General features: G+C 48.5%; 1 long non-coding RNA gene across 2 annotated transcripts; it reads right to left on the reverse strand.

Annotated features, from left to right (window-relative positions):
- Positions 1–8,272: 8,272 nt before the first annotated feature.
- LOC142496747 (uncharacterized) lies at positions 8,273–35,585 on the reverse strand. Of its 2 annotated transcripts, none has more exons than XR_012802097.1 (7): positions 35,440–35,585; positions 33,386–33,496; positions 29,380–29,443; positions 27,792–27,846; positions 26,815–26,993; positions 23,003–23,082; positions 8,273–8,682 (listed from the first exon to the last, which is right to left on the reverse strand). It is a non-coding gene; the product is annotated as an uncharacterized LOC142496747 (long non-coding RNA). The 2 variants fall into 2 exon arrangements; XR_012802096.1 differs by lacking the exon at positions 8,273–8,682 and adding an exon at positions 20,910–21,619.
- Positions 35,586–72,089: the final 36,504 nt, after the last annotated feature.

Here is a 72,089-nt window from a genome sequence, read left to right on the forward strand (position 1 = left end):
AAGGGGAGCGGGGGGGAGAAAGGGGAGCGGGGGGGAGAAAGGGGAGCGGGGGGGAGAAAGGGGAGCGGGGGGGAGAAAGGGGAGAGGGGGGGAGAAAGGGGAGCGGGGGGGGGAGAAAGGGGAGCGAGGGGGGAGAAAGGGGAGCGGGGGGGGAGAAAGGGGAGCGGGGGGGGGAGAAAGGGTAACTGGGGGGGAGAAAGGGGAGCGGGGGGGAGAAAGGGGAGCGGGGGGGGGAGAAAGGGTAACTGGGGGGAGAAAGGGGAGCGGGGGGGAGAAAGGGGAGCGGGGGGGGGGGGAGCAAGGGAAGCGGGGGGGGGGGGGGAGCAAGGGGAGCGGGGGGGAGAAAGGGGAGCGGGGGGGGGAGAAAGGGTAACTGAGGGGGAGAAAGGGGAGCGGGGGGGAGAAAGGGGAGCGGGGGGGGAGCAAGGGAAGCGGGGGGGGGGGGGAGCAAGGGGAGCGGGGGGGAGAAAGGGGAGCGGGGGGGGGAGAAAGGGGAGCGGGGGGGAGAAAGGGGAGCGGGGGGGGAGAAAGGGGAGCGGGGGGGGGGAGAAAGGGGAGCGGGGGGGGGAGAAAGGGGAGCGGGGGGGAGAAAGGGGAGCGGGGGGGAGAAAGGGGAGCGGGGGGGAGAAAGGGGAGCGGGGGGGAGAAAGGGGAGCGAGGGGGGGAGAAAGGGGAGCGGGGGGGGAGAAAGGGGAGCGAGGGGGGGAGAAAGGGGAGCGGGGGGGGGGAGAAAGGGGAGCGGGGGGGGAGAAAGGGGAGCGGGGGGGAGAAAGGGGAGCGGGGGGGGAGAAAGGGGAGCGGGGGGGGAGAAAGGCGTGCGGGGGGGAGAAAGGGGAGCGGGGGGAGAAAGGGGAGCGGGGGGGAGAAAGGGGAGCGGGGGGGGAGAAAGGGGAGCGGGGGGGGAGAAAGGGGAGCATTGGGGGGAGAAAGGGGAGCATTGGGGGGAGAAAGGGGAGCGGGGGGGAGAAAGGGGAGCGGGGGGGGGGGAGAAAGGGGAGCGGGGGGGGGAGAAAGGGGAGCGGGGGGGAGAAAGGGGAGCGGGGGGGAGAAAGGGGAGCGGGGGGGAGAAAGGGGAGCGGGGGGGAGAAAGGGGAGCGGGGGGGAGAAAGGGGAGCGGGGGGGAGAAAGGGGAGCGGGGGGGGAGAAAGGGGAGCGAGGGGGGGAGAAAGGGGAGCGGGGGGGGGGAGAAAGGGGAGCGGGGGGGGTGGTAGAGAAAGGGGAACGGGGGGGAGAAAGGGGAGCGGGGGGGGAGCAAGGGAAGCGGGGGGGGGAGCAAGGGGAGAGGGGGGGGGGGAGAAAGGGGAGCGGGGGGGGAGAAAGGGGAGCGGGGGGGGAGAAAGGGGAGCGGGGGGGAGAAAGGGGAGCGGGGGGGGGAGAAAGGGGAGCGGGGGGGGAGAAAGGGGAGCGGGGGGGAGAAAGGGGAGCGGGGGGGGAGAAAGGGGAGCGGGGGGGGAGAAAGGCGTGCGGGGGGGAGAAAGGGGAGCGGGGGGGAGAAAGGGGAGCGGGGGGGAGAAAGGGGAGCGGGGGGGGAGAAAGGGGAGCATTGGGGGGAGAAAGGGGAGCATTGGGGGGAGAAAGGGGAGCGGGGGGGAGAAAGGGGAGCGGGGGGGAGAAAGGGGAGTGGGGGGGGGAGAAAGGGGAGCGGGGGGGGAGAAAGGGGAGCGGGGGGGAGAAAGGGGAGCGGGGGGGGAGAAAGGGGAGCGGGGGGGGGAGAAAGGCGTGCGGGGGGGAGAAAGGGGAGCGGGGGGGAGAAAGGGGAGCGGGGGGGGGGAGAAAGGGGAGCGGGGGGGAGAAAGGGGAGCGGGGGGGGAGAAAGGGGAGCATTGGGGGGAGAAAGGGGAGCATTGGGGGGAGAAAGGGGAGCGGGGGGGGAGAAAGGGGAGCGGGGGGGGAGAAAGGGGAGCGGGGGGGGAGAAAGGGGAGCGGGGGGGGGAGAAAGGGGAGCGGGGGGGGGGAGAAAGGGGAGCGGGGGGGGGGAGAAAGGGGAGCGGGGGGGGGAGAAAGGGGAGCGGGGGGGGAGAAAGGAAAGTGGGGGGGGGAGCAAGGGAAGCGGGGGGGGAGCAAGGGAAGCGGGGGGGAGAAAGGGGAGCAGGGGGGAGAAAGGGGAGCGGGGGGGAGAAAGGGGAGCGGGGGGGGGGAGAAAGGGGAGCGGGGGGGAGAAAGGGGAGCGGGGGGGGAGAAAGGGGAGCATTGGGGGGAGAAAGGGGAGCATTGGGGGGAGAAAGGGGAGCGGGGGGGGAGAAAGGGGAGCGGGGGGGGAGAAGGGGAGCGGGGGGGGAGAAAGGGGAGCGGGGGGGGGAGAAAGGGGAGCGGGGGGGGGAGAAAGGGGAGCGGGGGGGGAGAAAGGAAAGTGGGGGGGGGAGCAAGGGAAGCGGGGGGGGAGCAAGGGAAGCGGGGGGGAGAAAGGGGAGCAGGGGGGGAGAAAGGGGAGCGGGGGGGAGAAAGGGGAGCGGGGGGGGAGAAAGGGGAGCGGGGGGGGAGAAAGGGGAGCGGGGGGGAGAAAGGGGAGCGGGGGGAGGAGAAAGGGGAGCGGGGGGGGGGGAGAAAGGGGAGAAAGGGGAGCGGGGGGGAGAAAGGGGAGCGGGGGGGAAAAAGGGGAGCGGGGGGGGGGAGAAAGGGGAGCGGGGGGGGAGAAAGGGGAGCGGGGGGGAGAAAGGGAGCGGGGGGGGAGAAAGGGGAGCGGGGGGGGAGAAAGGGGAGCGGGGGGGGAGAAAGGGGAGCGGGGGGGGAGAAAGGGGAGCGGGGGGGGGAAAGGGGAGCGGGGGGGGAGAAAGGGAGGCGGGGGGGGGAAAGGGGAGCGGGGGGGGGAAAGGGGAGCGGGGGGGGAGAAAGGGGAGCGGGGGGGGAGAAAGGGGAGCGGGGGGGGAGAAAGGAAAGCAGGGGGGGGAGCAAGGGAAGCGGGGGGGGGGCAAGGGAAGCGGGGGGGAGAAAGGGGAGCAGGGGGGGAGAAAGGGGAGCGGGGGGGAGAAAGGGGAGCGGGGGGAGAAAGGGGAGCGGGGGGGGGAGAAAGGGGAGCGGGGGGGAGAAAGGGGAGCGGGGGGGGAGAAAGGGGAGCGGGGGGGGGAGAAAGGGGAGCGGGGGGGAGAAAGGGGAGCGGGGGGGAGAAAGGGGAGCGGGGGGGAGAAAGGGGAGAGGGGGGGAGAAAGGGGAGCGGGGGGGGGAGAAAGGGGAGCGAGGGGGGGAGAAAGGGGAGCGGGGGGGGAGAAAGGGGAGCGGGGGGGGGGAGAAAGGGTAACTGGGGGGGAGAAAGGGGAGCGGGGGGGAGAAAGGGGAGCGGGGGGGGGGAGAAAGGGTAACTGGGGGGAGAAAGGGGAGCGGGGGGGAGAAAGGGGAGCGGGGGGGGAGCAAGGGAAGCGGGGGGGGGGGGGGAGCAAGGGGAGCGGGGGGGAGAAAGGGGAGCGGGGGGGGGAGAAAGGGTAACTGAGGGGGAGAAAGGGGAGCGGGGGGGAGAAAGGGGAGCGGGGGGGGAGCAAGGGAAGCGGGGGGGGGGAGCAAGGGGAGCGGGGGGGAGAAAGGGGAGCGGGGGGGGGAGAAAGGGGAGCGGGGGGGAGAAAGGGGAGCGGGGGGGGAGAAAGGGGAGCGGGGGGGGGAGAAAGGGGAGCGGGGGGGGGAGAAAGGGGAGCGGGGGGGAGAAAGGGGAGCGGGGGGGAGAAAGGGGAGCGGGGGGGAGAAAGGGGAGCGGGGGGGGAGAAAGGGGAGCGAGGGGGGGAGAAAGGGGAGCGGGGGGGGAGAAAGGGGAGCGAGGGGGGGAGAAAGGGGAGCGGGGGGGGGGAGAAAGGGGAGCGGGGGGGGAGAAAGGGGAGCGGGGGGGAGAAAGGGGAGCGGGGGGGGAGAAAGGGGAGCGGGGGGGGAGAAAGGCGTGCGGGGGGGAGAAAGGGGAGCGGGGGGGAGAAAGGGGAGCGGGGGGGAGAAAGGGGAGCGGGGGGGGGAGAAAGGGGAGCGGGGGGGGAGAAAGGGGAGCATTGGGGGGAGAAAGGGGAGCATTGGGGGGAGAAAGGGGAGCGGGGGGGGAGAAAGGGGAGCGGGGGGGGGAGAAAGGGGAGCGGGGGGGGGAGAAAGGGGAGCGGGGGGGGGAGAAAGGGGAGCGGGGGGGAGAAAGGGGAGCGGGGGGGAGAAAGGGGAGCGGGGGGGAGAAAGGGGAGCGGGGGGGGAGAAAGGGGAGCGAGGGGGGGAGAAAGGGGAGCGGGGGGGGGGAGAAAGGGGAGCGGGGGGGGTGAGAAAGGGGAACGGGGGGGAGAAAGGGGAGCGGGGGGGAGCAAGGGAAGCGGGGGGGGGGGGGAGCAAGGGGAGCGGGGGGGAGAAAGGGGAGCGGGGGGGGAGAAAGGGGAGCGGGGGGGGAGAAAGGGGAGCGGGGGGGAGAAAGGGGAGCGGGGGGGGAGAAAGGGGAGCGGGGGGGGAGAAAGGGGAGCGGGGGGGAGAAAGGGGAGCGGGGGGGAGAAAGGGGAGCGGGGGGGGAGAAAGGCGTGCGGGGGGGAGAAAGGGGAGCGGGGGGGGAGAAAGGGGAGCGGGGGGGGAGAAAGGGGAGCGGGGGGGGAGAAAGGGGAGCATTGGGGGGAGAAAGGGGAGCATTGGGGGGAGAAAGGGGAGCGGGGGGGGAGAAAGGGGAGCGGGGGGGAGAAAGGGGAGCGGGGGGGGGAGAAAGGGGAGCGGGGGGGGAGAAAGGGGAGCGGGGGGGAGAAAGGGGAGCGGGGGGGGGAGAAAGGGGAGCGGGGGGGGGAGAAAGGCGTGCGGGGGGGAGAAAGGGGAGCGGGGGGGAGAAAGGGGAGCGGGGGGGGGGAGAAAGGGGAGCGGGGGGGAGAAAGGGGAGCGGGGGGGGAGAAAGGGGAGCATTGGGGGGAGAAAGGGGAGCATTGGGGGGAGAAAGGGGAGCGGGGGGGGAGAAAGGGGAGCGGGGGGGGGAGAAAGGGGAGCGGGGGGGGGGGAGAAAGGGGAGCGGGGGGGGGAGAAAGGGGAGCGGGGGGGGAGAAAGGAAAGTGGGGGGGGGAGCAAGGGAAGCGGGGGGGGAGCAAGGGAAGCGGGGGGGAGAAAGGGGAGCAGGGGGGGAGAAAGGGGAGCGGGGGGGAGAAAGGGGAGCGGGGGGGGGAGAAAGGGGAGCGGGGGGGAGAAAGGGGAGCGGGGGGGGAGAAAGGGGAGCATTGGGGGGAGAAAGGGGAGCATTGGGGGGAGAAAGGGGAGCGGGGGGGGAGAAAGGGGAGCGGGGGGGGGAGAAAGGGGAGCGGGGGGGGGAGAAAGGGGAGCGGGGGGGGGGAGAAAGGGGAGCGGGGGGGGGAGAAAGGGGAGCGGGGGGGGAGAAAGGAAAGTGGGGGGGGGAGCAAGGGAAGCGGGGGGGGAGCAAGGGAAGCGGGGGGGAGAAAGGGGAGCAGGGGGGGAGAAAGGGGAGCGGGGGGGAGAAAGGGGAGCGGGGGGGAGAAAGGGGAGCGGGGGGGGAGAAAGGGGAGCGGGGGGGGAGAAAGGGGAGCGGGGGGAGGAGAAAGGGGAGCGGGGGGGGGGGAGAAAGGGGAGAAAGGGGAGCGGGGGGGAGAAAGGGGAGCGGGGGGGGGGAGAAAGGGGAGCGGGGGGGAAAAAGGGGAGCGGGGGGGGGGGAGAAAGGGGAGCGGGGGGGGAGAAAGGGGAGCGGGGGGGAGAAAGGGGAGCGGGGGGGGGAGAAAGGGGAGCGGGGGGGGAGAAAGGGGAGCGGGGGGGGAGAAAGGGGAGCGGGGGGGGGAGAAAGGGGAGCGGGGGGGGGAAAGGGGAGCGGGGGGGGAGAAAGGGGAGCGGGGGGGGGAAAGGGGAGCGGGGGGGGAAAGGGGAGCGGGGGGGGAGAAAGGGGAGCGGGGGGGGAGAAAGGGGAGCGGGGGGGGGAGAAAGGGGAGCGGGGGGGAGAAAGGGGAGCGGGGGGGGGGAGAAAGGGGAGCGGGGGGGGGGGAGAAAGGGGAGCGGGGGGGGGATGAAAGGGGAGCGGGGGGGGGGAGAAAGGGGAGCGGGGGGGGGAGAGCCGGCGTTGGCCGTGAGTTACATTTAGCGCTAGGAAAAGGGGGGGGGAGAGGGGGGGAAAAGGGGGGGGGAGTGGGGGGGAAAGGAGGGGGGGACAGTGGCCGGGGGGGGGGACAGTGGCCGGGGGGAGGGGGGACAGTTGGACAGTGGAAAGGAGGGGATGGGAGGGGGGGGAGAGTGGACAGGAGGGGGGGAGAGTGGACAGGAGGGGGGGAGAGTGGACAGGGGGGGGAGAGTGGACAGGGGGGGGAGAGTGGACAGGGGGGGGAGAGTGGACAGGGGGGGAGAGTGGACAGGAAGGGGGGTGACAGTGGACAGGAGGTGTGGTGACAGTGGACAGGAGGGGGGGGCAGTGGACAGGAGGGGGGGGGGCAGTGGACAGGAGGGGGGGCAGTGGACAGGAGGGGGGGGGCAGTGGACAGGAGGGGGGGGGCAGTGGACAGGAGGGGTGGGCAGTGGACAGGAGGGGGGTAGTGGACAGGAGGGGGGGCAGTGGACAGGAGGGGGGGCAGTGGACAGGAGGGGGGGGCAGTGGACAGGAGGGGGGGGCAGTGGACAGGAGGGGGGGCAGTGGACAGGAGGGGGGGGGCAGTGGACAGAAGGGGGGTAGTGGACAGGAGGGGGGGGTAGTGGACAGGAGGGGGGGTAGTGGACAGGAGGGGGGGGTAGTGGACAGGAGGGGGGGGGTAGTGGACAGGAGGGGGGGGGTAGTGGACAGGAGGGGGGGGGTAGTGGACAGGAGGGGGGGCAGTGGACAGGAGGGGGGTTGGTTTGCTTTAAATTGACGGGTCCCTCCTCTCCACTCCCCCTGTATCTTTCTCCGCTCCTGACCCCCGCGATGTGTAGCTCCGGTCCCCACTCTACAGTGTAACACACACACAGACACACAGACACACAGACACACAGACACACAGACACACAGACACACAGACAGTGTCACACAGACACACACACAGACACACACAGTGTCACACACAGTGTCACACACACACACACACACACACACACACACACACACACACACACACACACACACACACACACACACACACACACTCACCTCTCCTTCTGGCCGCCGCCATGTTAGTTAGTCCGCGAGGGAGGAAGGGGTCCTCCGTCCGCCGCCATCTTAGGTGCCGCGTGGCAGCGGTAGGCTGCCCTGGCCAATGCCTGTCCCCGCGCCAGGGAGGTGAGCGGGGTTGAGAGGGAGGTTGAGAGGGAGGTGAGGGGAGCGGGAGGGGAGGTGAGTGGAGGGAGCGGGAGGTGAGTAGAGGGAGCGGGAGGTGAGTGGAGGCAGCGGCAGGCTGCCCTGCCCACTGCCTGTCCCCGCGCCGGGAGTTGAGCGGGAGGGAAGTGAGTGGAGAGGGAGGTGAGTGGAGCGGGAGGTGCAGGGAGTTGAGCGGTAGGGAGGTGAGTGGAGCGGGAGGTGAGTGGAGAGGTGAGTGGAGCGGGAGGTGAGAGAGGTGTGTGTGTGTGTGTGTGTGTGTGTGTGTGTGTGTGTGTGTGTGTGTGTGTGTCCTTTGGCCCGTCACTCCGCCTCAGGCCAATGAGAAGTGTGCGGGGGCGGGCGGGCCAAGGGACCAATGAGATTGCCGCTAGGGACGCAGACATACAGTGCTTTCAGAAATATATAGTAGATACTGTAACATAAAATTCATAGGTAAACCTTGCATGAGTTATATATTGTATATATGTATATTTTTATTTATATGGTGCCACCAACGTACGCAAAAGAGACAATATATTATATAGTAAGTTGTAATAGTGTATCCAGGCTATTGAAATGCTTCATTCAGAAGGTGGGGTTTAAGGTTTAACTTATTAAAGGTGGGAAGAGGTGTTTGGGGTATACTGAGTGTGAGGGAATGCCACCAATAAGGGGAAGAGAGGGGGGGAAAGGGTTTAAGGTTAGAACGAGCAGTAGAGGTGGAATGTGTGGAAATAAGGCCGTTATGGGTAGAGAGCAGGAGAGGAGCAGGGGCGTAGTGGGAGATCAAAGTTGATATGTAGGAAGGAGCGGACGAGTCGTAAGAAGAAGAACTTTGTAGGTGATCCGGAACGTGATGAGACGCGAGAAGTGGGATTTGATAAAGAGATGAGCAGACACTGTTCTGGGAGAGAGTGAAATGACTGAGTTACTTTGTCAAGAAATTTACTCTAACTTCCACTGTCCAAGATTAAAGTTTTGGGACATGTCGCCTTACTGTCCTTATTTGAAAAAAATAGTTTTTGGAGACTTACCAACGATTGGGTCAAAGTAATGTTTATTAGGGTACATAACACAATGCACAGAAATACAGAATATGCACTCTTGGCCAAAGGAACATATTTCTAAATTGACACAGGACAACTCCAAGCTTCAATTGTTATAGGAATATTTAAAGTTATTGTAAGATCCTAGTAAAAGATAGGACCAGACAGACTTTGCCTTTCAGTGAATGATCTCTTTCATTTATTGCCTTGGCCAAGCCTTGGGTAAGACGTTTTATGAACTGTACTGCTTTTGTTCTCCAAAGTTTTGAGACAGACAACTTCTGTCCAACTATGTACAGCAGGCATACTTTGATCTCTTGTAAGTTACACTATCTTAGCCCCCCTGCTTTAAAGAGACAAGACTTATGAAGCATCCATAGCAGACAACACTGGCTCTTTCAAAAGAGAGGCTGATGGCACCACTCAGGCCGGATAAGACTATTTCTCCATCTGTTTCTAAAAAGAAAAAGGACAAAAAAAATGAATATGGAATTGAGAAGTATTTTTCCTCAACCTCCTCTGTAGTACCATGTGATATCAGCCATGTGTTTTATTTTATTTAATTTTATTATTTTAACTCAAATTGTATTAAAGTTTACCATCGTACAACACAATATACATTTGTTTTAATTTGAGGTAACATTATTATACCATAACATATGTATGTAACAAAGTGCAAATAAAGAGACAAAATAGAAGGGTGGGGATGGGGGGAGGGGGGAGGAATCTCTGTCCTCCTCTAGATTCACTTCTTGTTCCTACAATAATTGATTACCCGTTTCCGGGGCTCTGGTTGCCATGTGGTTTTAAGGATGTAACGTACCTCCCTTGGAGATGACGTCATATCCTTTAAAAAAAAAAAGCATGTCACATGATACAGCATCCAATCGGATTGGAGCTGTACCATCTGACCCTAAAATGTGATGTCACAGGCCATATATAAGGCCTGTACGTCTCAATTTAGCAGAAGATCTCGACGAGGCAACATTCGTTTGGATTTACCATGGGGTTGGATTGAAAGAAGAAGATAGAAGATCGAACAAAAGAAGAAAAGAATTACAGAAGAAGATAGAAGAAGGTGAAAGAAGATTAAAGAAAGAAGATTTTTTTTTTACCTGATGCTGATCTTCAAGGAGGATAAAGGCGGATTGCAGTGGATGACGTCGGAGGTCGGGAGCTTGCAGATACGCCGGGATTCGGAGGGTGAAGACTTCTAAAGGTAAGATAAATATTGAATGTATGTAATTGTCTTTTTTCAGGTTTTTTTTTATTGTATTTATTAATTTTTATGTTTTTGCTTGCCCATTGACTGATAATGTATTAATCTGTGCCCAGGGTACAGATAAATACAGTGACAGGCAATGCATTTTTTGGCAAATGCTTGTTTTCAATTGATTGTTATTTTTTCTATTTCTGTTTATTGTTTGGATTAAATAGTTTGGAATTTGGATGGCTTGTTGTTAGTACATTTTAGGATTGGTTAGCGTTTTTAATTAATTACTTGTCTCTTTTGATAACGTCTTTATCCCTTGTTGATCTGTCTGTACCTCAGACTGTGTCCATGTTGGGTGCGGGCGAGGCACTTCACACTTGCTGTAGTGATGTGCGCGATGTAGATGGACGCGACGAGGGGGGGCGTGTCATGGGCGTGTCTGTGACGTCACTGAGCTGGTTCGCCCTCATTGGGCGAACCGCTTATGTGCCCCGGACGTCCTAGGGCATCGGGAGCGCCGGCGCTTCTGGTCGCACGGTCGCGCACTCTAAAGACGTCAATTTGATCGCGCCGCACGCACGGTCGCGATTACCATGGACGTGGCCTTAGGGTCCTCTCCTATTCTCTCTCTACACACTATTACTTGGTAACCTTGTCAAGTCTTTTTGTTTTCAGATAACACTACTATGCAGATGATACTCAGACCAAGCTATACACCCGTTACACCTGTAGTCCATTACCAAGTCTCTGATTGCCTCTCGGCTTTGGCTATATATATTTGAGGTTGGGGTCAGCCTCCTCACACCAAATATGGGTAAAACTGAGCTCCTACTATCCTAAACCTAGTCCAATATCCCTCTTGTGCATCACCGTTAATGGAACCGCTATGTTGAACCTTCTGCATTCACATTCATGCTTTGGCACTTATCGCTTCTTCCTCCATTAGGTAGCTACGGCCTGCCCTTTCCTCTGTCACGCTACTGCTAAAACTCTAATGAATGCCTTTGATTATAGTAACCTACTACTAACTGGTCTCCCTAGCAATATATCCAAAATGCGCCAACTTTAAACATTGAAATTTCTCCCAGAATAGTGTCTGCTCATCCTCCTTTTAATCTTCTGTGGAAGGGTCTCCCTCTGGGCTCCCCTTAGTCCCCCTCACCACTGCTGCAGGCAGGAGCGCTGCGGGGGCATGCGGCTGCCGGTGGAGGAGTGCGCATGCACCAGGCGAACGCCGGTAGTGCGGGGAGGGTTGCGGGCAGTTGCGGGCATCTCATTCTGACCTGTCCTTGGGCAAGTCCGTTTACCTCCCTGTGCCTTGGGCACCACAAATCAGATTGTACGTTCTGCTGTATAGTGACCTGTAGCTGGAAAATTCTATGTACAACACTACATAAACTGCATGAACAAATATAATGAGTATCAACCTTTTTGAAATTAGGTAGAAAGAGCTTTGCCCCTTTGTTTGCGATCTATTTTATTGGGCACAGTGCAACTACTTTTTTATTGGTACTTAAACCACTTGTTTTGCATTTAATCACCATCTTCCCCCAGTGCTCGAAACCAGAACGTGTGTATTTTTATGGTTATTGCTGGTATGAGAACAGTGCAAGAAAGGCTTCCCCACACCCAAACTATCTGTGTTGTTCAGTCGCCCTCAGGTTAGTCGTGAGGAAACATTTGTAGACATAAAAGTAATGCTGGCCGTCTTATTTATGTTTTATACATTACACGAAGGCTACTAAGTTGCTGAAGTGGTGTTCAGTTTCCGTCCTAAGAAAAAGTCTTCACAGATAAACTGTGTCTGTATTTCCTAACAGTGGGTTTTAACCTTTTTTTTGGTTCAGGAACCCTATAATTATATTGTGAAATTCTGCAGAACCCCAACCCTCTCTAATAGCGCGTCTGAGATCAGATGCATTGTAAGGAACCCCAACCCTCTCTAATAGCGCGTCTGAGATCAGATGCATTGTAAGGAACCCCAACCCTCTCTAATAGCGCGTCTGAGATCAGATGAATTGTAAGGAACCCCAACCCTCTCTAATAGCGGGTCTGAGATCAGATGCATTGTAAGGAACCCCAACCCTCTCTCATAGCGCGTCTGAGATCAGATGCATTGTAAGGAACCCCAACCCTCTCTAATAGCGCGTCTGAGATCAGATGAATTGTAAGGCCGCGCTTATAGTGACGGCGACACAATGGCAAACCAAATTTATTGCTGCCGTCGTGGGCACTTATAGTAGAAGCGACGGAGTGACGGATTGGTCGCGATCGCTGGAAGTCAAATCACTTTGATTTTTCCAGCGACCGCAACGTGACGTCACCATTGCCGTCGCATCACTGTCGCCGGCAATATAAGCGCAGCCTAAGGAACCCCAATCCTCTCTAATAGTGCGTCTGCGATCAGATGGATTGTAAGGAACCCCAACCCTCTCTAATAGCGCGTCTGAGATCATATGCATTGTAAGGGACCCCAACCCTCTCTAATAGCGCGTCTGAGATCAGATGCATTGTAAGGGACCCCAACCCTCTCTAATAGCGCGTCTGAGATCAGATGCATTGTAAGGAACCCCAAACCTCTGTAATAGCGTGTCTCAGATCAGATGCATTGTAAGGAACCCCAACCCTCTCTAATAGCGCGTCTGAGATCAGATGCATTGTAAAGAACCCCAACCCTCTCTAATAGCGCGTCTGAGATCAGATGCATTGTAAGGAACCCCAACCCTCTCTAATAGCGCGTCTGAGATCAGATGCATTGTAAGGAACCCCAAACCTCTGTAATAGCGTGTCTCAGATCAGATGCATTGTAAGGAACCCCAACCCTCTCTAATAGCGCGTCTGAGATCAGATGCATTGTAAAGAACCCCAACCCTCTCTAATAGCGCGTCTGAGATCAGATGCATTGTAAGGAACCCCAACCCTCTCTAATAGTGCGTCTGCGATCAGATGGATTGTAAGGAACCCCAACCCTCTCTAATAGCGCGTCTGAGATCATATGCATTGTAAGGGACCCCAACCCTCTCTAATAGCGCGTCTGAGATCAGATGCATTGTAAGGGACCCCAACCCTCTCTAATAGCGCGTCTGAGATCAGATGCAGTATAAGGAACTCCAACCCTCTCTAATAGCGCGTCTGAGATCAGATGCATTGTAAGGAACCCCAACCCTCTCTAATAGCGCGCCTGAGATCAGATGCATTGTAAGGAACCCCAACCCTCTCTAATAGCGCGTCTGAGATCAGATGCATTGCAAGGAACCCCAACCCTCTCTAATAGCGCGTCTGAGATCAGATGCATTGTAAGGGACCCCAACCCTCTCTAATAGCGCGTCTGAGATCAGATGCATTGTAAATTCTTCTGTATTTGGTACAATTTTCAAATGACCTGAAAATTAAAGGGACCCCTTTAGGGATGCTCAGGGGAACCCAAGGGCTCCTACAAACCCCTGTTAAAAAACACTTGTCTAGCACTGTCACTTGATGCACTAAAGTCAGTCTTATGGACACCTACAGAAGGTATTATTTTTTATTACTTTGCATCAGTATGAAAAGCTGAAGGGTGCAGCCCACATAGCAACACATCTTGGATAGATTGGCCAAGTCTCCCGTGGGCAGTCTCAAAACCGAGTGGTCAGTAAAGAAGGGGGGCAAAGGTAATAGATTAGGGTGGAGCAGTAGATGTAGCTTATATAGATTTTATTCTGCGCTGCTTCGGGAATTTGGTAGGGATCACATAATGCAGTAGCAGCAAGTGAGCCGATATGCGCTACACAGGTGGTGGGGGAGTACCTCATCAGAGCTAAGTACAGGAGGAAGCCACATGGACTAGAAATGAGGCAAAGGGGAGACCCGTGACCATGGACAATGGCCAGTGTGGGGGGATAAGGAGGCCAAGAAAAATGGAAAGGAGGAAGAGAGATTAGGGCATACAGGGAGAAGATGAAGTTAAGGAGATGGAGAGAGAGGGCATAATGAGGGAGAAAAAGTAGGGAGCAAAAGTGGGGTCGGAACAGCGGGGGCATAGAAAGAGCAATAGTACATGGAGGGATTCGGTTGTTTTTTACAATTAATATGTTCAGGGCTGTTGATTCCTGGTGTTCTGCACGGAAAGGGTTAGCTCTGCTACTGTTGGACCAACACTATACTTATGGAATGAAACGCCATATAAAACGGCACCTTCCTATTTAGCATAACCTCCCCAAAAATGTGTGGCTATGGAACGTTAGCCAGTATAATCTTGCAGCAGTGTAACACTACTCGGACAAAGGGGTTTAAATAATAATTAAAAAAAAGTGGAACTGTGTGTCAAAATAAAAAGAAGTAGTTGTACTGTGGAGCTGTAGCCAGAAAAAGAGAAGAATACCAGGAGAAAACGTAACTGAAAATATTGGTACATTGTTGTTTTTAAACATACTGTGTAAAAAGGAGCAGCTCAGTGAGGAAAGACCCTGGCACTACAATGCCACTGAGTTTGTTTCTGGGGAACCTGGTGCAATTCCCGGTGTCAGCTCCTTGTGACCTGGGGCGAGTCACTTTATCTCCCTGTGCCTCAGGCACCAAAATCATAGATTGTAAGCTCCATGGGGCAGGGACGGGATCTGTAACATTCCTATGTGCTGCGTACCGCGCGCTGTACTGTCATTGTGACGCGCTTTAAATTCAATTGGGAGAAAAGAGGCGCTATATGAAATAAAGATATTGTTATTATTATTGCTATTAGGTTTCACGGTACAGCTCACCAGGAGGCAGTGAGACATCTACTTGATGGATTATCAGCCACTGCTGTTCGCGCATGATCCATGTTAGGGGCAGGGCTGAGGCACTTATATCCAGTTGATCACAGATTCTGACAGGCCCTGTGGTGAATGCTGTATCTTTTCAATAAAGTTACGAGTGACAGCGTTGGTGTAACTCCTTCTGTTTTATGGAAGGGCTGCTGTGCTGCAGACAGACATGGACTCGCCTGCACTTCGGCCAACATGAGAAGCATCTAATTAGCCCACATACCACCTCCTGAGTCCCACAGTAATTGAAGTAGATAGCATACTGGAATTTTTTTGTTTCCCACGGGGGATTTTTTGGCCGTTCCCTCAGGTTACCACGGATCCAACGATTGTTTTTAATGCTGTCTAATTATTATCGTAGCGCCTTCTTCTGACGAACGCAGCGCCCTTCACAAAGGAATAATGGAGTTGCAAAAAATATGAAAGCGCTCACCCGATACACACCTTGGAACTCACTTATTTAAGTCTTTCTGGCCCCAATATCAAGGCGAATGACTGCACCCAACTTCTCAAAGAAAAAAAAACCACCTATTGGTTGTAACAGGAAGGTTTCTCCTTGGTACATCTGGTGCAGTGTTTTTGCCTTGGTTCTGAAGCTGGACTTTGATAAATAGACCCCTTTGTCTGCCATTGTCAATGTTTGCTTACGGATCTGATCTGTTTATTGCTGTGGGCTGCGTCCATAGTAGAACGCGCTAGCTTCCGCGCTCCTCCGTGACCCTGTGGCGCGCTAGAAATACAAACTTGTTTGTATTGCGAAGTGCCGGTCTCCCTCTAGTGCTTGTGCACGCACTGGTGCTCACACTATGCGCATATGCATTGGCGTCCTAGTGTTTATTACATAGCTCGTGCCGTATTCTGCACTATGAACCCAGCCTTAGAGTTAAGGATGCTGCCCTCATTGGGGACACATATAGAAATTAGGAATGATCTGGTGTAGTAATAACTCTGATGTCTCCATGGAGGCCAGGGTTAAGAGGCAGTTTTGAAGTATATGATTGTAGTGATAAAAATCAAATATAACTACCTAGAATGTATTTTGTAATCCAACAAGGCACTCATAGGATGAGCAGCGCTATAGGTAGCATATAAAATCCTCCCCCAGAGAACGGATAATTTATGTTGTGCTGGGGGCACAGTGAAAGATGTGACTTGCACAGTTCTAGTGACCTAAGTAGAAGCTGCTTCTTCATTGTCCCATTTTACATGGGAAAGCTCCTACTTGCAAAGGGGACAGATCAGGAATAGTATTCAAAGCTTTTTAAATGACCAAATCTAGGTCTGCTTTTAAATAAGTAAAAGAGATTACATTTTTACAGCAACCCCTTATAGCTCCAATACAGGCATACCCCGGTTTAAGTACACTCACTTTAAGTACACTCGCGAGTAAGTACATCTCGCTCAATAGGCAAACGGCAGCTCGCGCATGCGCCTGTCAGCACGTCCTGAACAGCAATACCGGCCCCCTACCTGTACTGAAGCTGTGTGCAAGCGGGGAGACTATAGAGCCTGTTACACATGCCTTATTTACATCAGTTATGTACGTATATGGCGATTGCAGTACAGTACATGCATCGATAAGTGGGAAAAAGGCAGTGCTTCACTTTAAGTACATTTTCGCTTTACATACATGCCCCGGTCCCATTGCGTACGTTAATGCCGGGTATGCCTGTATATTGTTTAGCCCTGTCCCGGCTGAGCCTACCTGGGATGCACAGAAAGGTGTGCTTTGATGCACGGCATTATTTTCTGCTTGTGGTTGTGTCAACTGTAGGAAACTTGCTAGTACATTTGACACAGATTGTTATGCAGGTATGTAGATTTACACAACCAGAAATATGAATAGTACAGGGAAACAATTATGCATGTAGGCACAAAACGTTATACAACTATGCATCGAGTTGTAAGCAGGCGATTTTGTTTAACATAGGGTTGAACAGGGGGTCTCCGGAGCTGAAGCCCATTAATGTCAGCTCTGGGACCCCCTGCTTCCGGAGATACTGATCTCCGTAGTTGTGTGCCGGCAGCCGCTCAGCTAGCAGGGTTCATGTAATGGCTGCTTTTCAAAGCTCCCGCGTTCTGCGTGCCAATAGGAAGCCAGTATGTCATCCGAGGCGGCTACTTATTGGCCCACAAGACGCGGGAGCTTTAAAAAGCAGGGAGATACCAGCACCCCCTTCGGAGATCTGTCTCTCTCGAAGCAGGGGTTCCACCCCGGACCTGACCCCGGAGCTGATTTAATAGGTTCAGTTCAGGAGACCCCCTGCTTCAATCCTATGTAAAAAAAAAAATTACAAAATAATGACAGTGGTAACATGCGGGAAACAATATGTTGCGGGGGGAGGGGGGAGTCTTAGAAAATACCTAGCATTACATCTTAGCACGTTCTATAGTGCCGTGCGCGCGCGCAGATTTTTAGTTGGCTGACGTCAGTCAGCCTTTCTATAGATGTGCTGCGCGCGCGGCAGGGAGAGGGGAGCCGACAGACAGCGGCGAAGATGAAGAATTTAATATTTTCGCGCCGCTGCCTGCGCTCAAATGTATGTATTGGTGTGTATGTATGTATGTATGTATGCGTGTATGTATGTATGTATGTATGCGTGTTTGTATGGATGTGTGTGTGTGTGTGGGGGGGGGTAAATAAATGCACACACAAAAAAAAATTATGAAACTTTTTTTTCATTTAAAAAAATCTTACACTCCCCTTACACTTACACTCAAACAACATACACACACACACATACACGCATATATACATTACCTGCAGCTCCCGGCACTATATACAAGAAAAGCATGCGGCACGTGCACGCTCGTTCGCATAGGAACGCACGGCCGCATCCTGTATATAACAGCCCTTACTCTCATCACACATCGATAGGTAAACATGTCTTGGAAACGTTTGCAGAAAGCATCACAAATGAACGACATTTTGGCAACACGCGCATTAGGATCGCATGACCATTTCTAGCTAATAAATCACTCGTACCACCAGGCACCAAAGAAAGTCACGATTTCATTTTCTTCTTCTTTCCTCGCAGTGGCAAGTGGCTTCATGAAAGGGCAATTTTAATTACAGTCACCTAGTGTGCAGGTGCCTCCAGGCCAACTTGCCTAGTTAGTGCAGCGAGCTTTTGTCTGGGACTTCACACGGGGCAGTACTGACTCAGTAAGCACCATCACTCCTCAGGAAGAAGGGACTTGCCCTGCTGTGCACGACTCGCATGGCTAATAAAAGTTATAAGAGCACATTTTTAATACCAGCCTGAGGTATTTCGCAGAAGAAAAGAGATGCTCTGGGCTGTTTCCTCCCACCCCCCTCCCCTGCTCGTGAAAGTGAAATATCTGTGCTGGGGCACTCAGAATACACTTATTTTGTCGTTTTCACTGGGAGGGCTTCTTGGTGGATTCCCTGCTGCTTGTTTTAAACCAATTACATTCCCTTTAATTTGAGAAAATAAAAATTAAAGTCTATTCACCGGGGGCTATTGCCACTTAAAATTATCGAAAATCTCTGAAAGCAACTTAACGGCAATGACTTTCCTTGTAGCTAATTTAGTGCCCGCGAGTGGGTTGACCCGAATTTAAAGGAAGGTAACGCGCCAACATGTTATTTCCCCTTTATATCATCGTATTAAGGCTGTTTTGTTGGGTGCTAATATTTGCATTACCAGAGAGGTGGATAAAACGAATGATACTTAAAACACCCTTGATATAAAGCAGGGGTGGGGCAACTCTAGTCCTCAAGGGCCACAAACAGGTCAGGTTTTCAGGACATCCCTACTTTAGCACAGGTGGCTGAATCAGTGGCTCAGGCGAAGACTGAGCCACCTGTGCTGAAGCAGGGACTGATTGAGCCACCTGTGCTGAAGCATGGATATCCTGAAAACCTGACCTGTTGGTGGCCCTTGAGGACGGTAGTGGCCCACCTCTGATATAAAGTCACTGCTTCTAAGACGTCCCGTAAAGGATGGAATCATAATTCCAACCAGATGGAACAGCCATTTAAGATTCCATACTGGTTAATGTAAGATTATATATAGCAAGAGAAGACATTGGGGTAAATGACTCAATTTATTGATCACACATTCCATAAGCTTATCAAATTATAAATATAAATATATAACTAGTGAACTTGTTAATGAAATGGTATTTTAATTTGATTTACGTGAAAGCCACTTTAACCTGATAACATTTTGGCAAGTTTAAAAATAAAAGCACAAAACCAGCAAATGTACAGTACATCAACCATCTGCACGTATTGCGATTTCAATCAAAATTCCACAACATTAATAATGAAATCATACTGGGCCTGGCTACCCCAGCGAGGATCAATCGCAAAGTAATGGCCATCTTTAAATCTCCCAATACACGTTTACATAATATAATAATATTTTCTTCTTGTATAGCGCTGACAGAGTACTTAGAAATTTGTCAGGCTTGAGTCCCATAGAAAGTGGAAGTGTGGTGTGCCCAGTAAAAGCGTTGGAAGATTAGTTGGCCATTAGGCCAGAACAAGGGGGTCCACTGTTAGTGCACAAGAACGGGGGGGCATTGTCAAGGTTTCAATATTTGCGGGTCTTTCGGATGTGTCTCAAGCAGCAAGGGTTAGAAGGGGGGCAGTATGGAACGCATTCTTTTCGCATTGGGGCAGCGACGGAAGCAGCACGCGTTGGGCTCGCGGTTGCAAAGATACGGAGGATTGGGCGCTGGAAGTCAGACAGTTACCGGACATACATCAGGCCGGATTTGGTAGGGGAGAATGTTGCGCTAGATTAAACACTTTGCTGTTGTTTTTCTTTTTTCCCACCATGTTTTTGCCTCCTCAGATTTCGTGGTAATTTGGATCGTGGGAGATTCAATGGTACACTGGGCGGGGAAGAGGGCGGATTCGCGCCCCTATGGAAAGAATTTAAGTTTGAGTATGGAGCAGGTGGAGGTAACGTGGTGGGGGATGAGAAGGATGCGGTGGGGACGTCTTTTTCCGCTGCTAATTTCTAGGGCCAGGGGTAGGAGGGCACCGGACATCATCATTATTCATGTTGGGGGTAATGATGTGGCAAAATTGCGGTCGATTGATTTATTCCAGCAGATTAAGCAAGATTTGGCGCGCATGTTAGCGTTTTGGCCAAGGGTGCAATTATTTTGGTTCGAGTTAATATGCAGGTTGGTTTGGAAAGGTGCGCGTATCCCGGGGAGAGTTAACAAGACGAGGAAGAGGTTAAACAGGAAGGTGGGGAATTTCTTGGTTCAATGTGGGGGTTGGGTCATTCGTCACCCGCAGTTTAGTTTTAAATTGAGTGGATGGTTTAGGGAAGATGGGGTACAGTTGTCGGATATGGGTGTGGATATGTTTAATAATGATTTACAGGAAGGTTTGGAAGAGGTCATAAGGGGTATGGCGGTACGGGTCTGATTTAAGGGGGTTAAACAGGCCCGTTGGTGGCGGCAGTTGGGGGGGGGGGGGTAGGTGCTTGTTCCCCAGAAGTGGCTCGGGGCTGGTTATCGGGGGGTTTGAAGCAAGGGGGCAGGTCACCGGGACGTACTTCCGGGTGCCCCCTTTGCGTTGCCCAGCCCTGAGCATTCTGGCGCGGACAGGTGGTACGCTATCCCCATTTGTGTTAATAAATAAGCCGCGGCCTTTTACCTCCATATATGTGTCCTCTTGTTATTTGTATGTCTTTATGTAGAGGGTTTTTATGAGAGGGGGGGGGAAGCTCGCGCCTCCTTGGTCATTCCAACCAGATGGAACAGCCATTTAAGATTCCATACTGGTTAATGTAAGATTATATATAGCAAGAGAAGACATTGGGGTAAATTACTCAATTTATTGATCACACATTCCATAAGCTTATCAAATTATAAATATAAATATATAACTAGTGAACTTGTTAATTAAATGGTATTTTAATTTGATTTACGTGAAAGCCACTTTAACCTGATAACATTTTGGCAAGTTTAAAAATAAAAGCACAAAACCAGCAAATGTACAGTACATCAACCATCTGCACGTATTGCGATTTCAATCAAAAATCCACAACATTAATAATGAAATCATACTGGGCCTGGCTACCCCAGCGAGGATCAATCGCAAAGTAATGGCCATCTTTAAATCTCCCAATATACATTTACATAATATAATAATATTTTCTTCTTGTATAGCGCTGACAGAGTACATAGAAATTTGGCAGGCATGAGTCCCAAAGAACTTACACTCTGTTTTTTCTTTGGTGCCGGAGGCACAGGGAGATAAAGTGACTTGCCCAAGGTCACAAGGAGCTGAATACTAGGATTTGAACCAGGCTCCCCTTGATCCAAACTCTGTCATTGTTATTAGAGTCAGTGTCTTCACTCATTGAGCCACTCCACTACACGTAGCAATTCAGTTCAGAAAGAGAAATGAAATAACTCCTATATTATATTTGTAAAGAGAGAGACTATTATTTTACAACGCGATGGTATAGAACTCCTGCCTGCAGAATGGAACCGCCGCTCCCATTGTGCCTGACAGTTTCTGAGTACTATGAATGAATACAATGGTATCTGCTTCCCTGCCTAGAGAATTCGATGGCTTGCAGTGCAATTGGATAGTTTTGTATTGCAAATGAATTATTACATGTTGCAGTATTGCAATTTAACTAAACAATAAACACCATCAACAACACTGTTTATTTGCAGCTTCCTGCCCCTTTTATTTAAGCTTTCAATTAACCATGATCATTTTTTTTAAATCAACGTTTTACTCATTGGAAATTGACGACATATATTCGCGTCTCGATTTTCTACATTACAGACTGTAAATATTGTCATTGCTGAACTGGGATAACCCTCGTTCCCCATTTCCCTCCTATGTATTGCCATTAGTATACATTTGTTTTTGTGATATATTTTCCTCCGCACCGTTTCTGCCAGCCGGTAATTAAGCACAGGTTTCCTTGGAGAAAGCAAAAGCATTTGTAATTTTTGACGCCTGTGTTTTTTTTTTTGTTCAACCCTCCCCCAGCATGTCCAATAAACTTGTTTGTGTACCTCCTCATTCGTCAGAGGTAGGAGGGGGTATTCCCTGGGGGGGATATACCTAGACTCAAGCCAGTGTGAGTGATATGGTATTAAATCCCTGTTGATAGGGTTCAGTGGGATTGAAAGAACTACATGCCCTCTGGTAATTTGCAGTTTGTCGATGCTGAGTTGACATTTAACTGAACTCGGGAATCAGCAGGGGGAAAGAATTTATTCCACTGGCACAATATTGCAGACTCTAGGAGCTCAGCTAATGGCTGACATTCTTCGCAACCAGGCAATTTCTTCACAGCTTTAACCACTTGAGGATCAGCCTTGGTTACTTCTGTCCGTTAGCGCAGGAATTTCCGCACTCTCTCGCAGACACGTCACGGAGAACAGGCTTTGGGTTATGAGAGAAAATGATGAATCAACAGGTTTTTTTTACAGACAGTAGTGGTCGAGTGTTTTGTATACTTTACAAATAGCTCCTACCACGTACTAATAATAATAACAACTTTATTTCATGCAGCGCCTTTGGGACTCAAAGCGCGTCACAGTTACAGTATAGCGCGCGGTACACAGCACATAGGAATGTTACAGACACAGTCTCTGCCCAGATGTGCTTACAATCTATAATTTTGGTGCCTGAAGCACAGGGAGATAAAGTGACTCGCCCAAGGTTCCCCTGACTCAATCTCTGTGTCATTGTATACAGCAGGGGAGCGCAATCTTTTCCCTCTGCACCCCCCTGCCGGCTGTCCTGCTCTCCGCGCCCCCCCCCCCTCCTCCTTACCGTGATTCCTGGCATCTGGACGTCATGACATCCCGTTGCAATAGCAACGTGACGTCACATTACCCCGTTGCCATGGCGCCGCGTCTCCAGATGCCGGCTGAACCACGGTAAGGTTTGCAGAGGCCTTCGCCGCTTCCCCGGCACTTAATTTAAGCGCCTTCAGGAAGCGCGCGGGGCCTCTGTAAACCCCGCGCCCCTCCGCAGTTAATCGCCCCCCAGTCTGCGCACCGCTGGTTTACAGCGTCAGTGTCTTTACTCACTGAGCCGCTCCTTCTGCCAGGAGTAGGGATACTGTGCAGGAAGTGGTACAGGAAGTAGTACAGGAAGTAGTACAGGAAGTGGTACAGGAAGTAGTACAGGAAGTGGTACAGGAAGTAGTACAGGAAGTAGTACAGGAAGTAGTACAGGAAGTGGTACAGGAAGTAGTACAGGAAGTGGTACAGGAAGTAGTACAGGAAGTGGTACAGGAAGTAGTACAGGAAGTGGTACAGGAAGTAGTACAGGAAGTGGTACAGGAAGTAGTACAGGAAGTGGTACAGGAAGTAGTACAGGAAGTGGTACAGGAAGTAGTACAGGAAGTGGTACAGGAAGTGGTACAGGAAGTAGTACAGGAAGTGGTACAGGAAGTAGTACAGGAAGTGGTACAGGAAGTAGTACAGGAAGTGGTACAGGAAGTAGTACAGGAAGTGGTACAGGAAGTAGTACAGGAAGTGGTACAGGAAGTAGTACAGGAAGTGGTACAGGAAGTAGTACAGGAAGTGGTACAGGAAGTAGTACAGGAAGTGGTACAGGAAGTAGTACAGGAAGTGGTACAGGAAGTAGTACAGTAACAAAAGGAGTAGAAATAGAAAATATATTCGTGATATAAATGTGGGCGCCAGGATTGCCAGGGAAATGCCGGATCCCCATTGTCTATCATTCTCAAATGAAAATACAGAATGCAGCAGCACTCCAAAAATAAGGCGATCAGAACAACAGTTGATTACTCACATAATTTAGCCAACATTTCGACCCACACACTCCGTGTCTTCCTCAAATAGTAGTAACTTTTTCCAAGTCGCCCATGGAGACTGCAAACAAGGATAAATCACTTATATTTAACCTATTAGACATATACATGCTTTTAATTCACGTTGGTCCTAGAAGCTGCAAGGGATCACAGCTCTAATGCTGCGTTTGAATATAGCAATAAAGAGCTATAAAAAAAAGGGAAATCCTTATTTATTAAATCAGCAGCAAAATATGTTTTTCGTTAAAAAAAACAAAAAAAAAAAACGTACTTGAACCAAAAGGGAACCCAAAATGTATGAGGTATGGGCTTTCATATCCAGCATGTGTTAGTGAACATAATACAGTTATAGAGATCCATGTTAAAATGGATGAGAAGCGAAAGGTGACTGTGTGTTCATTTGCGTGTCATTACCCAGAATCCTTGGCTGCAGTGGAAGCACTGTATGCTGAGAGATAATGATGAAAAGCAGGGTTGCAGAGCTGCCTGAGATGTGAATGTGCTCACAAGTGGTATTTCTATTTGCTGTACCTTTTCTAATTGAAACACTGACATGGAAATACCAAGCTTGATAAATATAATTAGACAGAAGAGACAGGATATGAAATACACGATGGCCTGCAATATTGCTACAATGGTTTGATTGATGCAGAGCAGAGTGGTATAATAATGAGCACCTTCTCAGAGGGATAGTGGCAAGAGAAAACATGTTTGATCATAGCCATCACTAAACATGCATGTCTGAACATGCCATGGCTGTTATATATCTTCTAGGCGTGCAGTCAGTATTAGAGGCACAGCAGGAGGTACCTCAGGTACATTTAGGGTTGCCAGGTGGCATCTCAAAAAATACAAGACACATGGGTGAAAAATGCGGCGCGCTCAAACAGTCGGTGGGGAGGTATGTTATTTATACATTCTCGGGCCGTTACGTAATTTCACTCCACGGATGCACCAATTTGCATTATTTTATATTCTATTTCGTAAAAAATTCTGGGGAGGGGTTTGGGGATTGAGCTCCCTCCCTGCATTTTTTACGAAAAAGAATATGAAGTGGTGCAAATTGGTGCGCACGTGGAGTGACATTTTGAAAATAAATTACATAACGGTCACATAATCTATAAATAACGTACCTGCAGTCATACAGGGCGAGCTATACTGATCTTAATGCTTCTCTCCCACTACTTTCAAGATTGTTTCAACCCCCCTCATCCTCTCGCATCCTCCTCACACCACCACCCCCTCCTCCTTCCTCACTATCACTCCCCTAATCCTCCTTCCTCACCTCTACCCCCCTCATCCTCTCACCCCCCTCATCCTCTCACCCCCCCTCATCCTCTCACCCCGCCTCATCCTCTCACCATCCTCATCCTCTCACCCCCCTCATCCTCTCACCCCCCCTCATCCTCTCACCCCCCCCTCATCCTCTCACCCCCCCTCATCCTCTCACCCCCCCTCATCCTCTCACCCCCCTCATCCTCTCACCCCCCCTCATCCTCTCACCCCCCCTCATCCTCTTACCCCCCCTCATCCTCTCACCCCCCCTCATCCTCTCACCCCCCTCATCCTCTCACCCCCCTCATCCTCTCACCCTCCCTCATCCTCTTCTCATACCACCACCTCCTCCTCCATCCTTACCCCCCTCCTCCTCCTTCCTCACCTCCACCCCCTCATCCTCCCTCTCACCCCCCTCATCCTCTCACCCCCCTCATCCTCTCACCCTCCCTCATCCTCTTCTCATACCACCACCTCCTCCTCCATCCTTACCCCCCTCCTCCTCCTTCCTCACCTCCACCCCCCTCATCCTCCCTCTCACCCCCCTCATCCTCCCTCTCACCCCCCACTCTCATCCTTTCACCCCCCCATCCTCTCATAACACCCCCCCCCCCTCTTCCTTCCTCCCCTTCACCCTCCCCTCCTTATGTTGCCATTTACCTGTTGCACTTTTCTCCCTTGTTGATCATTTATTGACCTTGTATTTTAGTTTTGTAAGGCGCTGCGTACATTGTGGTCTCTATATACATAAACTGATACATCCATGGAACAGAGTCTGCAGCAAAATCAATGGCGCCAGAGACCGACACTATTTCTATACAAGTGGAGAAAGGCGGGAGGATATTGAATACTAAACAGAGGGGGTGGTACAGATTATTCAAGATGTTAGCTGTAGTTGCAGTGAGGAGAGTAGTGTTCTTCATGATGGTGGTGGTGGTATTGTGCATATTTTTAATTTACTATAAAACAAAACTATATACTCTAAATTATGGTCCATATTTACTGTGTTATTCCACAAGAGACATTCCGGCTTTGGAAGACCATCTTATGGAGTAGCACACGATACCGCAATATCCAATGATCATCATCACAGTTCCCTCAACCTAGAGGTAGACCTCTTTATGATCTTATTGGATCAGAGCTAAAGCGAGTTCAGTATCCATTGGTATATGCTATAATGTCCTGCCTGATACGGTTTGTACAGGTACTACTGGGGCAGGTGGTGTACTGGGAGAGTCCTCAGATATTATGGTCAGTTTAGACTCTACATTGTCTTCTGTGTACTGTAACTACAGTCAACAATAGCATCAGTCACATTGCAATTTAGTCATGTCACTACTGTAGGGTACATTTATAAATGGGTTATTTGAACTCATTGCACACCCAAATAATGTACTGTGGGTAGCTAACATCTCTTAGCCAATATGAGAAGTGCTAAGTAGCAACTTACAGCTCTTTATGGACAGGCTATTGCTCCTGTTATCCACAATGCCACCCAAAGCAGCACTACCTTTACTTTAATCTGAGAGAGACGGAGGAAGAGGATGTTGATTAAGATAACGAAAAGATAACAGAGGTGACCAAGCTGATTTTTCCAAGGAAACCTCCATTTCTTCCTTATTTCTATCAGAAAGCAATGGGAGGGATAGGGTAATGGGAATATCCACTGATTAAAGATCTGCTGCTGACACAACTTCTGGCTCCTAAAGACACCTTATAACTTGTTGACTTCAATGGGTTTGTAAGGGGTCTTCAAGCACCAGAAGGTATCTTATGGCAATAGACTGCATAGTAAATATGGGCCAATATGTATGACAGACAGTGATGACACACAACCAGCAGTAGCTGCTACTAGAGAGCAGTTTGCCCCCACATGAGTACCGTCCCACCCTCCATCACCATTTTACAAATAGTACTGATGGATTCTTCTGTGTCCTCTGCCCTGCATTATCTATTTTCTCTGGAAAGTGAATACTGAACAAATGTCAGATGGGACGCAAAAGTTTTGGGTGAATATTGAGTGCAAATCTAATTGGGCATGGGGCCATATTTTTCAACAAAGAAGGAAGCAGCGCTTCTGAAACGCGTAGGGTGGTCTTACTGTTTGTACTGCCGTTTTTACCTATCCCCCACTCGCGAGTGAACTGTGTAACTAGCTTCCCTATTCCATCCTTGGGGGCTAGCTTACACTGTTGTGTACCTATTCCGGTCACGATTTTCCACCGTAACCGGCATCCACAGACGCCTACAGGGGGCTTTCCTTCCACACATGCGCACAAGCGCTGGATACCACGCCACTACCTGCACACACGCGGAGGCGATTCCTGCAGCAAGCGCTACAGAGTGAGTCCCAGCGCGCGGGACCTCCACATGAACGGAACTGCAACTGCCCCCCTGTTTGACTGATGATGATGCCGATCTGTTGAACATTTCGTAGATTCGGACATGCACTTACCCTTACTTACATGTAAGTTATTTTATTGCTTTGTTGTTTAATACATTTTACAATCATCCTTACCTTGGTGCGCTCCTGCGCTTCTTTTCTTGGTCGTTTGGTTCGCCGGCTGGGGTCTTCCACCGGAGTCCGTTTCTTGGAGTGAGGGGAGACACTTCAAGTCATAGGAGCAGCAAGAGGAGGGAGAAGAATCAATTTCTGCAACACTAGGAATCAAGAGCGCGGACTGAACTTTCTTTGTCCTGTAATTAAATGTTTATGTAATTTGTTCACCTGTCTGACATCTCAGCTGTCTGTTATATGGTTTGTGTGTCATGTTCACCATACAGTATTATGCTATGTATTTCATTTGTTTTCTTTAAGCACCTATTTCACCATTTGGAGATATCCTGGGATCTGCACATCGACCAGTCCTGGTTATATATATATCCATTTTTCTTGTTAATTTATGTTGGCGCCATAGATATCGATTCTTTGTTATTACACAGCATACATGTCCAATATATGCCGCAAATGGGCACAAATGTTTAATTTCTAGTGTACATTTCCATCACAATTTTTATATTCCTAGTCTATTCAAGCTGCCAGCTCTCTCTCTCTCTCCTTTACTCTCTCTCCCTTACCCTCTCCCCCTTACTCTACCTTGCTGTCTCTCCCTTACTCTCTCTCCCTTACTCTCTCTCCCTTACTCTCTCTCCCTTACTCTCCCTCCCCTGCAAATTGTAACGTTTCTCCTGCAGGTCATTAAAAAATGGCCATGCAGCGTCAAATGATGCCGCATTGCCATGGCAACGTGCCGCTATGTGACGTCATGTTCCCATGGCCGCACGGCCATTTTTTCAGGACCTGCAGATGAAACATTACAATTTGCAGGGGAAAAGATGGCCGTACCACGTTGCCGGACCCAGCCGCAGGTAAAAGTTGTGAGGGTGGGTGAGGCAGTTACTTTCTTTTTTGGGGAGGCGAGTTACTTTTGTGGGGGGGGAGGGCGAGTGGGTTTTGCCCTAGTTTGTCGCGCCCTGTATATATAATATATATACCTGTATATATCTTGTGATACCATCACGGTCCTCTAAGTGCCGGAATAGAGTTCTCCTAGGAAGGAAAGTAGGAGAGACTGTGCTGAAGCGGGGACGTCTGCTCCAAAGGACTAACAGATAAGCAAACGCTTTATTATTGTGTGCAGAGACTGTGTACATTATTGCATATGCCAGGACATGTTTTTAGCGGGGAACCAGTAAAGTTGGCCAGCTGTCGTTAGGGTGTCAAAAGGGTTTGAAGCTGAATGTACAGTTAGGGGGTCATGCAGTAAGCGGTGGAAAATTGCATTCGCCAGGGGTTTGAATTCGCCATGTTTTTGGTGTGTTGCCCTCGCTGAATGCAGGAAGGGCTGAATCCCTGGCGAATCACAGCGAGAGCAACATTGCCAAATGCCAAACATGGCGAATAACCGGTGGCGAGACAGTCTGCCGGGTGAGAAGCTGCTGAGAAGCCGTCCCCTGCCGAGATGTGTCTGCAGCAGAGAGAGATCCGCCGCTCTCTCGGCGCAAACATCGGCACATTAAAAAATCTTTTAAATACAATTTTATTCATAGTGTACATGTGCAGGGGGTCTCCGGAGCTGAACCGCATTGGTTTCAGGTCCGGGGACCCCCTGCTTCCCGAGATACAGGCCCCTTTATGAGGTGCCGGTATCCCTCTGCATTTAAAGGTCCCGATCACGTGACCGCGGAATGTAAACAAAGCAGAGGGATACCGGCACCACATAAAGGGGCCTGTATCTCGGGGAGCTTGGGGTCCCCGGACCTACAACCAAAGTGGTTCAGCTCCGGAGACCCCCTGCACATCTACACTATGAATAAAACACCCATATCAATAAACAATCATTCCTTACCTTTGCGGCTATCTGCTATGGTAACGAAGCAGCATGAATGTATTTTTAATAATAGTGTACAGTGAGCAGGGGGTCCCCTGAGCTGAACCGCATTGCTTTGTGGATCAGGGACCCGAGTTACAGGCCCCGGTATGTGTCATTGGGTGCCAGTGTCGCCGCCATCTTTATAGCGTCCCATACGCGACGTGCTCGCTATAAAGATGGCGGCGACACTGGCACCGATGCCCCAAACCGGGGCCTGTAAGTCGGGAAGCAGGGGATCCCTGAGCCACAAATCAATGCGGTTCAGCTCAGGGGACCCCCTGCTCCCGCACAATATTATGAAAATACATTAATGCTGCTTCATTATCATAGCGGATAGCCGCAAAGGCAATGAAGGGGTTAAGGCATTATAGCATGTTTATTGGGGACAATTGCCCCCAATAAACATTGCCATAAACAACTTACACCCCCTGTGCCCCCAACAACCCCTCTATCCCCATTACATATAGAACATTTTTGGGATGCACAGCAATGATACTATAGGCCGGCGGTGGCCCTCGGGTGTTCCCCGCAGGCCTTCAGTACCAATTCAGTGCACCCCAAAAAAAATTACAACACATAAATACACCACCCTTAACACATACAATATAGTAATGCGCAAAATTAATATTATCCACATATGGATAATAGTGAATTTGCCCATTTAAAATACATAAAGAACAATAAATACAATAAATACATATTGCACTCACCCATGTCCGGCTGGCACGATGAAGGCCACCCTCATCTTCATCACCGTCCATGCCCCCTCCGATGCTGCAAAACATAAACAAGAAACAAACCAGCCAATGTAATGTCCCTTAACCCCTTAATCACCATAGCGGTTATTAACTGCTAGATTCATTAAGGGGTTAACCCACCCTCACCCACCACTCGGGAGGCCTAAATACCATCTCCCACTACCCCCCCCCCACCCCATGAGGCCTAACCACCCTCACCCACCCAATACCCAGCTGGGAGGCCTACCCACATACCCTTGGGCCCAACACCCCCTTCCCCCACCCCCAGTACCCACAATAAAAATAATACACAGCCCCACAATAAACATCATTATATTTATTAAATACATAACCCACCCCGTGTGCCCCCCCATAAATACATGATTTATTATTTTACATACAGGGTTAATACCCCAGGCCCACGGGATTCACCTCACAGACCTACAGTAGCCCAGCACCATGTTTCAAACGGGGTCTGGAGGCCTACAGGTGGTCCCCGCCAGGCACCGTGGGCCACAATGTGGTCCCCACGGGTAGGCCCACGGCTGTCTGGAGGGCCCCGGGTCAGACCCAGAGGTGTCTGAGGGGCCACGGGTGGTTTCCACAGGGGCCTGGGGGCCCTCTGGTGGCCCTACAGGTCTGGGGTGCCCCCACAGATGTGGGGTCACCGGTTCTTCCCCACAGGTGTCCCCCATGGACCCGGCAGCCGTTTACCCGTGAGAATCCTGAGGAGACCGCAGGTGGTCTCCATAGGTCCCCTGCAAACCTGAGAAAACAACCCTGTATGTAAAAAAAATAAACATGCCCTATACATTAAATACATCAATCCCCCCCCAACACATACACTACAATAATGTGCAAAATAACTATTATCCAGATAGGGATAATAGATTATTTGCCCATTATTAAATACATTAACTAGCATAATAAAATAAATAAAGTTCTACTGACCTCATCAATAAGAAGCCCCCTCACCAGCAAAATCCGTGTCCTCCGTTGCCAACAAAATACATAGCCAATACATTGCAATTACATTCTGATATCAATTAACCCCTTAATCACCTTATCGGATAATAACCGCAAAGGTAATTAAGGGATTAAGCCACCCTGGCCCGATACCCACCCTTCACCCATTCATTTGTACAGTGGCTTTATCATGCAACTTATATATATATATATATGTAGAGGTATCAGTACCGTGTTAGCCGAGCTTCAATAATCAAAAAATAAATAGATGATACCGTTCTGTGGCTTACGAAATGCTTTTATTTGTGCGAGCTTTCGAGATACACTGATCTCTTCTTCCGGCGATGTTACAATGTACATGAATATATATATTCATTCAAGATTGCCACTGGCTAATCTTGCCTCGTACTTGTTTACCTGTTTATATATATACACATGATGAACCAATATACAAAGAAATGTTTAAGGGTTAACAAAAACATGCACCAATCAAAATACCACTTCTCCATATCAGCCACAGTCAAACAAAATCCTATTTCCTAATAAAATCATTATCATCTGCCAATTAAAAGCATCAAATGCCAACCAAAACATTGAATTTACATTGTATACATGATGCATAAAATCTGTGCACCATGTACACTCTGCCAATCAATGTTAACAATAAAATATTCAAAAGAAAATACAATGAAATCCAAACAAGTATACTATTTAAACCAAGCAAGGCAACTTAAATAAATTACCATTAATTAATCAAATCCCAAAACAATTAAAATACCATCCAAATCAATTACACAATTAACTCTTTTAATCGTTAAACAAACCCATTATCCAACAAAGTTAACATCTGACAAAATAGTAGTACCAACAAAAAACCACTATAAAAAAGCAAGACTCACCCTGACGTAAAGTACAGCATACAACACCAAAAATTACATCTATCTAATTAATAATTACATTACACACATTTAAAAATAGCAGCATATCAAAATACATCTACATAGTGCAAAACAAGCATTCCCAACCAAATCATTTTTTACCCTGTATGTATATATCGATAGAGATTAGACTGTAAGCTCCTCGGGGCAGGGACTCCTCTTCCTTAATGTTACTTTTATGTCTAAAGCACTTATTCCCATGATCTGTTATTTATATTATCTGTTATTTATTTGATTACCACGTGTATTACTACTGTGAAGCGCTATGTACATTAATGGCGATATATAAATAAAGACATACAATACAATACAGATAGTCCTCGCTATCCAACGTTTCACTTTACAACGAATGGCATATACAAAGCAACCCTGAGGGCTGTTTTTCGATGCCGGAATTCGTTATCCAACACCTGAATGCGTTATCCAACGCTCACTGCCACTGATTAACACTGGAATCCCTTTACAATGGTTTCATTATCCAATGCTACTTCCAGAACGGATTCCGAGGACTGCCTGTACACTGTGCGCTCTTTATTTATATTTACACACACACACACACACACACACACACACACACACACACACACACACACACACACACACACACACACACACACACACACACACACACACTCTCGCTCTTACATCACTAACATTCAGGGACTATTTAACACCGCAAGTCATAAATCACATACTACACAGGGGGAGGGATAGGCTCTGGTCACAGATAACATTCCAAGATACACTCTTTTTAAGTAAAACCCTTGCCTGCTTTATTCAATGTAACATCGCCGGAAGAAGAGATCAGTGTATCTCGAAAGCTCGCACAAATAAAAGCATTTCGTTAACCACAGAACGGTATCGTCTATTCATTCTTGATTATTAAAGCTCGGCTAACATGGTATCACATACATATACATAGGGTTATATTCCAATTTTAAATAGGTTCTCTATGAACAAGAAACAGCTGCTGGAAGGACATAGCAGTGAGGCGCATAGCGTGGTACTTCATAAGAAAAACATAGAACCGACAAACCGTGGCAAGTGAGTTATCAGTATAGACACTCCACATCTTTCAAATAAACAAAAAGGTAAACCATAATCTGGGCACTCACCATCTCCACACAAAGTAAACTACAAAGGTAGTGCACTTAGCTATCTATTTTCCCCTCCGTTTGGGACAATAGCAAGTGACGGAGACACAGGGGCTTACTCCATACGGGTACAGCAGTGACATGTTAACTTGGACGTAGGGGAGCTACGTGGTGTTACCGGCTATTCAAACCACAAGGTTCTCTGCACAATAATCAGAACGCGCCTGCTCCTCACTCAGAAGGGCACCTGCTCCTCACTCAGAAGGGCACCTGCGTGAGGAGCAGGCGCGTTCTGATAATTGTGCAGAGAACCTTGTGGTTTGATTTATTCTACCTACCTCTTATGACTTTTGAACGCCTAGTGCTGCATCCTGCGTATGATCTTTATGTTTAGATTTTGCATTTATCTCACTACGTTTATCTCCGTCTAGTATTGAACACTTAGATTAGTGGAGGATATATTTGTCATTACTTATTCATTTAGACTTACCAATTGTTGCTAACAGAATTAGTGGAGGGTTTATTCTTTCTCATTTTATGGCCTATTTGTGGTTTTGTGGGTTCTGGGATCAGGGAAGTACCCTTTTGGGACTGAGGGGAACGGGCATGACAAAGGGGTAATCCCAGAAATGTTACTCCCCTGTATACCCACCTTTTTGTTGTTGCGCCCCCTCCCCCATTGTTTTGTTCCACTTTTTTCCCCCACACACCCCATATATGGTACCACCTTTATGTTATTGTAGTTTTCCATGTGTGGTATTGTATGCTTTTTTTTGATTCATTTGTGCATATATTAAAACTTACCTTTTTGGTTCTATACCAGTGATCTGATTTCTTTATATAGGGAGTGCTGGACTATTCAGTATTTTGTATTGTTTTGAGAGGGATTGGGTCCTCTCTAGTCCTTGGCACTCCGCATTGTATACTTTATTTCATTAGTGTGAGTGCTGTTTATCGTTATTGTATTGCATCAATACATACCTCTTTACCTTGGTGCGCTCCTGTGCTTCTTTTCTTTGTGGTTGGTCTGCTGATGGAGTTTTCCTGCGGTGGACGCTGGAGGAGGAGGGGAGTACCTCCACGTATCAGGAGCTGCAAGAGGAAGGAGAAGATCTACTTTAAATATTAATTTAAGAAGCAAGAGCACGGATTGAAAACCATCTGACTGGTAAACTACAAAGTCAATAACTTATATAAAAAAAAAATCACTTGTTCTTTTATCGCTTTTAAAGATATACAGAAATCAATACCCACTCCATTTTACACTATGTGCACACCCATCCTAAAATACTAATACAATCAAATGAGGCGTCACGTCAATATGGGCCATTCCAGCATGCTACGTAAAGTTATATTTCATGCACCATTCACAGAAAAAGTCCTTTTCTAATCACCAAATATTGCATCTAAATTTCTAACCAATTCATAACTTTGAAACAAACAACTACACTTGCCTAGACAAGTAAAAGAACCCCTATAGAACAAGCACTCATAAAGTGCTGTATACAATGTACTTAGATAAAATTTAACCTTTATTGATATATATTGGTGTAAAAAATGAAAAGGCTTAACACACAACAAAATTAATAAAATGAGTATTAAACAAGCTACCTCCCAGTCAGAGAATAAACTGGTGGGGGTGGTAGACAGAAGGACTAAAGGAAACTGGCACCTAAAGAAAATATATTCAAATCATAATGTAAATGGAGGTTACAAAATACACTGTAACCTACTTTTTGGTAACTATTTACTTTCATCTTGCGTTGCCTTGAAGGACTATTTCATTTTTTGTTTTGTTACTTCATACATTTAGAGTATTTACACCTTGTATTTGGCAATTATTCACCTCAAGTATTTACCTTATTAGGCTATATGCAGTACATCAGTTTGGTGTACAATTTACTATTTATCAGCAAGGTGTATTTTGTATATACACCATTCGCTGCTTTCAACTACAGCCTATCTCTGTACTCTTTTATGAGTGACAACTTTATCAGGAGTAGTTTGAAAGATGTGTGACTGTCTGACATATTACAGACAGATACTACACCTTTCCACATATACTTACCACACTGAGGCACCATTTACATTATGATTTGAATATATTTTCTTTAGGTGCCAGTTTCCTTTAGTCCTTCCGTCTACCAACCCCACCAGTTTATTCTCTGACTGGGAGGTAGCTTGTTTAATACTCATTTTATTAATTTTGTTGTGTGTTAAGCCTTTACATTTTTTATACCAATATCTATCTATATATTTTTGAAACCATTGTATGTCCGTGTCTAGGGGCAATCTGATTGGCCCGTCAGTCCGTGGACCGGCCGCCCTCCCACGGCTCTCATTGGCTCACCCCCCCCCGTGTCCCACCCCGCACGGCTCTCATTGGCTTGTGTACCTCGCCCCCCCCGTGTGTCCCACCCTCCACGGCTACACCGCGTGCCCCTCTGAGTGCAGTGCAGCCGCAGATTCTCCTCCTCACCGAACGCCCCTGCAACCCCCCAGCCACACCTCACACCCGACATCTGCTGCTGAAACCCGCCAGCCACACCCTACACCCGGGTCGCAACCTCCATCCGCACCCCCGCCAGATCAGTCCCTCACACCCGCATTACCACCCCCCTCTAACCGACGCCTCACATACACCGCCACCGGCCCCCCGCATCATCTGTCCCTCACACCACCACTCGAAGCAGTCGCATCTCTGACTGCTATCACGCACGACCGTCGCCTCTCTTGGCTGGCTGGCTTGCTTAGCTAGGGGGGGGGGGTGGGACACACGCACAACCACCCGGCCACTCTTCTCCTCCTCACCCCGCGGCCTGGCCCGCTGGATCCCCCCCCCCCCGACATCACCCAAAGCTCACCGCCCGGCAGCTCCACCCCCCCCCCCCTTCATCACCTCCCCGCTACCATCCCTCTGCATGGGCGGGAGGGGGGTTGAGCTGCTGCTGCTCCCAGCACCTCACAGACTTCAACCGCACCACCCTCTACCGCCTCCTTACCGCCCTCAGGCCCGCATTAAACAGCACACTTACCCTCCTGTTAGCCGTCACTGCACCCTCCTACCGCCTCCCTCATGGTCGATGCCGAGCACCATTACCTTGGTGCGCACTTAAACCTCGCCGCGTCCTTAACATGCCGGCGGGGGGAGCAGAGCAGTGGTGGCAGCAGCAGGACTGACTGTCCCCTGGGGCGGCCGGTGGCCCCCCCCCCCCCCCACCTCTCCCCGTGCCTCCTACACACCCTGCTGCCTCCCCAAAGGTTCCTCTCCGCCTGAGGTCTGGGGGATGCCGGGACGCTAGCTATTTGCATGACGCTGCCACGTGAGGTATGGGGATGCGGGGGCGATGCCGGCCTGCCCTCTAGCTTCAGGCCGCCGCCTGCGGTATGGGGGGGGGGGAGAATGTCACCCAATCACTAACTCACTCACCCAGTCACTAACTCACCCACCCAGTCACCCACCCACCCAGTCACTAACTCACTCACCCAGTCACTAACTCACTCTCTCACCCACCCAGTCACTAACTCACTAACTCACTCACCCACCCACCCAGTCACTTACTCACCCACCCACCCAGTCACTAACTCACTCACCCACCCACCCAGTCACTAACTCACTCACCCAAGCACCCACCCACCCAGTCACTAACTCACTCACCCACCCACCCAGTCACTAACTCACCCACCCACCCAGTCACTAACTCAAGTCACTAACTCACCCAGCCACCCAGTCACTAACTCACTCACCCACCCAGTCACTAACTCACTCATAGGTCACTAACTCACCCACCCATTCAGTAACTCACTCACCCACCCACCCAGTCACTAACTCACTCACCCACCCACCCGGTCACTAACTCACTCACCCACCCACCCAGTCACTAACTCACTCAAGTCACTAACTCACTCAGTCACTAACTCACTCACCCACTCACCCCATCACTAACTCACCCACCCAGTCACTAACTCACCCACCCAGTCATTAACTCACCCAGTCACTAACTCACTCAACCCAGTACTAAACTCACTCACCCACCCAGTCACTAACTCACTCACCCACTCACCCACCCACCCAGTCACTCACCCACCCAGCCACTAACTCACCCACCCAGTCATTAACTCACCCGGTCACTAACTCACTCACCCACCCACCCAGTACTAAACTCACTCACCCACCCAGTCACTAACTCACTCACCCACCCAGTCACTCGCCCGCCTGCCCCAGTCACTCGCCCGCCCCAGTCACTCGCCCGCCCCAGTCACTCGCCCGCCCCAGTCACTCACCCGCCCCAGTCACTCGCCCACCCCAGTCACTCGCCCCAGTCACTCGCCCACCCCAGTCACTCACCCACCCAGTCACTAACTCACTCACCTACTCACCCACCCACCCAGTCACTCACCCACCCAGCCACTAACTCACTCACCCACCCAGTCACTAACTCACCCACCCAGTCACTAACTCACCCACCCAGTCATTAACTCACACAGTCACTAACTCACTCACCCACCCACCCAGTACTAAACTCACTCACCCACCCAGTCACTAACTCACTCACCCACTCACTCACCCACCCACCCAGTCACTCGCCTGCCCCAGTCACTCGCCCACCCCAGTCACTCGCCCACCCCAGTCACTCGCCCGTCCCAGTCACTCGCCCGCCCCAGTCACTCACCCGCCCCAGTCACTCACCCACCCCAGTCACTCGCCCACCCCAGTCACTCGCCCGCCCAGTCACTAACTCACCCACCCACAGAGAGAGGGCAATGGGGAGCAGAGATAGGGGGTGTGTGGAGAGAGAGGGGGAGCGGGACCATTCAATCCCGGGCAACGCCGGGTATAGTCACTAACTCACCCACCCACAGAGAGAGGGCAATGGGGAGTGGAGATAGGGGGTGAGTGGAGAGAGAGGGGGAGCGGGACCATTCAATCCCGGGCAATGCCGGGTATATCAGCTAGTATATCAATAAAGGTTAAATTGTATCTAAGTACATTGTATACACCACTTTATGAGTGCTTGTTCTATAGGGGTTATTTTACTTGTCTAGGCAAGTGTAGTTGTTTGTTTCACGTTTCCTTCACCCCTGGCACCATTTCACAGACTGTAGCTAGAGCTTACCTCCTCCCCTCTCTCCCCCATTTTCCCCATTATCTAATTCATAACTTTGCACAGAAAATTCTAACTTTTCTTTCACAGAGGTCCAGACACTTGATAACCAATTGTTGTTTGAACATTTCTGTATTGTTATTCCTTGACCGGAATAAATGTCTCGGTTGAAAACTTTCATAATATATTGTTGATACTTATCCAAATAGAGGGCTTGAATTCTGATATTGCCTTTGTTTTGTTTTGGGATACTTCTGTGCTGCCCGTCAATGATAGTAACTTTCTCCAAACTCTTTGTTGGGCAATGCCGGGCCCTGCGCCCCTATGGCTTTGCACGACAGTAGCAACCCTCTATAGGCTCTCCGTTTGCTCTCCGTGGGGGTGTGGAGAATCGTCCGTCCCCCACATCATTATATAGCACAGAAACTGTATACAAATAGCAGAAGCCCGTAGATGGCCCAGGGCTCGTGATAGCCGCTCTGCTGCATTCCCGAGTACTGTACAAGTAACAGAATTGTCCCCTTCAAACAAGAAGCCTGTAGCTGGCATTTCATTCTCACTCTCGACCCCAGTGAACTGGGACTCTGAAAAAGTCTTCAGGTCCAATATCTCCAGTGAATGTGGCAAGAGAGGTGACATCCAGATGGCAAGTAGTAGACTTGCAGGTAAGTTGCCTCCCTCAAGGGCATGTAACACACAATCTGCTATTGACCCAGAGTTAGAGTTGTACCAGTTTAGCATTCTGATCATCCCTTGTCAAAGAGGATGATCTGGTCTTAAGAAGCCATACGGGCATACTGGATATCCAGGCACTAATAGCCCCAGATATTTACACAGCCATAGTCGGTGTGACTAGCGCCTCACTTCCTACTGTCAGTTCAGACCAATTATTGTGAACCGTCCAATTTAAAATAGCTGATGCCACTGGTCCACTCCTTTTTATGTTGGACTGGGCTAAGAGGGAGTGTATACAGGGACCTCAATTATCTAGGAACATCCTGTTAGCGTCCAAGTTAGCCATCCTGAATGCAGTTAGCAAGGCCACACTAATTAAATGTCAGACCTTTTATGATGTCACAAGCGTCCATTCAGTAGGTTTCCGCTGGTTAAATTCAGTGGGCTTGTTTCCCAACTTAGAAAACTGAAATGTATTTGGACCTCAGTTTTCAAACGAGGTCAAGGCAGATAAAAGGTACACAAGTCTTTCTCGGACATGAAAAGAGTTTCTCAAGAACATTCTAGGGCCCTTTCATAGAGAGGGTCAGTTAGTCAGACACTATGAACTGGACCTGGGACATCTCTAAACAGGGCCAAATAAAAAAAAATGCTCCATCAAAACAGATTCACATCAAACAGAAGAGGATCATCTTCCCTCAAGCCTTTCCAGGCAGATTGGTGTAGACCGGTAGGTGCCCCTTCCACTTTCAGATCCCCAAAAGAAGACTGTTACAGTGGCAAGACATCACCTCAGGCCAATGGTTCCTCTTCCCTATACTGAAGACAGATTGGTCAGTTTGACCAGTTCTAAATGTAAAAAAAAAATGATTCAGAATGGAAGGTCTGTCCGACATATCCACTTTAGTTCAACTCCATTCCTTTTGCATGAAAAGAGACTTAAAAAGATGCATTTCACGTAGTTCCCGTCTATCCCAGTCAAAGGAGGCTTCTGAGATTCAAGTGGGAAGGGTGTTTCTACCAATGGACAGTCATGGTTTTTGGCCTGTACAATACCCCCTACACATTTCCCAGGATTATGAAGTCAGTAGTGGCTCGTCTCTGTCTCAAAGGGTTTCAATGTCTCATTTATTTAGACAACATGCTTCTGGTAAATCAGCATCTAGTTACTCTAATAGAGCAACGCAATCGCACCATGGCTCTGTTAGAGAATTTAGGGTTAACCGTAAACAAAGAAAAATCCATCCTGGCACAATCACAGTCTATTCCAGGGGTGGGCAACTCCAGTCCTCGAGTGCCACCAACAGAACAGGTTTTAAGGATATTCCTGCTTTAGCAAAGGTGGCTACATCAAAATGACTAAGCCACTGATCAAGACAGCTGTGCTGAAGAAGTAATATCTTTATAACCTGGCCTAGTGGTGGCAATTGAGGACTGGAGTTTCCTACCCGATGTCTATTCAATACTTGGGGTTTACGCTTCGTTATCTCTCAGTTTTTCTTCCCAAAATGTCATGTTTGGATGGGAATTTAGAGTACAAGTCCTACAGAAAAATCAAACTCCAAGGAGGACACCAGTAGTAGTACTAGAGGGTTCCTGGACATGGGCACAGGCTTTCACCAAGCTCCTCTGCTGTGCAGACTATCACAATGTCTTCTGGTACAGTGTGTATGCCAAGGATTACCTTGGTTAGTCCTAATCTGTCTAGACCAGTTCTCAAGGACAAAACTTCTTCAATGGTCTCTTATTCCCCTCCCTCCACCATGTCCTCTACTGGAATTGCTTGCAGATATTGTCATAACAACAGATGCTTCTCTTTAAGGTTGGGGTGGGGGCGAGTCTCCCAAATAGGTACTATGTACATGGTTAAGACAGAATCACACCTTCATGGAAATCTATTACAACTCAGAGCAGCCAAGCTAGTAATTCAGTCTCTAGGTCCCCAGCAATTCCACTGCAGTGAGGCTCTGGAAATCTGTTGTTGGGCTCTTGCCAAACAAATCTACCTCCCAGTAATGTTTGTTCCGGGAGAGACCAACAAGATAGCAGATGCACTCTCATCAGAAGTTAACACACAGTTTATTGTCTCTCAACAGTGACCAGTTCCTTCTAGTGGAGGAGACATTCAGGGAAATGGATGGGGACCTGGTTCACTTCTGCACAAATACTGAAGGTTTATGCCAAGAGTCTGGACAAAGGGAATATGAAAAATGGATGCATTAGCGTTCATATGGATGTACCTGAAACTTCCATATGCTTCTCCTCCCCTGTCCCTTCTTCCAAGGCTATTACAAAAATCAGTCTCGACCAGATAAAAGCCTTGGTTCTGATACACCCTGTATGGCCATCCAAGCCATGGTTTCCCTTGATTCGCCTTTTCACCAAAGGCCCGACTATTCAATTAGGGATCACTCTCAATTGCTTTCAGGGAATGGAGGACCTCCTACAGAAGCTTCCACAGGCCACATGGATGGCGGGATGATTGGGAGAATAGCAGGACAGTCTCGTTCTTTAATTGTTCAAAAACTAATTAACTCCTCCGTAAGACCACATACTAGAATAAGGTATAATGCGGCATTCGGGAGTTCAGATCTTGGTATAAATCCAATAACCCACCCTCTCACACTCCTCACCCTTTCCCATCTCACAATCTCCACCTCCCCTCTCACACTCCTCACCCTTTCCCATCTCACAATCTCCACCTCCCCTCTCACGCTCTTCACACTCCTCCCCTCTCACACTCTTCACCCCCTCCCCTCTCACACTCCTCACCCTTTCCCATCTCACAATCTCCACCTCCCCTCTCACACTCCTCACCCTTTCCCATCTCACAATCTCCACCTCCCCTCTCACTCTTCACCCCCTCCCATCTCACACTCTCCACCTCCCCTCTCACACTCCTCCCCCCTCCCCTCTCACAATCTCCACCTCCCCTCTCACGCTCCTCATCCCCTCCCCTCTCACACTCCTCAAACCCTCCCCTCTCACACTCTCCACCTTCCCTCTCACGCTCTTCCGCTACCCTCTCACAGTGCTCGCCCCCTCCCATCTCACACTCTCCACCTCACGCTCCTCACCCCCTCCCCTCTCACACTCTTCACACCCCTCCCCTCTCATACTCCTCGCCCCCTCCCCTCTCACAGTCTCCACCTCCCCTCTCACGCTCTTCACACTCCTCCCCTCTCATACTCCTCGCTCCCTCCCCTCTCACACTCCTCACCCTTTCCCATCTCACAATCTCCACCTCCCCTCTCACACTCCTCACCCTTTCCCATCTCACAATCTCCACCTCCCCTCTCACACTCTTCACCCCCTCCCCTCTCACACTCCTCACCCTTTCCCATCTCACAATCTCCACCTCCCCTCTCACACTCCTCACCCTTTCCCATCTCACAATCTCCACCTCCCCTCTCACTCTTCACCCCCTCCCATCTCACACTCTCCACCTCCCCTCTCACACTCCTCCCCCCTCCCCTCTCACAATCTCCACCTCCCCTCTCACGCTCCTCATCCCCTCCCCTCTCACACTCCTCAAACCCTCCCCTCTCACACTCTCCACCTTCCCTCTCACGCTCTTCCGCTACCCTCTCACAGTGCTCGCCCCCTCCCATCTCACACTCTCCACCTCACGCTCCTCACCCCCTCCCCTCTCACACTCTTCACACCCCTCCCCTCTCATACTCCTCGCCCCCTCCCCTCTCACAGTCTCCACCTCCCCTCTCACGCTCTTCACACTCCTCCCCTCTCATACTCCTCGCTCCCTCCCATCTCACACTCTTCACCTCCCCTCTCACGCTCTTCAGCTACCCTCTCACAGTGCTCACCCCCTCTTACACTCTCTTCACCTCCCCTCTCATGCTCCTCACGCCCTCCCTCACACTCTACGCCCTCCCTCACACTCCTCTCACACTCCTCAAACCCACAAGATACCCTTTTCTCCCCCACATGCTCTCCCCCTCACCTGCTTCTCCCCACATGCTCCCCTCCTCACAAGCTTCTCTTCCACATGCTCCCTTCCTCACTAGATTCTCCCCAAATGCTTCCCTATTCACCAGCTTCTCCCTCACATAGTCTCCTCTGCACCTTCTTCTCCCCACATACTCCCCCCACACTGCTTCTCTCTATCATGCTAACCTTCTTTGCAGCTTCTCTCCTGCATACATTTCTTTTCACCTGCTTCCCCACATGCCCCCGTTTCTCACTCACTCTCTCCCCTTTCTCACTCACTCTTCCCCCTCCCCTCCCCTCCACCTTCCCCTCCTCTCTCTCTTCCCCCTCCCCTCTCACTCTTCCCCCTCCCCTCTCACTCTTCCCCCTCCCCACTCACTCTCTCCCCCTCTTTTTTACTCTCACCCCACTATCTCTTACTCTCTTTCCCTCCAATCTCTTTTACTTTCCCCTCTCCTCTCTAACTCTCTCAACCCCCACTCCTTTTTTACTCTCAACCCCTCTTCACTTTTTTACTCTCACCGCCCTCCCCACATATACTCTATCCCCCCTCTCCTCTTTTTCTCTCTCATCCCCCTCTCCTCTTTACTCTCTCATCCCCCCTCTCCACTTTTACCCTCACACCCTCTCCTCTTTTACTCTCTCATCCCCCCTCTCCGCTTTTACCCTCAGCCCCCCCCCCCTCTCCACTTTTACTCTCTATCTTACAACCCCACCCAGGGCCTACCTGAGGAACGTGGGTGCCGACTTTGTCAGTATCCAGCTGGTGATGGAGGATGGCCTACCCAGGTGTCCAAGACTGGAAGTTAAGTTGGGGTCTAATTTGTGGGGGTCCAGACTGCTGGGGCAGGCCCCCTCCGCTGCTTGGTAGGTCACTGACAAGCTCCGTGAGTCCACAAACACGCTCCCCAGGTATGGCTTGGGGAGTGAGCAGAATGGTTGCAGAACGGATGGAACACTGTTCCAGCTGCTAAAATAAGTGCCGGAACGATGTTCCGGTGCGTTCCTGCTTCACTTAGCCCCGCACTCCCAAAACAGACAGGTCTGCCTCCCCTTAGGCTGCGACCAGGCAGGGAACGGGCGCGATGGCACTCGAGCGCTGCGCCCTGCTCGGCCGGGCCGATTCGTTGGGCCTGGGGGCATGGCCACGATGTCACGGAGCTGGATCGCTCTCATTGGCGAACCGCTCACGTGACGCGCTTGCGAGCGGCAAACTCAAATGTGTTTGCTCTGAGAGCCGAGCGGGCGCAGGCGCTTGCTCACGCTGGCCACACACATTGCCGCAATGTGTTTCATCGCAGCCAGCGTGAGTGCGCCCGCCCGCTCAGCACCACCCTGGACGAAGCCTCACATCTCCGGCGCGTTGCTGCCCGATGCACAGCATGAGGCAGCAGGCGTTCTCAGTGCCGTCTGTCTCAGAATTGTGGGGCATGATACCGCAGTGCCCGGCATCTGTCAATCCCCGCCAAGCACTAAGGCCTCATCCAGGGTGAGAGTGCGCACGCGATCAAACCAATGAAACTGAATTGTAGCCTCCATACTGCGCGCGTGCGTGCACGTGAGCGTGGGGAGGCGCGATGATTGCAGAGACACGTTTTTTTTGCATCTGTCGCGCTTGCCCTGGTCACATTCAACCGATGAGGGTGAACCGCTCAAGTGACGTCACGGGCACTCCACCCTGTAAGGTCCGGGGGAACACCTCTCTCTAAGGGGGTTCTCCCCGCGACTTTACTCACCCGACACGCTCCGGCTCTGCTACCTCGCCGCCGTGGGCGGGATCCTCTTTCCCCTTTGCTCCCCGCGGTGGTTGCTGAACGCGCGCATGCGCGCACATGACCAAGGACTTTTACGTCCTTCCACAGGAGGAGTTCCCGCCCCCAGCTCAGGCCGCGCGTACCTCCCCTGCGCGGCGCACGCGCCTGATGCGCATACACCGCCCACAAGCTTCACATCAAGCGCAGCTGTGGCAGTCTTTTCCTCACCAATCGCTATTTTCCCTGGGGCCGCTCCCTCGTTACTCCCCCTCTTCCTATTAGCCCTTCCTCCTATTTATACCTTGCTCAGCCATTCCTTCTTTGGCTGAGCATAGCTTTGTGTGACCTGTGTTACCCACGGTCGTGCCTGCCTTAGCTCCTGGCTCTGTGTCTTTTCTATTGATCTCTTGTGTACCGAACTGGCTTGGCTGTGGACCCGCTCTGGACTTCGACCCTTGGCTTGCACTCTGACCTCCTGAATTCTCCCACCCTTTATCTCGGCTCACGGATTCCGACCTACCTCCCGGCTCTGGACCCCAGGCTCTCGGTACCAACTATCCTTCTGGAACCTCCCTTTTCGTCCGGCGAGTATCTTACTTCATCTTATACTCCCGTACGGTTCCAGACACCTATTTTCCACTTTCCAGGCGTGTCCCCGTAGCTGTGGGTGCAGGTGTTATCCTTCTCACCTCAGTTTCGGGGTCCCTCCTTGTCCGTGATGAGCACAGCGTGACATTATGCTCAGCCCTATGGACATGGACCCCGAAGAGGTTGAGCAACCAAGCCCCATGCAGCGACTTCTCCAGGTAGAGGCGCAGCTTGCCTCCATGACGCAGGAGCTCTCAAGGATCTCCCTGCTGCAGCATTCCCGGGTTCCTCTGCCATGGTCGCTGCGTCATTTTCCTCTCCAGGTCTTCCCATGGCTTTTGATCCCAGTCTCCCTGCTTCCAACCGCTATGCAGGGGATCCCCACGAGTGCAGAGGGTTTCTCAATCAGTGCAAGATTCAGTTCCAGTAATCCCCATCGCGCTTTCCTACTGCACGCTCCAGGGTGGCTTACATCGTGTCTCTCCTGAGCGGAAAGGCTCTGGCCTGGGCATCCCCCATCTGGGAACAGGATACTGCCATGACACGTGACTATCCTCGTTTTCTTCAAGAATTCAGGCAGGTATTTGATACGCCTGGTCGCCAGATTACGGCCGATTCCTCTCTCTTTCATATCTCCCAAGGTAATCGTTCTGTCGCCGAGTATGCTCTGGACTTCCGGACCATCAAGGCGGAAACCACCTGGAACAATGACTCACTCTCCACAGCCTTTTGGCTGGGTCTGTCTGACGCCATCAAGGACCAGCTGGCCACTATGGAGAGACCCACCAGATTGGAGGATCTTATTGCGGTCTGTATCCGCGTGGACCAGCGGTTAAGAGAGAGAAGACTTGAACGCACTCTTCCTCGTACCACCTCTCCTTGTTCTACCAGCCGCAGTCTTGTCCCTTACGTTTCCCAGACCATGGATGAGCCCGAACCCATGCAGCTCGGAAGTTATCGGCTATCCGCGTCTGAGAGAAATTGCAAAAAAACAAAGAGTTACATCTCAGACTCTACAGGCCTCAGTTAGCATGTTAAATGTTAAAGTTCATGACAGTACAATTAGAAAAAGACTGAACAAGTATGGTTTGTTTGGAAGGGTTGCCAGGAGAAAGCCTCTTCTCTCTAAAAAGAACGTAGCAGCAAGGCTTAGGTTTGAAAGTTGCATCTGAACAAACCACAAGACTTCTGCAACAATGTCCTTTGGACAGACGAGACCAAAGTGGAGATGCTTGGCCATAATGCACAGCGGCACGTTTGGCGAAAACCAAACACAGCATATCAGCACAAACACCTCATACCAACTGTCAAGCACGGTGGTGGAGGGGTGGATGATTTGGGCTTGTTTTGCAGACACAGGACCTGGGAACCTTGCAGTCATTGAGTCGACCATGAACTCCTCTGTATACCAAAGTATTTTAGAGTCAGATGTGAGGCCATCTGTCCGACAGCTAAAGCTTGGCCGAAATTGGGTCATGCAACAGGACAATGATCCCAAGCACACCAGCAAATCTACAACAGAATGGCTGAAAAAGGAAAGAATCAAGGTGTTGCAATGGCCCAGTCAAAGTCCAGACCTCCACCCGATTGAAATGCTGTGGCTGGACCTTAAGAGAGCTGTGCATAAACAAATGAACTGAAGCAACGTTGTAAAGAAGAATGGGACAAAATTACTCCACAACGATGTGACAGACTGATAAAGTCATACAGAAAACGATTACTTCAAGTTATTGCTGCTAAAGGAGGTTCTACAAGCTAGTGAATCATAAGGTGTACTTAGTTTTTCACACATGGCTTCTCCATTTTGGCTTTATTTTTGTTAAATAAATCATGACACGGTGTAATATGACATGTGTTGTTGTTCATCTGAGGTTGTATTTACCTAATTTTAAGACCTGCTAAGGAACAGATGATTGTTATTATGTCCTGATATGTAAAACCATAGAATTCAAAGAGGGTGTACTTTCTTTTTCACACCACTGTACATACAGTATATATAATTAAAGAAAATATAGACACTTGCCGGATTTGGCAAAAGTAGTGAAAATAGGACCTTTCTAAAGACTGCACTGGCCAAGTTCTTATTTGTTTTACATTCAAAGGCTCTCCAAGGATTTGGAAATCATAACTTCAGTACATATCTGTGTGTGGACATCAGCTACTAAATCCAGGTGCTGATACATTATTTGTTAACTTATTTTTTCAGCAAATAAAAATACCACTTTGTGAGCACATTCAGACGTCTCATGCCTTTTCCCATTATCTCCACTGTAGCCAGGGATTCTGGGAAATTACATACAAATGAGCATACAGTGTCACCTTTTACTTCCTGTCCATTTTAACATGGTCCCATTGTGTGCTCACAAGTTATATTTTTATTTGCTGTACACTGTATGATTGAGGGTTTTTGTCACTTTTTTACGCACCGTAACCTATATAATGTGCGGTTTTAACTTATTTTAGAATTGTGAATATCACCCCAACCCCCATATCTACTAGTAAAACGACTTAACTTTACAGTTTATCCATGCTTCCGTATTTTTATGTTTAATTGTAGCACCTCATAAAATTATGTGTACACTTTAACATACACAACGTACAGTACACAAATAGATTTTCTCTGTCTCTTGCATTTAATAGGCGTATGTTACTCCATATTAGTAATGCTTGGAAAATGTTGTACAGCACGCAGTTGAATTTCCATAGATAATTGGGGTGATAATCTGTTTCTGTTCTTCACAAAGGTTAACAATGAAGTTTAATCTATAGCTCTGGGGATTCAAGAGGCTAAAAGGATGAAACATTCACCTTTCACCCCTTAGAATAGTGTTTAAACCAGTTTATGGTTGCAAAATAATCTAGTTTTATGGGTTTCAGCTCAGCTACTCTTATGTGTCGATTGTGCCACTGCACATCATTAAGCACAGTGAGCAGTTCCTGCAATGGGAATGTCTGGAGTTAGAACGAAATTAGGGCTGGAGCCTCCCAGAGAGCATGTAGCTCTCAAGGTTAGGTTAGAGGTCACTGCCACAGGACAGTTGTATATCTCACTGAGGTTGTGCATATATAACTGGACAGTCAAAACCAATGAAGCTTTTGTCTCAGAAGACTCCTGTAAATGAAAGTCCAGTTGCAAATCACAAATTAACATTAACAAGTGCTCAATAGTTAGTTGCCAAGACTAAAAAAATATTAGTAAGGCAGTTATGTGTTTCTGACCTGAAGAAGAAAGTATAGCACTGTAACTTGAATGAACGGTAAGGTCTCTTACGATGACTTAGCACCTCTTAGCAGTTATAACCCTGTTTCCCTGATAGAGTTTGTCTGTGGGATAACAAGCCAACATCATATCTCCCCCTTGTATATCATAAGTCCATTTTAAAAATATTTATATTGCAAACATTTTGCAAAAGTAAATTCATTTCTGTTAATTAAGGGCAGTGAGGTGCATGGTAACCCTTTTAAAAATTAAAACGATAGCCAAAAGAGTTTTGTGTTTGTGCAGCTAAGCAACCAAAGCAGTAGGTACTTCTAATATGTAAACCATGTGTTTGTTGAAATGAAAACAAATGAGCATATATACAATGGTTTTGCTTCACTGACACATTTATTTTGCTTTAAAGAGGCAATATAAGTGGCCATTTTTTGTTTGCATTTTTGTTTATTTTGTTTCCATATGATTGAAGGAGGGGGTGTCCTGCGATGAACCCCATTAATTTCAGCTCCAGGGGACCCCCTGCTTGTCGAGATACTTTCCTCCATAAGGGGGTGCCGATAGCCACTCTGGCCCGCTAGCTGGGTTCATGTAATGGCGGATTTTCAACGCTCCCATGTCCTGCGGGCCAATAGGAAGCCATGACGTCATCCAGAACGGCTTCTTTTTGGCCCACGTGACGAGGGAGCTTTAAACTTTGCAGAGATACCGTCCCCCTCTTCAGAGGTTAGTTGTCTCGGAAAGCAGAAGGTCCCCAGAGCTGAAATTAATGGCGACTTGGATTGCTCCTTTAAGCAGCATTAAGCATCACGCTTTCACAAACACGGTATGGTCATTCATTAAGGATTCTTATAGTAAGCATGATATTCTGTATTGAAAGATGACAGCGTATAGTTTGTTAAATGGTGTCACATGTATGTTTATTTCTTTGGTGCAAACTTGTAAGAAAGAAAACTTGATATAGAATCCCCCAAATAGCACTGTGTGGCTGCGTGTCAGTGGTGCAGTAGCCACCAAATCCTGGGTATCTTGGCTTATGAGTGTGCCGGCACACAGTGGGAACTAGTGTTGTGCTGAACCTGTTGCGGGCCTGTTCTTCAAAAAGGTACTTCTGTGCCACTGTGTCTTTATAGCCGGTGAGGGTCCCTTCCAGTGGCGCATCATCTCTTTTTCACTCTTGAACTGTAGCTTTCAGCTCCGATCACGTGCTCTCTCTCTTCAGACCTCGAACGCACCTGCTGTACTCAGGATGGGCAGATCTAATCCAACATCGCTGCTTCTCCCTTATAAGGGCTAGTCTCCCTCATAGTCCCTCCTCTTCCACAGCCATTATTATTGGCTGCTCTCATGTCCATCACAGTCACGTTGGAGAGGAACCTGCCAGTGGGCAGTTTAACAGTGTGTAAGCTCACACATACAGTGGGTTACATCCTCCCCCTGCTAAAAATGTTGATGTCCCCACCAACCGGGTTAAAGTCCTGGTGGCAGAACATTACTATTTGACACATGTCCCACTCTCTAAGCACACAGAATCATAGGTAGAGTGGAACCTACACACTTTACATTTTTACATATTGCCATACTGTTGCAACACATGGTCCCACACCTAAGGTTTAGTACAGGTTAATATTCAGGAATTCCTAATGGAAAACAAAATTATTAGTAATAGTCAGCATGGATTTATGAAGGATAGATCTTGCCAAACTAACCTTATTCGTTTCTTTGAGGAGGTAAGTAGGGATTTAGACGAGTTTAATGCAGTTGATGTGGTCTACTTAGATTTTCCAAAGGCTTTTGATACGGTGCCACACAAGATTAATGTACAAAATAAAGAAAATTTGACTCGGTAAAAATATTTGCACCTGGATTGAAAACTGGTTAAAGGACAGACAACAGAGGGTTGTCATAAGTGGAACTTTTTCAGGTTGGACTAAACTTGTGAGCGGAGTACCTCAGGGATCGGTACTGGGACCCCTGCTTTTTAACTTGTTTATTAATTACCTTCAAGTTGGCATAGAGAGCAAAGTCTCCATCTTTGCTGATGATACTAAATTGTGTAAGGTAGTAGAATCAGGGCAGGATGTAATTTCTCTCCAGAAGGACTTGATGAGTCTGGAAACTAGGACAGGTAAATGGCAGATGATGTTTACTACAAATAAATAGAAGGTTATGCATTTGGGAAACAAGAATAAATAGACAACTTACAAATTAAATGGGGATAAATTAGGAGAATCCTTGATGGACAGCCATTAACGCAATAGTAGACAGCAGGTTTAGCAAAAGTGCCAAAGTCATGCAGCAGCTGAAAAGGCAAACAAGATCTTATCCTGCATTAAACGGGGAACGGATAGAAGGGAAGTAAACATAATTATGCCCCTATATAAAGCATTAGTAAGACCACACCTTGAATATGGAGTACAGTTTTGGGTACCACTCCATAGAAAAAACATTATCTTTCACTAATCCCACTATTTTGTCTGTGCCCAGGTGGCCATTGCCATCACAGAGAGAATGTAGTACCACTTGTCTATACTTGTAAGGAAGCACCAGTAGCTTAGTTACGGTGTGTTGTGACTTCTTGGCGACTCTGAACATCACTCTGCTCTTGATCACCAGATTAGCCCATTGCTTTATGAGTCGGGTTTCAGGGTGCCTTCTAATGAACATCTTGGCCGTTTTCTGGTTCCTCAAGGCTGACTACACTTCTTTCAAAACCAGGGTCTGCCCGTTGAGCTTGTGATAGATCCTGTCAGTTTAGTCAGGGTAACCGCTCCATAGTTAACTCTGCAGTATGAGCATAAACTAGCGGTACCGCAGTGCGAGATATCCCCAGACTGTCAGCCACTCTGTTTAGATTTGCAGTCTTGATCTGTCTTTGCACCTCAATTTGCTTGTACAATGCGTGCACTCCAGCTGTGGCAATTTCTTCCCAATGCCCATCTATATCTAGAGCATCCCGGTGAATTCGGGACCAGGGTGTCAGCATCAATATTTTGTTTCCTTGGTCTATACTTCAGGCTGAAATTTTAGGTAGCCAAGGCTGCTAACCACCGGTGGCCAGAGGCACCCAACTTCACTGACGATAGAATGTGGGTAAGTGGGTTGTTGTCTGTGTGCACTATAAAGGTGGCTCCATACAAATTGTTGTGCAGCTTGTCCACTACTGCCCATTTCAATGCCAAGAATTCTAGTTTGTGCACCTGGTAGTTCTTCTCTGAAGGCACCAACCCCATGCTCGCGAATGCTATGTGTCTCAGGCCTTCAGGGTGCACCTGCAATACTCCTAGCCCCTCTAGGCTGGCATCTACATGAAGCACACATTGGGAGCTTGTTCCATAGAGGAAGTGGGTACTTGAGGGTACGTCTCGCTACCGAACTCTTCCAGCTAGGAACTGCCCCCTCTTTAGCTAGGAACTCTCTGACCTTATCTACTATGGTGTGTGCAGTAACATTTCTCGGGTCCGTGACATGTTTAAATCCCACACCCCACATCTCCTGGTCTATCTCCACAATGCTATCAGCCACCTTATTTGGGTCAATATCATCTTCACATATACATAATACATATGCATTTTTATTATTGTAGCATTATATATTTGCTTTAATTCGGGCCCGTCTCCATTAATGCACCTGTCCTGAGTTGTATCGGGGACTGTTAGCAGCAGCACCCTATCACAGTCTAGGCAGTCCTGCATGTACCAATCACATAAAATGGCCACGCTCATGATGAGGTTGGATAAAATGACGGCAGAGGTGTTATGGGGCGACCGGTTTAATGACTTCTGTAACCATGCCAATGTCTGACCAATAACTAGTACTTATAGTGTGTACCACACTAGGTAATTCATAAACATAAACCTCACCAGTGCCTGCAATGTAGCCCCTCTACTTTTAGCTCTGACTTACAACTATCGCTGGGGCCTGAGTCCCGGCTCACTTACTGGGCCACACGTGGCGCGTCCACGGTCAGACGGCAGGAATAATACACACACAGTATGGGTAATTCAACAAGTTTACTACACACTTAATAACTCGGGCACCTTGTGATCCTCAGCAGAGGATCACTACACACTGTACACACTTTTAACACAATCTCCAAATAGCAATGCGTGGCTGTGTGTCAGTGGTGCAGTAGCCGCCCAAACCTGGGTATCCTGGCTTACACTAGAGTCTAGACGCAAAGTTCACCTTTCCTGTCTTGCCTTTAAATTCTTCATGGGCCAGCTACCTGAACAAGCTCCTCACCCCTACCACTTGCAGCACTTATCACCTGAGATCAGACTCCAAAAGACTGTTCATGGTCCCAAGGCTCAACAAAGTATCCGGCCGCTCCTCCTTCTCCTACCGTGCACCCCAAAACTGGAACAACCTACCAGAGACTCTCACATCCACCACCAGTCTAAATTCTTTCAAATCTAAGGCTGTCTCACATTTTAACCTGGTCTGTAACTGTTTCATACGCTCATAATATATATTTTCTTTAACTGTGCACACAATGTCTTGTATATAATGTATACCCTGTTCATTTATGTAACTGTATTTGTAACCATGTATTATTTGTTTTACTCTGTGCCCAGGACATACTTGAAAACGAGAGGTAACTCTCAATGTATTACTTCTTGGTAAAATATTTTATAAATAAATAAATTATGAGTGTGCCAGCACACAGAGGGAGCTAGCGTTGTGCTGAACCTGTTGCAGGCCTGTTCTTCAAAAAGGTGCTTCTGCGCCACTGTGTCTTTATAGCCATTGAGGGTCCCATCCAATAGCGCGTCATCTCTTTTCCTCACTGGAACTGTAGCTCGCAGCTCCTGTCACCACGTACTCTCTCTCTCTGCAGACCCCACACGAATCTGCGGTGCTCAGCGAAGGAGAACTGAATTTGAGCACACGGACAGACACATACAAATACTGATGCAAAGTAATTGCACAACAAGAAGCAATTACTGCAGGTGAAAAAAAAGAAGAAGAGACCTATGGGTAAATCTCAGGGTAACCGGGGGGACAAAAGGTAATGCTTCTTGTTGTGCAATTACTTTGCATCAGTATTTGTACGTGTCTGTTCGTGAGCTCACATTCAATTCTCCTTTGGTTTATCTTTAGACCAATCCCTTATTGAGTGGTGGGAACTGTTCCTTTTGTTATTATTACTTTTGGAGGGGTTAGGTTCCCCCCCTGTTCCCGCTGCCCCACATTTTCATCACACTATTATTCTGTTTAAATTTATAGAGTGCTGTCTCCTCTATATATCCAGCCAATAATCTTATACTATATTAGTGAAAGCACTGTATGCCTGCCTGCCTGCCTGGATGTCCGGTGTCCCTAGGGGAAATCTCATTGGTCCCTTGGCCCGCCCCCGCACACCTCTCATTGGCCTGAGGCGGAGTGACGGGCCAAAGGACACACAGGGACACACACACACACACACACACAGGGACACACACACACACTCTCCCCTCCCGGTGCCCCTCACTCTCCCCCGTCAGCTGGACCGCACCTCAACTTCCACACCCCCCCCCCCACCTTCCCTGTGCCCGAACTTACCCGGAGTCCCGTGTACACACACACACACACAGACATTCCCACCCCCCCCAAGCTCACACACACCTCACCCCCCCCCAAGCTCATCCCCCCCCAAGCTCACATCCCCCCACCCCCCAAGCTCACACCCCGGCGCCGCTACAGTCAGCGGGGGAGCGGAGCGAGCACCCGGGACACACACGGGGGAGCGGCCACAACACGCGGCCTCCCGCCTCACATCCACGTGGGAGCGGCCGGATGAGTGAGGCAGCGGCCGGATCAGTGAGGCAGCGGCAGGATGAGTGAGGCAGCGGCAGGACGGGTGAGCTCCCCCCCCCCTCCACATGCTACGTGCTGCTCTTGCCCCTCCGCTCCCGGCTCCCCCCTGTCACCGCGTGACAGGCCGCAGGACGTGAGATGGGAGGGGGGATGCCCCTCCGGTCCCGGCTCCCCCCTAGGCCGCGGGACGTGAGATGGGAGGGGGGATGCCCCTCCGCTCCCCCCTGTCACCGGTTGACAGGCCGCGGGACGTGAGATGGGAGTGGGGATGCCCCTCCGGTCCCGGCTCCCCCCTGTCACCGCGTGACAGGCCGCGGGACGTGAGATAGGAGGGGGGATGCCCCTCCGCTCCCGGCTCCCCCCTGTCACCGCGTGACAGGCCGCGGGACGTGAGATGGGAGGGGGGATGCCCCTCCGGTCCCCGCTTCACCTTCTCCCCACCGTTGTCCCCGCTGCCTGCGCAGGAGGAGGGGGGGAGCGGGTGTTGGTGCTGGTGTGTGTAATTGTGTGAGACTGTGTGTGAGTGTCTGTGACTGTGTGTAAGTGTGTGTAAGTGTCTGTGACTGTGTGAAACTGCGTGTAAGTGTCTGTGACTGTGTGTGACTGTGTGTGACAGTGTGTGTAAGTGTTTCACAGTGTGAGAGTGTGTGAGTGTGTGTAAGTCTGTGTAAGTGTCTATGACTGTGTGAAACTGTTTGAAACTGTGAAAGTGTGTGTAAGTGTGTGTGACTGTGTGTGAGTGTGTGTAACTGTCTGTGATTGTCTGTAACTGTGTGTGTGTGTGTGTGTGTGTGTGTGTGTGTGGTGCACTGTGCAGTGTGAGCAATGAGCAGTGTGTCAGTGTGTGCAGTGTGAGCAATGACCACTGTGTGTGCAGTGTGAGCAGTGTGTGTGCAGTGTGTGTCAGTGTGAGCAGTGTGTGTGCAGTGTGTGCAGTGTGAGCAATGAGCAGTGTGTGTGCACTGTGTGCAGTGTGAGCAATGAGCAGTGTGTCAGTGTGTGCAGTGTGACCAATGAGCAGTGTGTGTGCAGTGTGCAGTGTGACCATTGAGCAGTGTGTGTGCAGTATGCAGTGTGTGTCACTGTGTGCAGTGTGAGCAGTGTGTGTGCAGTGTGCAGTGTGTCAGTGTGAGCAATGAGCTGTGTATGTGTGTGTGTGCAGTGTGAGCAGTGAGCAGTGTGTGTGCAGTGTGCACTGTGTGTCAGTGTGACCAGTGTGTGTGCAGTGTGCAGTGTGTGTCACTGTGAGCTGTGTGTGCGCAGTGTGCGTCAGTGCGACCAATGAGCAGTGTGTGTGCAGTGTGAACAATGAGCAGTGTGTGTCAGTGTGAGCACGGTTCACATCCCGGGCAACGCCGGGTCTCTCAGCTAGTCATTAAATAAAAATGGCATTAGGAGTTTAAAAAACAATGCCGACAGTATTATCTAATACAGCAGTGCGCAAAGTGGGGGGGCGCCCCCCAGGGGGGACACAGGCGGTTGCAGAGGCCCCGCGCTCCTCCCCGAGACATTTAAATGAAATGTCGGGGGATCGCGTGAAGCCTCTGTGAACTCACTGGGATTCTGCAGAGCTGGTAACACGTCACACGTCGGTCTCCATGGCAACCGGGTCACGCCACGTGACCCCGCAGCGTAATTTGACGCCGCCAAACAAGGTGAGGGGGGTGCGAAAGCGAGGGGGAGCAGGCAGGGGGGCGCAGCTCAAAAAGTTTGCGCTCCTCTGATCTAATACTACAGATTTATTTCAAAGAAAAACATAGGATTTGTTGCTTTTTGCTTCTTTAATCACACTTTGCCTCTCCCTTGATTTAATCTCTTACGTATTATGAATGGTTTGCATGTTTTTTGATTGGAGGCGAGAGCATGTTAGATATTTTTCTGCCAAGACGTAATGCTACGTAAATGTTCTTTATATGGACAGAGTATTTTCAGACTAGGATGTGTGTACGTACTGTATGGGGGACTCTGAATTGCCAACGTTATATCCATTGCATGGCTTGCATACATATCCTTAGCTATAAGAGTTAACCGCACAGAACTTTTTAAGTTTTAATGAACGCATTTTAAAACATTATAAAGCCTCAGAAACTGGTGCATACAAATGTGTGGTAGCTAAGGAACCAACCATTTGATTCATTCCGAATTCAAATTGATATTGAGGCTATCAGACCTACAGCCTGAGGCTCTCAGTCACATTCCTCCCCAAGGGATCTGTAACTTTTTGTATCACATGTATTCGCGTAACTAGGCTGCAGACCCTTGAAAAGGTACCATGAGATCCAAGGGAAGCCCAGTCTGTCCCTTACAATGGTGACCTGTAGACAGCATCCCAGTAGCCAGCACAGCTAGTGGTAGAGCCACTGGAAGAGACAAGTAGAAATACAGCAAATGTCTGTGGAACCAGCTGGTGCTTTCATGGAAAACACCAAATTAAAGGTTACGGGTGGTGTTGCATCGCGGACAAACATTCCTGGGAAAGGTCCCTAGGTCAGAATCTAGAAGAAAAAAAACAAGAGAAGGAAACTAGCATTAAAGAAAAATATGCATATGTAACGATTTCTGGCTTTTAGTATTTTGTTGCCATGGCCCATATACTGCGCACAACAGTCTTTTAAACAACCAATTAAAGCCTTTTAAACTCAATATTTAAAATATTTATGCTATAAAAACAGAAACTGAAAAAACTGAGAATATATCCCGTTTTTGAAGGCTTATAAATAAACGGTAATGATACTCAACACCACTCAATAGCTTCACACTTCGACCACGGGATAGAAGCCCTACACATTTTTTTAACACACCTGGCTGTAGACGACTTCCCCCTTTTCTCCCTTATTGCTATGGTTGTCAACAGACTCCCGATCCCCTGAGATGTCCATCCGTGTCAGATTTTGCTAGTAAGACAACAAAGTAACTTGCTTTGTCCATGGAGTCACCACCTAATATTAGAGAAAAAGGATCACACAGATCAGACACAAAATTCATAAACATAACCTGAATGGCAATCTCAGGGCAATACTGCCTATTGGTAGTGGGAGCAAAGTTTGCCAGTGGTCCATCCCCAGTGTTTTGAAGCACTGTATCTCACACCCTGCCAGTGATAACTGCTGCTATTGATAGGGTTAAGGCGACATCTCAGAAAAGTCACACACCTGGCAGACTGATCTGCAAAAATGTCAGCTTGATAGAAATTACAATTATGGTTCAGAGTGAACTTCATGATAACACATCTGTGGAACCTGGGGGTGCCAGGTGGCTTCTCCATAAATACTGGACACAATGGTGAAAGGTGTGACGTGCTCGAGACACACACAGGCACATACACACATGGACACTCTCGAAAACGAGAGGTAACTCTCAATGTATTACTTCCTGGTAAAACATTTTATAAATAAATAAACACATGCACACCCCCTCTCACCTTTACGCTCCATGCGGTATCCTCCTCTCCTTGACCCCACACCCACGCTCCTGACACCTCCTCCTGATTGGCTGCATTACCCAGCAGCAGCCACTCAGGATGGAGGAAGCTGCCCAGCCACCTAGCAACAGCCCTGCTCTCTCCCCACTCAAGGCAATCCCACGGCCCCCCAAGTCGGTCAGGTCACTACGTCCTGAGAGGTAATACCGGTCACACACATGTCCAGTATTACCTCTAATTTTTTACTGGACAGAGTGATCAAATACAGAACAGTATTGCTCAATACCGGATACCTGGCAACCCTAGACTGGCGTACCAATATAGTCCTAAAGAAAAAAGAATAACTGCTCAAATCAACTTCTCTTGGGAGGAATAGACACAGATATCTGTCCATAAAAGATTAGTGGTGTGCTCTGTCCATAAGAGCTAGGGTTTCTTGGCTCTTACGTTTCCCCCAAGGGGGGTCCTTGTATAAATGGAGAAAAGAATAGACAAGCATAGATCGTCCTAAAGATGTGTTTTATCCGTCAAAATATAATTTCAACGAAAAAAATAATGCAGGCATTTTAAATGGAGGAATTTAAAAACACATTTAGAAGAAAGACAGTGAAGGTCTGTGATAAGCCCCCCTCACCTGTGCAGAGCAGGAGGTCTGATTTGAGTTGGAACTGGGAAATAAGATTAATTGGGAAGAGATTTACGTTACAAGCTGTGAGTTAAATATGAACAAGAGATTATCCCACAGCATGTAGGTTTACTTCATCAGACTTCAAGTCTGAAGCCATGCTGCTTTTACTACCTGATAAGGCTGCCAGAGAGCGGAACGTGTAAAATATGTATGAACAAGAGACTTAGCAATTATAAAGACATTTCCATGCTCAGCCCCATCCCAATAAGTCTTTCCTAAACCCTACAGTGCCTACTTCCTGAACTTGTTTCCCGGCTTCTAAAGGCTTTGTACAAAAAAAAACACAAAATCCTGATATTCAGAGAGGAAGAACTAATCACCGGTTAAATTATCTGAAGTCCAGGGGGATCCGACATAGGTATTCTCTCTTTTGAATGTTTGCAAGTTCTGCTTGTAAAACCAGTGTAGCGTGTGACCCAAACCCAACCTATGTCTGTTGCTAATGTTACAAGCAGTGGTGGAAGGTACAGAGGCTGCCGGTACTTTCTTTTACATACCTAAACTTGCACAGATTTAGCTAACCCATGGCACTATTATTAGGGTGACCAGTCGCCACGGTTTTGCCGGGACAGTCCCGTTTTTTTCTCCCCTGTCCCGGTTGCCGGGCCGTCCCGGAAATGTCCCGGTTTTTGGCCCTGGTCTCAGTATGCGGCGGCGGCGGTAAGTGTGCGGCGGCGGTAAGTATGCGGCGGTGAGGAGGATGCGGCGGCCAGTAAGTATTTTCTATATACTGTACTGTAGAATGTGAATGAGTGCTGCCGGGGGGGATTGGATGAAGGAAGATGCCGGGGGCAGGGGTTAGAATGCCGGCCGGGCCGCAAGGGATTGGCTGCAGGTCAGAGGGTGCCGGGGGGCGGGGCTTCTGATTTGCGTAGAGCACACTGTGAGTGGGGGTGTCTTCCCGCTCCTCTGGGTGCAGGGGGAGGCGGGGAGCTGCCACCTGCTCGGATCTCCGGCTTTCCTCTCCCCCCCCCACCCCCGTCCAGTCACTCGCATCCGTGCTGCCTCTGTACTCCACACAGTGTGTGTATGTGTGTGTATCAGTGTGTGTGTGTGTGTATCTGTGTGTGTGTGTATCTGTGTGTGTGTGTGTGTGTGTGTGTATATCAGTGTGTGTGTGTGTGTGTGTGTGTATCTGTGTGTGTGTGTGTGTGTGTGTGTGTATGTGTGTGTGTATATCTGTGTGTGTGTGTGTGTGTGTGTGTATCAGTGTGTGTGTGTGTGTGTATCAGTGTGTGTATCAGTGTGTGTGTGTGTGTGTATATATATCAGTGTGTGTGTGTATCAGTGTGTGTGTGTATCTGTGTGTGTGTGTGTATCTGTATCTGTGTGTGTGTGTATCAGTGTGTATCAGTGTGTGTGTATCAGTGTGTGTGTGTGTGTATCAGTGTGTGTGTGTATCAGTGTGTGTGTTTGTATCAGTGTGTGTGTGTGTGTATCTGTGTGTGTGCATCTGTCTGTGTGTGTATGTGTATCAGTGTGTGTGTATCAGTGTGTGTGTGTTTGTATCAGTGTGTGTGTGTGTGTGTGTGTGTGTATCAGTGTGTGTATCTGTGTGTGTGTATGTGTATCAGTGTGTGTGTGTGTGTGTGTGTATCAGTATGTGTGTGTATCAGTGTGTGGGTATGTGTATCAGTGTGTGTGTGTATCAGTGTGTGTGTGTGTATCAGTGTGTGTGTGTGTGTCAGTGTGTATCAGTGTGTATCAGTGGCTGTGTGTGTATCAGTGGCTGTGTGTGTATCAGTGGCTGTGTGTGTGTGTGTGTGTGTATCAGTGGCTGTGTGTGTGTGTATCAGTGGCTGTGTGTGTATCAGTGGCTGTGTGTGTGTCAGTGGCTGTGTGTGTGTCAGTGGCTGTGTGTGTGTCAGTGGCTGTGTGTGTGTCAGTGGCTGTGTGTGTGTGTGTGTGTGTGTGTGTCAGTGGCTGTGTGTGCTTCCAAAGCACAAACAAGTCCTTTTCTCTTTCTTGGTTTTATTGAGGGAAAATCACGGGGAGAAAGGTGCTTGTAGATGTAATGTAGGTAGAGAGTGCTTCTCTGTCTGAAGTGCAGTGTATCAAGGATGAGACAGTGTAAAACAAAAAGGCCTTGCTGGGGTAAATAGCAGGCAGTTACTCACTCAGAGTCCAGGGTGAAAAGGAAGTGAGGAGCAAGGGTCACACTAGATGGGAAGTGAGACTATACTAACTGTCAGCAAGGACAGGGGGGTAGGAATAGCCCACTCTCAGCTAGGAGAATATGAGCTGCAGGCAACCAACACAGGCTGTGTAAACAACATGTAGCAATAATGTTGCCTTTTCACATGCAGCAAGCTGCTGAGACAGGGAAAATAACACACAGCCAAACTAGGGAGAAATAAATCCCAAGCTGTAAAGGGGAACAGAGGAATATGTTATCTGGTTCCAGGACACTCCCACTCTCCCACTCTCTCTCTGTCTCTCACTCTCTCCCTGTCTCCCACTCTCCCACTCTCTCTGTCTTATCTTATCTTAACTGCCGTATACCTACACCGAAATAACCTATACTGCTTTCTTCCAGATCTGACTCAAGTTTCACACGGAAGACAGGTAGGGAACACCTCCCCTCCAGTATAGTACCTTGAGGGACTGCGGATCAGGTAAGTAACTATGTAAAAAGGACTAATTGTAGTAAAGTATAAGTGTAATACAATAAATAAACTGTTATGTAAAAAATGAATCCTGTTATTAGAGAGAAAAAACAAGTGATAGACAGCACTCAAAAAATAAGATAATCTCATGCAGGTTGCAGGGTGCAAATAAAGGAACAAAAAGAAGGACCCAATTCTTCCTAAATAATTACAAAACAGTAATAATAGTTCCAGCACCCACTGACTAGTAGAATTAATCTCAAGAGTAGGTAATTGCCAAATCAAAAAAAAGATATTTAATGTCAACACAAGTCAAATCCATGGAGCGATGTGACCAACACAAAAGCGTCTAAAATACATACTGCAAAAAAGCATAGTATGCAAAAAACAGAATATCACACAATGGGAGGTGGGGGTGGGGGGAGGAAGAAACAAGGGGGGGGGGAATGGGGATAAGCAGGGGGGCAACGTTTCAGGGATAAACCCGTTCCTCAGGCCCGTTCCCTCAGGACCCCAAAAGGGGACACAGAGGTACTTCCCTTCCCAAAGCCCCAACACAATGAAACAGCAACCCTAGCAGATTAAGCACACAGAGCACCTCTAAGTAATCAGTCTAAGAGTATGACAAAGAAAAAGTAGAGAGAATATAACTAGTGTGAAATCAGACCACAGGGTATAAGACGTCTAGCATAATCACAAGCACTTCTCCTCTCCTGCTGCAAGGGGGACTGCTGACTGGGACTGAATGAGACAGTATATAAAGGGTAGGGGTGACATCATCATTGGTGGTGTAATTAGTCCAATAGCAGCAGCTGTGTGGGTAATCAACCAAAATCAGGAGCAGCTGAGCCCCTTAATGTCATATGCTAAACACAGTACATGTATCTGATAGGCTGGAATGTCCTCCGGCTTCACTCCTACTAGGAATGGCCGTCCAAGGCTAGCGCCTGAGCACTTCGGCTAATGAGGGAGTCCTTCTGTGTAAGCACATCAGACGTCCACGGGAGCGCGCAGACGCGCACGGGTGCGCGCGCACATGCGCATAATGGAAAACGGCAGTCCACATCACAGATGCTGCTGTTGTAATAGCAAATGCTGCCGAGGTGTCCCTTCTTCAACTGTGTGAGCTCAGTGAGCAGATGATGAGCACTTCCATCAGGCAGCATACTGGTTCAGCCCAAAATCAACGTCCAATGTGCATAGGGTAATGTAATCAAACATGTAGCTCAATAATGTTACCTATAATAAAATATCAATAAAGATAAGAAATCAAATAAAATTACAGTTCATAAGAGTGTGAAACTTGTAGACATATAAACTAATAATACTTGTATATACACTATAGTAAAGGATATTATCTTGGTGCTGAGATGTTACTCCCCTATACAGAATAGGTGGTAGGGTTATTGTTGGGCAAGGAGTAGAGGTGGAGCAAGACTACCGTGTGTAAAGGATGGATCAATCCACCAAGAATGGGTCACTAGTGATCCATACTTGACCAGCCACATCCCTTCTCAGGAGGGGCAATACTGTACCAGGTCAACCGAAGTTGTTCATAGAGTTAGCCGGGTAGCGGTGCTATCTATAGATCAAAGGATCAGCCGTGAACAGAATACACCAGTATATATTAAAAGTAACAGCTCTAGTCCAGTTCCTTATTCATTCCCCTTGGGGCCATGGTACCTAGGAGCCTGATCCATCTAGATTCCTTCTGGAGTAGCATCCTTTGTGTATCTCCACCACGGCGACTCGTCCTCGTGCCATCAATGACCTGGTACCTTAGCTGGTTAGCATTATGCCCAGCTAGTGTGAAGTGATGGGCCACGGGTGCTTGGATGGGCGAGTAGATTTTTTTTGGGGGGGGGGAGGGCGGGAGGAGCATAATTTCTGTTGGCGGCCCTGCTGGGGGAGAAGGTAGAGAGAGAATGGGAAGAGGTAGAATGAATAATACAGCATCAATGGTGACACTATTAGATAAATATCATTATAATATTCATTTTTAGTAATGTTATTTGTTGTATTAATAATTTTTTTTGTGTGTCCCGGTTTTTCATTTTCAAAATCTGGTCACCCTAACTATTATGCCATAAATCTTTTAACCATGGTGTGTCAAGAGCTTTGCCATCTAGTTCCCTTTGTGTTTAGTAACACTTCTAGTGTGGATTACAAACGATTATGTTTAGAAAAACAATATGGGCAAAGCAGACGAGCAGATTATTACATCAACATAGGTACCGTATTACCACTTTGTTGGGGAAAGACGTTTGGAAAGGACGTCCCCACAAAGGGGGCTAATTACATATCTGTTAAAGCAGTGCAAGGAAACAAGCCATGAACATCTTTAACAATGGTGTCCCATTGAAAGCAATTCGATTTGTTTTTCCCTTTAAAGCTGCAGTTCAAGCAATATCCTACGTGTGTGGGGTTTTTTTTTTTATAAATCAGTTCTTCTGTACTATGAGAAAATACATTTAGCATTTAAAAAAAAAACAATTTTAAAGACATTTTTAATGTATTCTTATGTAACAAGCATTTTTGTTCCTATAGCAACCATTTACAAAGTCACATCCCCTTCCCCTACTGAAACAGCATCACCTTTTTGAGCCCTGCCCTCTCTCTAGCAGTGAACCAATTGAATTTAGTGCCTGCCTGGTCACATGATCTTACTCACAGAACTTTGGCTGTCAGTGCAGCAGAAGAGGACCCAATATGCATTTAGTGAATCTCCAGTGATCGATTACAGGAGAACTGATTGATCTGCAGCTTGGCTAATCACCTGTCAGTGTGCAGATTGTATTGATGCACATATTGAATGAAAAAAAAATGTTAAAAACCACAGTTTCAACTGGAGTTTAAAAAAAAAAATACGTTTGCTCTGTGTTTTCCCAGTTTTGCAGACAGGAGACTTCTGTAAATAAACCTCATTGTGTCATTTTTTGGTTTGCACTGTCCAGGCATAACCAAGTGATGCTCTCCGCTGAATCATTGCAAGAACTTTTTTAACCCCAATTCTCCTTTCAGCGATCATCCTTTCACCCCAATAACACATAACTTTAAAGTTTCCCTATAAGATTACCAGTTTTACTTTAGAGAGACATTTGAATAAGATGTACACTCACAAGGCTTCGTAACAATGCAAACACGGGCATTTGCATTTCTTTGATTTCTCCTGTCTGTAAAGTATACATCGTTTCATAGTAGTTGAGGTTGAAAACAAGACGTGTCCATTGAGTGCAACCTACGTTAAATTTAATTGGCCGAGATACTCACCCCATATTTAGAGTTATATTGATCCAGAAGAGGGTGAACAACATTGCCACCGAAACATTTGCCAATTGTGTCTTTTATAGCTCAACTCCAGTCCTCAACAGGTCAGGTTTTCAGGATATCCCAGCTTCAGCACAGGTGGCTCAATCAGAGGCTCAGTTGAAGACTCACACTTTGGTAAAGTACCATTTCTGACGAAACGCGGCAGAGATGTGATTTTTTGTTTTTTTCATTAAAAGTTTTTTCGACGCTGCCTTTGGTCCGGCTTCATTACCGGAATCCGCAGTGCTCCTCCGCTCTGCTGGTTTTTCCACTTTATTTATTCTACCGGCTGGAGCACGCATCAAACCAGGAGCATTAGAGGCTGCGTCACGGCGCCACTTACCCAGACACGGACATCTCGGGCACGCGCGAGTCCTTGATACTTTTCCGTTTCTATTACGTGTTTGGGCCAGTGTGTGACAGCAGGAGTAATCAGGAGTCCGTGGTTGCGGCGAGGTTGGGTATACCGACCAGGCGCGTGTTCACGCTGTGGGCTACTGCTGCCGGTTCTATGTCCCCTCCCCGCGCTCTCCTCTCTCCCATACCTGCCGCATTGTCCACATGTATACAGGCGACAGAACGCAGCAGTTCTGGTGCAGCAGTTATACATTGCATGGATTATTGTAATTTCATCATCAACTGCAATTATGGATTTTTACACACTCTTCATGTCTAAACTATCTATGGTCAAGAGCAGGGGAGCGCAATCTTTTTTCCCTGCGCCCCCCCTGCCGGCTTTCCCCCTCCCCGTGCCCCTCCTTACCTTGGCTCCGGCGTTCCAGGCGTCATGAAGTCACGTTGCCATGGTAACGTGCCGGCACGTGACCCACGGCGTCATTTGATGCCACGTTGCCAGAAGCCGTCTGAGCCAAGGAAAGGGCAGTTTCATTTAGTTTACAGAGGTCTTCGCCACTTTCCCAGCATCTAATGTAAGTGCCTTCGGGAAGCGCTCGGGGCCTCTGTAAACCCTGCGCTCCCCACAGACAATTAGGGGGGGTGCCCCCCCCCAGTTTGCGCACCCCCCAGTTTGCACAGCCCTGGTCTACAGCAGGGGTGCGCAAACTTTTGCTCCAGCGCCCCTCTGCCTCTTGTCCCCCGGTGCTCACGACCCCCACCCCCCTTGCTAAGTGCGGCGTCAAATGACACAAGGGGTCATGTGACGTCATGCCGAGTTGATATGGCAACACGCATGTAACGTCATGCCGCAAGACCTCGCGGCGTCATTTGATGCTGCGTTGCCATGGAGACACTTCCAGACGCCGGCAGAAGGTAAGTTGAGATTGCAGATGCCTCAGGCAATCCCCTGGCATTTAATTTTAACACCTTGGGGAAGAGCTCGGGGCCTCTGCAACTGCCCGCCCCCTCTCCCCCCCAGAAAAAATCCTGCGCCCCCCAGTTTGTGCACCCCTGGTCTAGAGCACCGCCACGGGGGTTCGTTCCCCCCTTTTTCCACTGTATCCTGAAAACCTGACCTGTTGGGGAGGTGGGGGGGGGGGTGCTTGAGAACTGGCGTTGAGCACTACTGTCCTATAGGAAAGACAATTCCTTCCTGACTCTAGTAATGGCAATCCGATGTCTCCCTGGATCCTCATCCTTCCTATGTTTACACTTATTTGGCATATCCTTTCCTGTCTAAAGGAAGATGTCTATGATATTGTAGCCCCCTTTCCTGTGTCAGGGCGACTACGTGTGCTGCTAATACCTGTGCGGCAAACAGGAGGCCTGATCCTCCGCCACTGAGAGCCTTGGGGGTGTATATATCTACTAAACAGCGCCTCCACCTGGTTAGTATCCTCACATAGTAGGATAGCCCCTCCCAAGACAATATGCCCTTATACAGGCATACCCCGGTTTAAGGACACTCACTTTAAGTACACTCGCGAGTAAGGACATATCGCCCAATAGGCAAACGGCAGCTCACGCATGCGCCTGTCAGCACGTCCTGAACAGCAATACCGGCTCCCTACCTGTACTGAAGCTGTACGCAAGCGGGGAGACTATAGAGCCGGTTACATATGTGTTATTTACATCAGTTATGCACGTATATGACAATTACAGTACAGTACATGCATCAATAAGTGGAAAAAAGATAGTGCTTCACTTTAAGTACATTTTCGCTTTACATACATGCTCTGATCCCATTGCGTACGTTAATGCGGGGTATGCCTGTAATACACACACAGAGTATGGGGAACAGTATTTACTGGGAGGTAATATACAATAACAGTAACAATAACAGGTAATATATCTATATAACAAGAAAGAAAAAATTGAGAAGCGCAGACAGTGGGGGTTGTGATTAAACTAGAATTCTTTATTAAATAAACTAGTCCTAGGAAAACCCCTCTAGGACAACAATGTGAAATCAATACATAAATAGTAATTTAAAAGTAGTGCTGATGGAATGGATAAGCGGTACCAGTTTGTCAGTCTCCAGGGGATTGAAAACGGGAATTACCCGATAGACAGTCTTGGTCCTTAGGATAGTGCACTGCCCGGGCAGGTAATGGTGAAGAGGGGTACCCCAGGGTTGAGACAGTGTTGGAATAGCTCACCCTTTAAATACTGCAGATCCTTGGCGGTCCTGCTATCCCTCTATTCACGGAAACCGCTCCGGTGCACACAGCATGGATGTGCTGTTACTCGCGATACCACGCAGCCCTCCGGGTGTCCGGGTCTGATGTCACTTCCGGCTGTGACGCACAGACCCTTCCCGGTAGTCTCTGGGCTCCGTTCTTCAGCGCTCCACCTCCTGATGGTACAGTGGCCACACAGACAGCGCAGCAAGTGGTATTAACCGCTTCCTTCAAACGCACTGTTTAGCCAGCAAACACTCTATTTGCTCCTCCTCCTACGCGTTTCACCAAAAGGCTTCGTCAGGGATAACGTCACACCATGCACCTTCATACTTTATAGCCTGGTTAATTACATTCGTTTGAATACCCAATTAGTGGCTCATTAACTAAAACATAAATTTAGATAAATACCACTCTTGGAACACAATGGTGCAAACATTATATATGGCTGGTTCATGTCACAAAAAGAAAAACAAAGAAACACACACAAAGTGGTTATACAAAGTAATTAATAACTTTAAAATGCATATTGGTATAATTAAAATATGGATTTGGTTAAATTGATATTAAAATTGATATTACACAAACAATAATACAATAAAATGAATTGAATACTTTCCTTATTGATTCAAATGCTAACAAGCAATGTTAAATACTATAAAACAATGATAAAAAGTGTTTGTTATTCTTATTAAAAGTTATTTTTTGTTGTTATTATATATAATAGATTTATTGTTGGTTTTATAAATATAAATATATTAACTAAATATCTATAACACATCAACAATTCAAAATAAATACCTTATTAGCTAAATAAACAAATGGTTGATACATAAAGCATAATCATATATTCATTAATTGAAGTGCATCATTCTGAGATATTTGTAAATATAGTCTATTTTGCTTAGATCTACCTCTTTGGAGGTGCATTCTTGACCTACAGACTTTATCACATAGAGTGCTAACACATATAAATATAATTAGTCCATACACAGTACAAAAAATGTTTTTTTAATAAAAAGGTATGTGGTATATAAAATTTATAACAAATAAAATATAATATATAAAAGTGAAGTCAACTGTTTTATTTTCCACCTCTATTCTTATTGATAATATATTATTGTTTTGATCTTACTTGTGCATAATGTGGGAATTGGTGACAGACTTCAAACTAATGGAAAGCTAAAAGATCCAATTCTTCGTTCAGACCTACTGGACTCATCGTTTGTAGTTTAAATATCCAGTAAGTCTCCTGTTTCCTGAGTTTTAGAAGTCTGTCACCCCTTAGAGTTGTATGACTAATGTGTTCAATACCCACAATTGATAAACCTGTTACATCTTTATTGTGGGCTATTAGAAAGTGACGTGACACCCCATGTCCAAGGAAACCTCTTAAAATGTTTCTTCTATGCTCAGTGAAACGTTCCTTTAGACTTCTCTTCGTGCGGCCTATATAATAAAGGCCGCATGGACAGCTCAACAAATAGACAACGTATGTTGTATTACAGTTAATAAACTGTTTTATTTTTAATTTCTCTCCCGTAACGTTGGATACATAATCAGTACATTTATTTTTAATGTGTTTGCAGGTTAGACAATTCGTACGTCCACATTTATAGCAACCACCTGGGCATGATGGTAACCATGTGGTCTGTTCTGTTCCTGTTATATTCTGTTTAGTTTTGTTTTGTTTTAAAACTGTAGGTGCTAAAACATTCTTAAGATTTTTTGCTCTTTTAAAAACAATCCCTGGTCTGTTTTTGAATGTTTTGCCTATAACTGGATCATTTAGTATGATACCCCAATGTTTTGTGAGAATCTTCTTAATTTCATTACTAGCCCCATTGAATTTTGTAATGAATAAACAGTCATCTTTATCTTCGTTTTCTGTTTTGGGTATAGAGTCATTTTGATTGGGCAATTCTTTATTGGTGTTATCTTTATTAAAATTATTATTTTCTTGTATCAAACACAATCTGTTTTGCCCCTTCACCTTTAACAATGCTGCATCTAGTTTGTCTTTGCTATAACCCTTTGCTAAAAATTTCTGAAACAATGCTTCTGATTGTTCAATAAAATCTGAATCTTTTGAGCAATTCCTAAAAATTCTTAAAAATTGCCCATAGGGTATGTTGTTGATCCAAGCTTTTGAATGGTTGCTAGTCCGCTCTAAATAACTATTCGCATCTACTTTTTTAAAAAATGTTTTGGTCAGAATTTTGTCCCCTTCACTGAATAAAATTAAGTCTAAAAAATTAATAGTGACCGGATGATGCTCATGTGTAAATGTTAAATTCAATTCATTATTGTTCAAATAGTTGTAAAATTCTAAAAGCTCTTCCTGGGTGCCCTTCCATATTATTAAAAGGTCATCTATGAACCGTTTATAAAAATAGATGTTGTTAAAAAAAGGATTGTTCTGCCAGATGTTCTCTATTTCCCATTTGCCCATAAAAAGGTTGGCAAAACTGGGGGCGAATTTTGTCCCCATTGCTGTTCCGATTCTTTGAATATAAAAATCCTAGTACTCCAATAATGTATCACCTACCCAAGATCCACAAGAGTTTGATCAATCCACCTGGTCGCCCGATTATTTCAGGGATAAACTCTCTCACTTCAAATTTGTCTGAATTTGTGGATTCATACCTCCAGAAACATGTAAAAAATTTAAAATCATACACGAGGGACACAAAACATATTTTAGATTTATTGATGAACATGAAATGGGCTGATGACCTTATATGGGTTACCTGTGACGTCACTGCACTTTATACAAGCATCATCCATGAAAAAGGAATAGAAGCAGTAGACTATTTTTTACAGAAAGACCCCTATATGAGTAAGGAGCAACGTTCGTTCTTAATTAAAAGTATTGATTTTATTTTAAAAAATAATTCTTTTTTATTTGATGACAAATTTTATATTCAAAGAATAGCCCACAATAAAGATGTAACAGGTTTATCAATTGTGGGTATTGAACACATTAGTCATACAACTCTAAGGGGTGACAGACTTCTAAAACTCAGGAAACAGGAGACTTACTGGATATTTAAACTACAAACGATGAGTCCAGTAGGTCTGAACGAAGAATTGGATCTTTTAGCTTTCCATTAGTTTGAAGTCTGTCACCAATTCCCACATTATGCACAAGTAAGATCAAAACAATAATATATTATCAATAAGAATAGAGGTGGAAAATAAAACAGTTGACTTCACTTTTATATATTATATTTTATTTGTTATAAATTTTATATACCACATACCTTTTTATTAAAAAAACATTTTTTGTACTGTGTATGGACTAATTATATTTATATGTGTTAGCACTCTATGTGATAAAGTCTGTAGGTCAAGAATGCACCTCCAAAGAGGTAGATCTAAGCAAAATAGACTATATTTACAAATATCTCAGAATGATGCACTTCAATTAATGAATATATGATTATGCTTTATGTATCAACCATTTGTTTATTTAGCTAATAAGGTATTTATTTTGAATTGTTGATGTGTTATAGATATTTAGTTAATATATTTATATTTATAAAACCAACAATAAATCTATTATATATAATAACAACAAAAAATAACTTTTAATAAGAATAACAAACACTTTTTATCATTGTTTTATAGTATTTAACATTGCTTGTTAGCATTTGAATCAATAAGGAAAGTATTCAATTCATTTTATTGTATTATTGTTTGTGTAATATCAATTTTAATATCAATTTAACCAAATCCATATTTTAATTATACCAATATGCATTTTAAAGTTATTAATTACTTTGTATAACCACTTTGTGTGTGTTTCTTTGTTTTTCTTTTTGTGACATGAACCAGCCATATATAATGTTTGCACCATTGTGTTCCAAGAGTGGTATTTATCTAAATTTATGTTTTAGTTAATGAGCCACTAATTGGGTATTCAAACGAATGTAATTAACCAGGCTATAAAGTATGAAGGTGCATGGTGTGACGTTATCCCTGACGAAGCCTTTTGGTGAAACGCGTAGGAGGAGGAGCAAATAGAGTGTTTGCTGGCTAAACAGTGCGTTTGAAGGAAGCGGTTAATACCACTTGCTGCGCTGTCTGTGTGGCCACTGTACCATCAGGAGGTGGAGCGCTGAAGAACGGAGCCCAGAGACTACCGGGAAGGGTCTGTGCGTCACAGCCGGAAGTGACATCAGACCCGGACACCCGGAGGGCTGCGTGGTATCGCGAGTAACAGCACATCCATGCTGTGTGCACCGGAGCGGTTTCCGTGAATAGAGGGATAGCAGGACCGCCAAGGATCTGCAGTATTTAAAGGGTGAGCTATTCCAACACTGTCTCAACCCTGGGGTACCCCTCTTCACCATTACCTGCCCGGGCAGTGCACTATCCTAAGGACCAAGACTGTCTATCGGGTAACTCCCGTTTTCAATCCCCTGGAGACTGACAAACTGGTACCGCTTATCCATTCCATCAGCACTACTTTTAAATTACTATTTATGTATTGATTTCACATTGTTGTCCTAGAGGGGTTTTCCTAGGACTAGTTTATTTAATAAAGAATTCTAGTTTAATCACAACCCCCACTGTCTGCGCTTCTCAATTTTTTCTTTCTTGTTGTTACGCCCACACTAGGGACTGGGGGTTCCCTATTTATCAGAAGCTGCACCCACCATCGGGTTGTGATTACTTCAATTTTAAATTAAACACTCATTTGCACCGGACTGGTTCATGTCACATGCCTTTTTTGGTTTTGTTTTTGTTTTTGTGATATTTTTCTTTTTTATTTTGCTCCAGTGCCCATATTCAAATACCAACCCATTCGGCGCTTTTATACTTTTTTGTTTTTTTCTTGTTGAATATATCTATATATACCGACCCGCGGAATATCTCCACAGTACTTGGGTGCAGGGGCACCAGTGTCCCAGTGTCCAGACCCCAAGGGCCTTTCCCACCCCCAAGTGTGGGACAGCGCTGCCCACGTGAATGTTGGTGCACTTATGAGGATACCTTCCCGGGCGCCCCAGCACCCGGGTGCCACTGGGTAGTAATTGCAACCGATCCGTCTGTTCCAACGAAGATCTGCCTCCGCGTTGGGTGGCTTCCCATGTGGAGTGCACCACCTCAGAATAGTCTCTGACTTGGTTGGACCTGGTTCGGGCCTAGATGCAGGCCGCGCACACCGTGTGCGTCCGTCATGTTGCAACTGATACTGGCACTAGCAGGCTAAGGGGAGCGTCCCTATCTGAGGGGACCTCCCTAAAGCACCACAAGCTATGGATGGTCGGGGCCTAGCGGGATCTGAAGGGGGTAAGCTGGCCTAGTCCAGCGGAGCACTTCTCCATGGACCTTACCTATCCCCTTGCTGTCCGGCTTCCGACTAACGTGCTTCCCTGAGCGCGCCAAATGTATCTATCTCCTTGCAGGCATTTCTGGGCACCCTATTGGCTGAGTAGCGTCACCTGGTCCGCAGTCCCCTGGCATTATGGGACTTGTAGTTCCCCTGCGGACCTGGTCGTTTAATGGCTGCCGCTATGCACCGTTCTGTCATGGCGGCGCCTTGCGGCAGCGCTCACCGCAGGTCTCCGGTGACCTGCTCGCCAGCACCAACCTCCCTGCACCGGAGGTAAGAGGAGGGGAGGGGTGGAACGCGGCGGAACCGGGGGACCAGAAGGGACCTGGTTACATCATAAAAAAAAGGAAGGAGCTCATGTGATTAGAATTAATGCCACAGGTGCTTACAAGGACATAGATACAAGCAGACTATGTGGTATATCAGTACAGGGCCGGCGCATGGGTTTCATGCGCTCTAGGCGAAACGTAACATTTGCACCCCAAAAATAAAATAACCAGTGGCGTAGCCATCTGGCCTGCAGGGGGTGCAACCGCACCCCAGCGCAATGCTAAATTAAAATAGTAGGTTTGCCTAATGGACTGGCTGGCCCTACAATAAGGAAGGTTGAGAGAGCACTCACATGGACTTGTAGGAAGGTGTATTTATTATTTAAAATGGT

This window comes from Ascaphus truei, chromosome 6, assembly GCF_040206685.1.
Source record: "Ascaphus truei isolate aAscTru1 chromosome 6, aAscTru1.hap1, whole genome shotgun sequence".
Taxonomy (NCBI): Eukaryota; Metazoa; Chordata; class Amphibia; order Anura; family Ascaphidae; genus Ascaphus; species Ascaphus truei.